The 72,089-nt window shown below is 38.9% G+C and overlaps 1 long non-coding RNA gene across 1 annotated transcript; it reads left to right on the top strand.

Moving 5' to 3' along the window:
- Window positions 1–59,056: 59,056 nt before the first annotated feature.
- On the top strand, window positions 59,057–67,505 carry LOC141933391 (uncharacterized). The gene is made up of 2 exons (XR_012626077.1): window positions 59,057–59,165; window positions 67,248–67,505. It is a non-coding gene; the product is annotated as an uncharacterized LOC141933391 (long non-coding RNA).
- Window positions 67,506–72,089: the final 4,584 nt, after the last annotated feature.

Raw genomic sequence — 72,089 nt, 5'->3', positions numbered from 1 at the left:
TTTTGGCAAGTCAAGTCTTTTTTGCCTGTGACAGCAATCAGTAATCAACATCCCTGTCTTTATTGTCACCCACGAGTTTTTTCATTCCTATTTTTTTTTATTTTCTCTCCCTGTCCCACTGGGGTGGTGGTAGTGGAGTGAGTGAGCTGCTGGGTGGGAGTTTGGTTGTTAGCCAAGACTAATCAACCACATATTTACATCTGCAAAAGGTATATAAATATGAAAAAACATAGCTGCTCCCAGGCTGTAGGAGAAAATAAAATCCTAGGAGAGAATGAATTTATGTGAACTCAGTTTGTTCATGGCTTTAGCTGATTTCTGATCAACAATCCTTTTCTGTATCAGTAAACCAATTGAGATGACAAATACTGGGATTTCACTCTTTAAAGTGTCATTCTCTATCATTTTTACTCTATCATATCTATGCTGTGGGCTCATTGTTGGTTTTTTTTAAAGAAAGTTAGAGGTTCCTATTTCACATTTGTAACTCCTTCACTGCAGCACAGTTATCCATAAAAGATCCCTTTCCACAATCCAGCAAGTCTAACAAATTCTTTTTAGATCCAAGAAATACTAACTTGAATGCATCTCTTGGTTATAGTCTCCTAAACATTTTTGAGGAGAGCACCTACACATGCTTGCCTCTGCAGAATTATACTCATATATATATATGAATATATATTCATAATAAAACTGTCAACTGTTTACATTTCTGAAGATTTTAAGATAGTGCAAAGCAATACATTCAGTGGTAGTTCGCTCTATTGGCATGACATTCAAAGCCTGATATGTGCCCAGAGGGTGTTGTGTTCCGGAATGAAGCACAGTCAAGGGTCACATTGGACTGTCACGTGAAGCAGGCCAAAGCTCACTTATAGTCACCTGTTCTGTGTTACCTAGACTGCTACAGATTGTGAATTTGTGTATCAACTACACTGTCAGACCTCGGAGAAGTCTTCTTCTGAAATCTAAGTGGATTTGAGAAATTATGATGAAGAAAAATTTTTTAGCATGTATTCTGAGATCTGTTGTTGCATATTCCATGCTCAAATGACTGCTCAGGGGATGCAACTCTTTAACTAGCTCTGACATTAGTGAGGTCCTCAGGTTTTTCTTTCTTCTGAGGAACAGGTGAGGAAAAAAAGCTAGGTTTAATAATGTGTCTTTGTAATGGAATTGTGATCTAATCTGTTTCTTTGTTCTTTCCACTTATCTGCATAGAGAAATGTGTTATTTATCAAGTAATAATGCAAACACAATAATTGCACTGACATGTATATTGGGGACAGGAGTTTGGAGAGGGAAATAACAACTGTTGAATGCTCACTTTGTTCAGTACTACCTAGGGTTAACTGATGTGGGCAACAAGTGTTTTTATTCAGTTTAGAATCATAGAGTTATTCAAAGGCAAGGTGTTTACTCAGTCAGAAAAGGGGATAAATCCTGTCCTGCAGGCTGAGTTGAACATGCTTCTCTGAGGACATGGACAAGGTCACACAAAGATAACATTCCCACTCATAAACTTGGTTACTCCCTCGCTTGTGCCAAAAGTGACATGTTGAAATGTTTCCATGGATATAGTAGAGTGCAATACAGCAAGAGATCCCCTGGCTAGCAGGGCACTAAGCAGCACTCCAGAGATACCCAGTGGAACACAGTTATGTTAGGGCTTAACACTATTTCTTACCTCTGTGTGAACTGGCCAGCCTTCTGACATGATTCTGCTGGCACCATTTCCTTCATCTGAACACCTAAAGTACTTGTGGATGCTAGGCTAGTACAGCAGCAAATAGAGCAAAAGATCTTTTAAACAGAAAGGTGTGTAAACATGCCTTCCTCTACCTATTGTCTCCATTCACAGTCCCTTCCAGTCCTGCTCTAACAGGCTTCATGAGATTTCCAGTTGCAGCAAATACTGTGTTAGCCTTCTGGGTCTGTAAGAAACAATTTCTGTGCCAGGCCCTATTTTTCCCAGGAGTTTCTTAGTGCACACTATGCTGCAGACTCTCAAGTCCTCCCTCCACCCCGCTCTCTCAGGATCTCCCTGATCCAGAGAAAGAAACTACACTTCTTGCTGCTGTCCTCTCACTGCTCTTTTAAGGGAAGATAATGTATAGCATCTGTAAACTCCAGATAAACAGCTACTACCCAACACATGTTATACAATTAGCATTCAAGTGGCAGCAAGATTGCCTATTAATTATTAGTGCCACTAAGCTAGGATTGAACTTGACTTAACTGTTCCTATGTTTATGTAAAAGAAAAAAGAAAGTTCTACACACATTTGTAATGAATTATACAAGAGCACAATGTTAAGGGGATATTGCTGTCATTGTGGGGTTAATTTTTGCCTCAAACACACGGAGTTCTAGTAGCCTCCTATCACTCATCTGAGAATATTTTTATCCTCTTTTTTTTTTTTTAATATCTGCTTCATAATTTTTTATCTGCTTTAGAGAAGCAATATGTTTCCTTGCATTAAACAACTGCTGTACATATGGGCTGGGTGGTTTCAAAGCTTAAACTCCTTTCTTTTGGTTATGTGCTTTTCATGGTTGCTGAAAATAATTTGACAAAAGGCATATTACTTACTTCAGTAATTATAAACTAATAAATATTTCTGAATGCCACAGCTGCAAAGATTTGTATTATTCTCTTGGATTTTCTTAACTACAAGCTTGCATATCGCTATATCTATACTAGGAACATAGGATTAGGAAAATTAACATTAAACTGTTTTTGAACACACTGAAAAAGAGAGGACTGCACAATTGGTACAATTCCTATGCAGTTGTCAAAGCCTTTTAACAGTCCTCCCCCTCCACATTGGTGTTTTGCATAATGTTGTTAATATTACATATACTCAGTGCCAGTTTTCCAGGTTGAGGTTGTACTGTAAGAATTATAAACAAATTCAGACGGAAAAGTACCTCTGGAGGTCTTCTAGACTAAATTTATTCTAAACAGGACTAGCTTCATAGCTACACCAGATTGCTCAGGGCTTCCCAGTAAGGGAACGAAGATGACTTCCTGATGAGGGAAGATGACTGCATGACTTTCTAGGTAGTGTCATGTGATTCAGCTGTCTGAAATTAGTAACACTAGCAATAATGATTACGTGTCATCTAAACTCCAGAACTGTCTTGTAGACTTAAGACAATTAGGTCTACAACATCTTAGACATGAATGGGAAGAGTTGAGAAATCAAATCTGAGAAGTGTCTGTGCAAGGAGAGCCATGAGAGGAGCTATCTGGCATGCATCACATTAGATACTCCAGCAGAAACAAGGAGAGAGGTGGAAGGGGGAATGGAGAAGAATGCAAAGCCAGAAAAATAAAGTTTGTGTTTGGCTGTCCTCTTACTGGAAGAACAGCTTTGTGATTTTTACCATCCTTCAGCTTGTACTAGTAACAACTATTTTATGAAGTATGTTTTCTCAAGGTCTGTTTTATAGGTGCATTATGTAATATAAAGCAAGAACCTTTCAAATAGTTACATTAACAACTGGCCATGAACCTGGCTCTGTTCTGCCTCAGTCGTACCTTGTATGTTCAACAGCAAATAAGGAATTAAAATTATCCCAGACAACAACTGATTCCTCTACAGAAGCAACATATACAGCTAGATGCTCTGTATGACAAGTCTGTTGGCTCTGTATCATCAGCTTTTGACCTCATTTTGCTCAATGAACACTTCAGAGAAGGTCGGAATAAATTATGACTGACATGTACTGTGTTTCAGTGGTCCTGACAGCCAGAACAGTCCCAGAGAACCAGTATTGCCACTGGAAAATACAAGAGCTCTAAGGCTCGTTTAGCGCATTTATTGTGTCAGACCAGAGCATGGCTCCCCAAGCATGAAAGTATGAAAGCGTGGTTGAACAAGATCAAGCTGCATGCATCTCATAACTGGCCATTTGTCCAGATTCTGCAGAACGCTTGTCTGAAATTGTCATATTACAGAAGGAAAGTTTTCATAGATTATTAGAATTTAAAAAAGTAAATATCGGAGTCTGATATCAAGTATTTGTTCTGAGAACTCTACAATTTTGATACCTACAAACACATGCACACGTTTTCATGTATGCACCATCCAAACAAGTTGATTTTAAGCATTTGCCTAAAAGATTCATTTTATTATTCAGATCTAGCTTCTTTGCTTGATATCACTGTAAACTGGAATTTTTTTCAAGGAAAAAAGAAGTCTATCATATTGATATTCCTAACTTATGCATTTTTTTCTTCCTTGTGAAGAATTAGGATTTTAAAAGCATTCTAACAAGGCATGAATTGGAAATGAAAATTGTCATTAAAATTCTGTGAAATGGAGTACTTCAGAAATTTTTCAGTCAATTCCTTTTGATTTGTTTCTTGTAATCTAATTGAAAACTGATGGTAATAGTTAAAATGCATACTTGTAAAATACATCATGGAAAATGTAATCTCAACAGGTGTGATCAATGGTTTTTCACAGTCTTTCTACTAACTTACAGAACATAAAAAGAACATTTTGATTTTTAAGTGGGCAGTGTTTTAAACAGCATTTAAGAAAAGGAAAGGAAAAAGGGACTAAGTTTACAACAGATAATAGGAACTCAAGTATTTTTTTACCTTTTCCTCTTAAAATGTAGTTGAAGCATTTGCTTCAGCACTGAATCAGTATGGAAAATATGCAAGAACTATCAAATTATTACAAAGTGAAATTATTTGAATTTTCTCCATATGGTGCAAAATAAACAACAATTTTGACACAAATCAGAGTGCTTGTTTGACATCAGGGTTTCTGCCAAAATGTAGGTGGTTGGGACAGCATTCATGCCTTCTTCTTCTAAAATTATACAACTTGATTGTGCTGTCAAAATAAAAAGGAAAACTTCATGTAGTTTTCTAACCTAATGCGCTAACAGAATCTGCATGTTCACAATCTAAATGTTGACAAGGTCTGAGAAAGGAAACTCATCTCTCACAACAATGGAGAATGGAGTGGTAAATGGATGAGACAGAGATACCATATGAAGATCAATTAAGTATCTGAAGATAAAAAATATGCATCACAGAATCACAGAATCATTCAGGTTGGAAAAGACCCTTGGGATCATTGAGTCCAACCATCAGCCCTACTCTACATCAGTGACAACTGTTAACTAACAAGGGTGCAAACATCCATAAATAGAATAATTTGTTCTTAATTCCAAGAAAAGAGAACATAGTGACCTTTGTGAACAAATATGTTTTTACATGGCATGTAGATATTAGATGACAAAACCCCGCAGTTTTCAGTGAATTAGCAAGCCTTTTTGGAGTCAGATTAAACACAGTAGAAAATATTAACTTCAACAACATGCATTTTCACACAGCTTTTTCCTTAGTAGCCTGATTTTGATAGGTATAAAACATTGTCAACTTTATTGACTTAATTTTCTCTGTTACCAAAGTTGCCTGCAACTGCCAGCTCTGAGGCCTTTTTAACACTTTTCAACAGACAACATGCACCCCAGGTAGAACATGATATTTAGCACATGATGGATGTCATAAAAAGTGTTGGGAATTTGCAGCGTAATGACCTGAAGTCTACCAGTCTTGGGAGCCATCTTGTACCCAATTATGTCTGGTAACATCTAGTGTCAATTTACAATTCACTCTCTGTGTCAGGATCATTAAGTACTTTCAAAATGATCTACCTGAAAAAAATCACAGTGGTAGATAACACTGTGTGGTAACTCTGTTTGAAATGAAAATGAGGTTTTTCATTTATCTGTAATTGAGTATGCCCAGCTGAGGCGTGATTTTTTTTAAGATATGGAAGTAACCACATGCCGTGCAAACCCTTCCTTCTCAAATCGTGTCACATACAGGGCAGCGCACACCTGACAGCCTTCCATCGGGATCTTAGACTCCGAAGGAGTGTTTGTCATTGCAGACACCACTATTTCTGGCAGGAAGAAAAATTTCAGCTACTTGAGAACTCCAGCTGCAAAGGATTTTCTGACAGGAGAAAAACCTGTCTTATTCCTCCAGAAAATTAAAGCTCTGTTCAAGCATTGCATTTGAGTCCCTATAAATACACAGGTGAGAAGCCATGTATCTAGAGTATATGGTATCCTCTTTTCTGTGCATTTGGCATTGACAAATATCATACCTATAAAATACCTGAAGAAGAACAAGCAGTAGCAAAAGACGTGCTATTGAAAAAAAGAAAAATTTATAATATCAAATCTTACCAGAGAACTGGGGAAGTGGTTTATTTTTAGGCTGGGTTTGGAGGAACTGACTGGAGACTTTGCCCCTTGCCTGGAAAGAAATGAAGATGAGGAGGATGCACAAGGACAAATGAAGTATATCGGGACCATCAGCAAGAAAAAGAGCTGGCTAGTTTGATAAAACATCTGGAAAAGCTGGGACTGTTCAAAAAATGCCCATCTGTCACTGGGACCTATGCTGCTATGAGGAAAAATCTCTTCCAAGCAGAGCTGGACACTTGTAAAAGCAAAGGCACAGATACTCTTCTTTTTGGTTAAAAGAGAAACAACTGTTTCTTCAGGTTCAGTCTGCTAAGTTTTTCATATATCATTATAGTAGCATGCTTAATTAAGTAAATAAAAAGAATCAGAAAAAGAAAAAAATGGGTGCTGACATTAGTGTGCAATTATTTGTTCCACTTCATGTAAATAAATAAATATTTTTGAATCTTTGTAAGTGTCAGGTTGTCCAGAAATGTTTTGCAGTTACCATCCTTAGGAGGTTTCAAAAGTCACCTGAACAAGGCTTTAAGCAACCTCATATAGCTTTGAATTTGGCTCTGCTCAAAGGTGGGGTGGGACTAGAGACCTCCAAGTCCCTTCCAAATTAAATCTTTCTATGATTCTGTGGCTCTATTTATGAATAACAGAAGAAAGAAAGAAATGAAAAAAATTGAGCAGTTCTGACCAAAAAATTCATTGTCCCTGTGGAGAGGTCGAGCTTTGTCTGTCAAAAGTTCACCTTTTTTCCTAATTCATCCTCTGATGCCAAATATTTAATCAACGTGCTTCAGGCATTTGCTATCATCATAAAGAAAAAAAAAAAAAAGGAACCTGGAATATGCAACTGTCTTGTTAGTGTCCTTAGCAGTAGTATAGACAGAAAAAGGATGTTCTTGATCTTATAGAGAGATAATTAGCCAAAGGAGAGAAAATACTATTGTGGCATAAAAAATTTAAGGCTTGAGTGTCTTTAGGTTACTGCAGATTCTGCAAGTGATTTTCTAATGTCCTGTCAGATCACAATTTATTTCATATTCTTAAATGAGGTACTGTCATACACAGCTTACCTTCTTAGTTCATTTCATGTCTACATTCATTGCCCCCTAATAATTCCGTGACAGATAGAATAATGCTGACAATCTGAATAATAATGATAAATATTAATTTTTGCTGTCAGAAGATATAGTGAAACACAACTTTGGCTGTACTGTATTGGGGAAAATGTTTGCAAATCTATGTTTTTTTCATTACAATTGCTTCAGTTTTGATGAGCTATTGCAGTGATTTGCTTTCTGACAGTCTCTAGGAGTATCCCATTCAAGGTTCCCTTGTGCTGAACTCCATAAATGTGTGTGTGTGGGGGGGGGGGGTTAAGTTGTCCTGTCCCAAAAGAAGAGTTTAATTAGAACTATCACCAATGTCAATGAACAAAAGTTCACTGTCCTCCAAGCATATAGGTATAACTATGCTGCGGTCACCCCTCCACTACTCGTACACCTTTTGACATGCCAGAAGGTATGAATGAGCATGTATACAAGCCTCTTCCTATTCACAAGTATGTACATACATAAAATCTGCCCTTTCTTTCACAGCCCCATCTTTTCATGCTGCATAGTATTGCTGCCTTCCCTCCATCCTCTCCATTAGTACAATAGCTAATACTTTCTGACCTCATTTAGGCTGCCTTGACTTTCTGCCATTCAGGGGAACTCAGCTCCTCAGAGGCAGAATTGTCTGTCATGATTTTCTGGCAAAGAAAATAAGAGAAGTCTATTTTATTTTTCAGAACAAATGCATTCAGATTTAATTTTGTATTGTGAATATAGCACTTCTGCACAAATATTCCCTTGATAGTTACAGCTGGCCAGGCACAAAATGCCAGCACAACATCAAACCTCTCCAGCCCTGGCCTTATTTACATTTACAACATGCTCAGTTTTCACATCCATTGAATCCTTTGGCTTTGTTCAGCTGACAAGTAAATGTTCCTATTATTGTACTTTTGATAATGTGGATGCAGTTTCATGAGTATGCATGCCAGGAGCAGAAAGTAAATTAGCCATGATGGAGTACCAATTTGAGGCAGAAGTATTCCCATAAAGGAGTTACCTAAAAGTCAAATTCCTCTGAACTCTTAAGTCAGATTTCATTAATGGACAAAAATATTAAACGCCACTCTGCTTTGTCACTTGGCACAGAACCCAGTTCCTTCCTTGGCACCCTCTGTGGGGTGAGGCAGCCTTTCCTGTTGTGTTTTGCAGCCCAGCTCCTCTCCAGTTGCTTCCTGGGTTGAGCACAGCATGCACAACCACCTCTGCATTTCTAGGAACGTCTCTTCTTTGCAGTCAGCTCTAAAGCTTGACCTAGGTTTGCCCTGTGCTGCAAGAAGACACCGTCCCCTTCCTCCTCTCTCCATTTTCTCCAGCTTCCCAACACCTCCCTCTTGTTGTAGGTCTTGTCCTCCCCAGCACGCTGGGAGCCTCCCCATGATTTGTGCGCTGGGTAGCTCTAAGGGTAGTGTCTCTTCTTCCAGAGGCCTCCACTCAATCTGGAGCACAGCAGCCACTAAAAAGCAGAGAGACACCCTCTTGCCTTGAAGCACAGCCACTCTTTTTATAGTAGGACATACCACACAGTGTGCATAAATTAAACGATGAGCAAACCAGTAGAACCGTTCTAGCATCTGTCACAGAATACAGACCATTGAACACGCCTTAGAAAACCTTATTATGAAACAAGAAAGGATGTGAAGCTGTGAAACGAGAGTTTCTGGACACTATACTGGTTTGGCCCTCAAGTGCCAAACTTCATGACTAGGCTTTACATATTTCTTCAGTATTTTGTCAAAGAGTTTAAAACATTAACTTTCCAGGTATATCCACATATACTTTTTCTGATCCGCTATATTATGACACACTGCTTCCTATTTTTGGCTCTGTGACTGTTTAAGTTCAGAATTAAATGTTACTCTGTTACTAGTTATGACATCTTGAATCACAGCTGACAGAGTTGAAGCAGATGAATGAAAGGCCATGGTACTGCTTCCCTCAATTTGGCTTATTGATAAATAGAAAATTCACTCTCTTGTTAACCTTTTCATGTTCAAATGGGTATTTCAAATTTCTCCTCATAGAAGTGAAATAATGGGAAAAATGCAACATAAGTTAGCAGTGCTCCAGTAGAACACTCTAATTGCAAAAAAATGATACAGTGGGCAGCAAAGAGATGTGCTGAGTGTTGCTCCTGAACCTAGGCATCAAAATAGATGTGCTGAGAAAAGCAACATCTTAAAAAGAGTTACGCTGTCCCCATTTATTACTTCTTTCTGTAATTTATTACCTTTCCCTTACACCTTTCTCTGAGGAGGAAGAAGCAGATTAGTTTTCAAGGCCTTTAGAGACTGGTGAAAATGAAAGACTCGTGTCTTTTCATCCTCAGTTTTAAGGTGATCTCATGCACAAGATGGCAATAACAGGTAATCAGCTCCCAAGAATGGGTCATGTCACTGTTAAGCCTCCTGTGCTCTGGCTCCCCGCTTGTAACCCTTCTGTGATGGAATGAAAGATGTGAGATTCAGACTCAATGGGCTCTTTTTCACAAGTACTAAACATACAAAAAACTTCACATTTTAAAGTGGCCATGTGCACAGTTGTCATGCTGATTATACTGATTTATTGGTGTTACTGGCACTGATTTTGTGTTGCAAGATTGCATGAGACTACAATTACTGGAATTGTTTACTTCTTCCCAATCATCACACTTTCTATTTTAAAAATGGAGTGTAGGTGAAGAAGAGAGTGTCATCCAGAGAGATGACAGGCATTCCTACTGGAAAGCTCAGTTCGCATCCATGATATTAAATTACATAAATCCCAGGAAATTGGGGAGTATCTAGAAATCAAAAGTGATTAAAAAAACCCCCACCTCATTGACATACTGGTTTAGGACAATTCAAAATGCTCTAACCAATTTGTTTCCATAATTATTTTCTTTGTCAAATAGACAAGACTATTTTCATTGCTAAAAGATCTCATTTCAGCAGAGTTCACAGTAAGAAAAAAGAAGACATGAAAATATGGAATACAAAGAAACACCTTGTAGCCATTTTTAATGACAATCTAAAAATAAAGATAGAAAAGCATAAATTAAGTAAAATGTTGAAAAAACCTTTATGTATTTTCAACATAAAATGAAGAATCTTTAATCATCTGTAAAAGTCAGTCTGGGTTTTTTTCAGTGACTGCACAGGAAAAGCTACAGATATTAATTTCTGTTTTGTCTCTTTCGTCTGGAAATGAGCTTTTGTGCCTCTGCAGCCAGACCTCAACCTCTGTATTATTTTCTCTACTCTGGCAAATCTTCCCAAATTCTGTTACCTCTTCGTCATCTGCATATCATCTGTTGTTGATTTTATCTATTTTCTTGGTTTCAGTCACCACGTATGCCTAACAACTCATATACATTTGTCAACTACAAGCATATCTTGTACTTCAGCCTTTTCCCTGTCATTGCCTCTTTCTCACGTACTCTGAAGATTTGCTATGAACTCAATCTGCACACATTTACAAACTTATCATAGCCATTCCTCCCTGTTCTGTTCCTCTATTCTCCATTTTGTCTTGTGCATTCCCTAGGCCTGCACAAGAGGATAAAAGCACAAAAAGAAAAAGACTCAAACAACTCTTTCATTATATAATGTAATTCACTCACAGTCTTGTGATCTGAAGCATTGATCTGAGAAACTCGCTCGTTTTCTGGGGAATTTCCTTTGCTGTTTTATCCTCGACAGTCCTGTGCCCACCTTTTCATGTTTTAACAGAATTTGATGAAAAAGCTGTTTTCTAATCAAAACCATATGCAATGTACTTTTTCTGAATTCTGTATTTTAAACTTCTGAGCCAATTGGCTCAAAAGACATTATTTTTCTCTGAAAAATCATCCTGTTTTCAAACTGAAATGCAAGTAACATACCAGATGAATGAAAAGGATCTGTATTTTTTGGAGTATGTAGTGAAACTGAAGAATCCTAAATTTTAGGGGAGTTTGGCTTTCCTTTATGAATGCTTTGATTTAATGTTAAATGTTGTATTCTTGGGTAGACTGCTGGAGAAGAAGTGAAATGCAGGGATGAGAGAGAAAGGATCATTTGGCAAAGTGGCGGGTAACACAGTACATCTGCTTACCCATCTTAAGAGACTGACAGGATTTGCTGCATACTGAAAAAAAAAAGCTAGTTAAAAATACTGTAATGTGTCCTGCTTTTGTCCAAGTACATTAATTCTTATTTGTAGGAATAGATACAGGACAAAAGAAATAAAATTGTATTAAATCTCTGAGTGTTTCAAACTTTGTGTTGGCATTCATTCCTAACTGAAAGTGTTCCAGTCAGTTTTGTACAGATTCTGCCTTGATGACAATAATTATTAGCTCACAAGAAAATGCCTACTTGTGTAATACAGGCTATCATACATCATCTTTTCCCCCAGACAGCTGCTCTTTTTCTTTCCTCTGAATACATCCAGGCAGATTTTTGATAGCTGCAGCCTGGAGCCAGCTTTTGTTTTTCCTGTGGGGCAAGTCAGGAAAGGAGGTGGAATTGATGACAAATGGATGCTGGAGAGTAATCCGAGTCCATGGGTGGGGGAGGAAGGAAGAATTATCAGCAGTTTTAAAATAGAAAGAAAGGGAGTTTCAGAGCAACTGCAGACAGTAGACATGTGGGCTGAGGACAGTGGCTGAGAGCAAAGGGGCAGAGGGAGGTCTAAGTGGGAGCAGAAGCTGAGGGGTGAGAGGAGAAAACAGGACGAATGTGTGGCCTGTGGTGAGGAAGAAAGTACAGTCCTGTGGTCAGAAGGGCACGCACCAGTACATGCTGGGGGCTGACCAGCTGGAAAATAGCTTTGCAGAAAAGGACATGGGGGTCCCAGTAGACGTCAAGTTGAACATAAGCCAGCAATGTGTCCTTGAGGCAAAGGTGGCTACCAGTATCCTGGGCTGCATTAGGAAGAGGAGTGTTACCAGCAGGTCGAGGAAGATGATCCTTTCCCTGTCCTCAGCACTGGCAAGGCGACACCTGCTGTCCTGGGTCCAGTTCTGGGCTCCCCAGTGAAAAAGAGATACTGAGCTACTGAAGAGAGTCAAGTGAAGGACCATGAAGATGATTAAGTGACAGGAGCATCACTTACATGAGGAGAGGCTGAAAGAGCTGGGACTGTTCAGGCTGGACAAGAGAAGGCTCAGGGGGATCTCATCAATGTATATTAATGCCTAAAAGGAGGGTGCAAAGAGGGTGCCAGGCTCTTTTCAGTGGTGTCCAGTGGCAGGACCTGAGACACAAACTGAAACACGGGAGGTTCCCTCTGAACATCAGGAAACCCTTTTTCACTGTGAGGGTGAATGAGCACTGGCACACGTTGCCCGGGGAGGTTGTGGAGTTTCCAACCTTGGAGATATTCAAAAGCCATCTGGACATTGTCCTGGGCAACTGGCATTGTGTGGCTCTGCTTGAGTAGGGGAGTTGGACCAAATGACTTCCAGAGGTCCCTTCCAAGGTCAAACTTTCTGCAACTGTGAATCCTAGGGGGGAAGGGGTTCTAGGAGCAGAGCTTGAGTACAGTTATGGTATGGGAGTTAGAATTTGGGGAGCTTAGAGATGGGAACACTTGAGAGTTTGTGCTGTAAACAGTAACCTGGAGCTCAGGAAATGGAAACTTAATAACCAGGGATTCTGGCAGAGAAAGATGAGAATTAAATGATGTTATTCCCATTTCTGGTTTGGGGACAGATGAAGTCAGATAATTGTATACTTCCATTGCACAACACTGAAAGGCACAGGAACTAATTTGCCACCTCTTTTTTTTACAGTTGATACCATGGTAGCTTTATTACTTCATCTCAGTTTGTTAGAGCAGTCATTTGGGATTACCTTACTTCTGACAACATGCTCACCTGCTTTCATACACACACACACACACTCTTACACAATTCCTGCTCCTATGATCACATACTGCAGAGTTAAAAACATTGTGCACTGAAAGGAAACTTAAAATAATGCTTATTGCACTGATTGCAACACAGCAGCTTTAACAACAAAACAAAACATAGACTGCTATTGTCACCAGTAGCGGTATGTTTCTGAAAATTTGCTTGAAGCAAATCTGATAGGAAAAACCCAAATTCATAGCTTCTTTTCCATTTTATCAATTTTTACCCTGACATATGATGGGTCTTCCAATGGTGATTGCTATTCTTACGGACATTTTTAAAGTTTTGCCTTGGTTTAATTTGGTTTTTTAACCTCCTGTTGCTTAGACTCACTTTAAGTATTATTTGTATGACAGTTACATCTTATCTTCTTTGAGAGGCAAGAATTTATTACCACAACAATTCCTTCTGATGAACAGTTGTGGAAATGGAACAAATTAATTCTTTCTAAGAACAACATGACAGGGAGATCAGTGAAAAAAGCCATTTGCCATGTTTCTTTTGTTGGGAAACTTATACTCACTTCTGTGTGTTATTTCACTCCAGTTTTCAATTATTATTAATACTTGATTACTAAATTATTACAGCTTCTGAATTTTTCCGGACAGTATCAGTCTCCAATGGGCTCAATGCAACCAGCATGTAAAAGAAAAGGCCTAAACAAGAGTCAAAATCTAAAGAAAGAGTTCTTCCCACGTATTTACCTCTTTTTTCCAAAATTCTCACAGCCTTGCAGAAAACTTTCTCATCTGCTCAGAACATGGCAAGCTGCATAGCATCCCAAAAGCCAGATATTTAAGCTTCTGCTTGTCCCTTTCCTGAAAGCTTCACTTTTCCCTCTAGTAGGCTATGTCTAATGCAGGAAGCCAGATGAGCCTTGAAGCATAAAATACTGAGACCAAATGTTCTGGTTTAATCCCAGAGAGCAACTGACCCATTATGGTGAGGGCAAAAGACAGACTCAGTTGGGTGAAGAAAAAGAACATCAATTTAATTTGAACGCCACCACCACCAACACTAATTTTCCAACCAGAGTAGGATGGTGAGAAATACAACCACATCTTAAAAAACATCTTCCCCCCACCCCTCCCTTCTTCCTGGGTCAACTTCACTCCTAATTTCTCTACCTTCTCCCCCTGAGCAGCACAGGGTGGGCAGGGGATGGGGGTTGTGGTCAGTTCTTCATCCATTGTCACTGCTACTCCTTCCTCCTCAAGGGGAGGACTCCTCACACTCTGCCCTGCTCCAATGTGGGGTCCCTCTCACAGGAGACAGTTGTCCATGAACTTCTCCAAAGTGAATCCTTCCCATGGGCTGAAACTCTTTATGAACTGCTCCAGCATGAGTCCCTCCCACAGGTCGCAACCCTCCCAGAGACAAGCTACAATAGTGGGGGTTTCCCTCAGAGTCCTGGTCTTCTTTGAGTGCATCCACCTGCTCCACCATGGACCTCCATGGGCTGCAGGGGCACAGCCTGCCCTCTCACCTGGGGCTGCAAGAGAGTCTCTGCTCTGGTGCACCTCCCCCACTCCTCCTCCTTTCTTCAGCTGGCCTCGGTGTTTGCAGAGGTATTTCCATCAAAAAAACCCTCCTCCTCTCAGGTTCCCCTTCTTAAATATGTTATCACAGAGGCACAGCCACCGTCATTAATTGTCATAGCCTTGGCCAGAGGCGGGTCTGACTTGGAGCTGGGGGAGTTTTGAGAAGCTTCTCACAGGAGCCACCTCTGCAGTCCCTCACCCACTACCAAAACCCTGCCACACACCAAGACAATATCTTAAAGACTCAGAGAAGAACAGGGATAGGTGGAACTGCATGGGATATAACCATGGTGAGATAAAAGCATTGGCTCATTCCCATACATCAGGCCGCAATTCCTGAGTTGATATCATGACAGAAGAATCCTAGTAATTTTAATAGAAACCAGTGCAGCCCTTTCCCTTAAAGTGGTGAAGAAAAATCCATGAAAGGTCTGAAGTCATTGAGGGGAACTAACTCTGGGTAAAATGGCCTGCCGTGCTTAAAGCAACCTCCTAGAGAGTTCAGTGATCTACATGGAAAATAGTACAGAAAACACATATTGAGAGAGGAAAGAGGCACCAAGAAATGCATCAAAAAATATGTTTTTCTGCTCAGGGGACATAACAGCTGCAGTTGCAGCATGGTTATGACAGGTTTCCTTAAGAAGCCAACCTAGTTTTAGAAGTATGGAGTTCTTTCAACTTATCACCCAATAATTCATGAAACAGGCTTCAGATCTCACTGGGCTTTGTACTCCTGCCAGACACACCTCAGAAGACTATTTAAGAGTAGCGAATAACATGATAGATATACTGAACTACTTGGTGAATTCTTGACTCTCTGACGTAAGGAAGTGAGGCTCAGTGGGGATGACATACAGGTCACTTTGGCACTGCTTCTGCAACTCAGAGTGGTACTTTTCCTACAGCTGTGGCACACTGTTCCTGCTGACTGTTGTCTTAGCGGACACTGCTCTTAATATTGAGGGAAGATGATGAAATATTGAGGGAAGATGATGAAATATTGAGGGAAGATGATGAAAGCCCCTTATATTTGGGGAATAGAATGTGCCTGCAAACAATACCTTTGTACTATCTAAAGGGATTTGTCTGAAAAATAAAATGAAGCAGAGGGATGAAGAAAGAGTGAAAACATCATTGTGAAGGGTAAAAATTCTCAGCTGTGGCTCTTTCAGACTGAATTTCAGATAGCAGCCCAACCAGGAGAGTCTGATTAATTCTTAACCATTGAAGTAATACAGGCAGTAAATTAACAAAGTCTTACTTCAGGGAAAGCATAAAAATTCTCTGGAGCAAAACCACAAAATGTGAGACAATGTTCCATTAGGGTGGCAAACCGCTCCCTCAGCTCTGCATGGCCTTTTTTAGTCAGGGTTTACCATCCTTGACTGCAGATTTACAACAAAGAGTTCAGATGCAGAACTGCATTTAACTCTTATTTGTTCAAGCTCATGGGGCAGATGGGGCTGGAATAACTCATGTAAATGTTTGGAAGAGGGATGCATGCATTACAGAATACACAAAATCAGTGGGTCCTGTAGAATCCTGAATTTTTCTTGCACAAAGTATACCTGAGGTGGACACTGAACGTCTAGCTGTAGTGTGCTCACCATGTTGTGTATGAGATAAACAGTAAGAGGAGATTTCAGTACACTGAGCTCACACTGAGATGTGTTTCTCTAACATCAAGGATGGAGCAGATTCATCTTTCAAAACTTTAAAGCATGACTAGGCTCAAATCTAGGACAAGGATGTGGATAGAAAGGAGGCTTTGTAATTCACACCAGCAGCCAAACTACAGACCTGAACGTCATAACTCTGAAAGGGTTTGGATCTGGGATTTATAGTCATAAAAGAACCTGGAATAAAGGCAGTGTAAGGGGTGGGAGAAACACCAGTAATTAAGCAGGTCCCAGACTCTAATGGAACAGGACTATTATCATTGTGTTTGTACTGCTCCTTTGGAGCATTCCTGAAAGCTTTACAGATGATAATGATTCAGGAGTAGCTACAGTAAAGGCCAGCTGGCACAAACTTGTCCAAAAGCACTAGCTTTATGGTAGAGTTTTTTCAGCTGATCCAGTTACCTGGCTTTTCCTGGCTCTGTGTTAGCCTTTGTCTCTTCTTTGCAGAGGACTCTGTCCTCCTTTTTTGGAACTATAGCATTCTGACAATTGTTTGATGCTGAACTTACTTTGATTTATCCACCAGATATCTTTTGGGACCCTTTTTCCGTGTAGATTATGCAACTATAGCTGATACAGCTAATTTCTTCACAGGTGTCCTGGATCTTGACTATCCCTGACTTTGACCTTAAACTGCCGCCCTGAATCCTGCGCCATTCTTTTTTGGTCTCTAACCAGTGTCCCAGTTAGAACTCCAGCATAGCCCATGTGTTGTCTGAAACCCCGAGGTCAATAGTAATTTCAAATGCTACATTGTATAATCTGATGTCTTTATTCATCCCCTTTTCCAGCTATCCACACTTTTCACCATCTTACTTTTTCCCTGAACACTTCTTTCTTCTTGGTATAAGTATTAACCAAAAATTTCACATACTTTGAAGAAGTAAAGATACCTTTGATCATATCCAGGCTCATTTATACTAGTTAGAACAGGTAGTGATATTGTCCAGATTAAGCAGAATATCTGTTAAATCATGGTAAGTCCCGTGAGGTTAGCTGACAGAAGCTGTGTTATGTATCAGAAGTAGTCAGTAGATCTGTGTCATCCTGACTTTTCTCCTGCAGTAATTACCACTGCACCTATACTGCCTCCAGCACCTCAATTGCACATGTTCCTACCTTGGTTCTCCACTGTGTTGTCTAACATGTGTTGTCTTGTTCCCAGGAGACGTTTTAGTGAGTGATGTCACTGAAGGAGATCATGCACATTGCTGGACTGTTAGAAGGGTAGACTAGGTAGTACTGTGTATGAAGTCTAGCAAATATTTTCAAGAAAATTCTCTGCTACAGGATGAAAACCAGCTCTCTTTTCCTACACTGAAGTGACTTGCAGTTGTGCTTTCCACTATGATATCATCAAACATACAGCAACAAGTGGACAAATGGTACAGGACATGCTTCTGAAGGTATTCACAGAAACCAGTTGGGTGTCTTGGTGAGCTCCACAGTCTGCCTCTAAAAAGGTCAGACAAAGGATCTGATTTTCTTTAATACATTCACTTGATGTGTGACACCAGAGAAAGGAGCTTATTGTTTCTCTTTTGCCATGTTCCTGACAAGAGCTGTACTGATGAAAAAAACCTGACAGTTTACTAGAAATCCTGGGGATAATTCCTCTCTCTTCCAAAAAAAGAAAAAAGTCTCAGAAATATAAAACAAGAACAGAATTAGAAATAGATCAAATGTTTTCATCAGGCCTGCTAGTTAAGATCTAAGAGAGCAAATGCCCATGTTTCTTAATGCCACAAAGAACAAAATGTAACTATGAAAAACAATACTTTTGAGATTTGAGACCACGAAAAATCAGTACTGACATCAGTTTCTATAAGTTCGCCTGTTTAAATCCAATAGAACAATGGAGGAAATGAGTGACTTGCAGCAACAAAGAATTGACATACAAAAGCTTACCTGTTCCTTGGATCTGAAGTTATCAGGAGAAACAGAGAAATAAATTTGCCCTGGGAGATTGAAAAATATGGAACAAGCACAGGGCTAGTGATTCCAGATTTGGTCTATGCATGCTGAGGCTTCTGGAGATGGCATTCAAGGAGGTTGAAATGTATTGTATTTTGGTGAGAAAGAACAGCACATGGTGAAATGGAAACAATAGCCAAAGTCTGCACTCAAATGACATGATGATTTGGCAACACAAAAATTTCAAAGAAGATCAGGTGAGAGAAACTTCAAAGTCAGATTAACAGATCAGCCATGGTTAAGAAGATGTAATAATTAACAATAGGTGATGTTAACTACTATTAATAATTATTAATTGAATGCTTAATTAAAGAGAGTTGCTGATTCTATTTTTGGTCATCTGATTTCCACTGTCTTTGCACAGCAAATTGATTTAGAATTATTCATGTTATGTCCAGATATGTAGTCTAACAGAGGTTTCTTTTCACCGTTTTAACTGTTTCATCTAGGACTTGAAGAATATATATAGATTCTCAACATTCTGCATGTGAATCATTGTGGCCCTGGTAACATGCCATATATGGTTAAAGAACATCTTTGAAAATCAAGAAATGCATTTTCTAGAAAAGTATATTAAGATTCACTAGATAATTAATTCACATTTCTTCTTGCTGCCATTGGGATAAGACCCTGTTGAAGATTACTTCATCTTAAGAAAGAGAATTTTGGAAGCTGTAATTTGGTAACAGGGTTGGCCAGAAAACAATTGCTTGATTTTACACAAACATATAGTTCTTGACATCTGTTTCACAAAAAAAATACAACACTAGGTTTTCATGAAGAAGCTGTGGGTAGAGAAAGGAACCAAAGTAATGAGGTTCTTTAAGGATGTACACTGACTGATTTTTGGATTTTTCTTGCTGGCTCTTATTCCTTGTACTTAATTAAAACATTTACTGGACCAGAGAAAGACTGAACCACTAATTAAGTGTCTTTGTTTAGGATCCTGGAAGCCCCTGGAGCAGATAATGACAGAAAATACTTCATTAAAAATATACTCATTTTTCCAATTAATAGTTTAGCACCAACTCCAGTCAAATAGAAACCTGAAATTACCAACTGTGATAATTGAAAAATGACTTAAGTATCAATAATAGCAAGTATTGCCAGAAAACTTTAAGCTGAGATTGCAAATCATTGTTAGTAACAATGTCATGAAGAACAGCCCCAAAATATTTATTATGCTTAATATTGTACCATTCTTAATGTTACATACACACACATGGACATCTGGTTATCTATTTAAGTAAACTTCTGATTATTTAATTTGCATATAGCCTATTACATTCATGGAGTCTAACATTCAAAGAGTCTAACAATTCAGGCATGCAAATGCAATCAAAATCTCCATTTGGTTTTTAAGGGAGACAGAGGGAGTTCTGTTAAGCGTTTTAAACTGGCAAAACCTGTCTATCATATTGTAATTGTCTCTAATTAATAGTGCCAGAAGCTACAGCTATAAAAATCTTTACTAAACACTGAGTCACACTTAAACTGGTGCAAAATCCTTCTCTTGCCCAAGCAAACATTAGAGAAAATCTCTTCCAATGTGTTCCTTAAAACTGAGAGCTGGCTGATGACTATAAGTGAAGACAAACATATGAGCACAGAAGCAGCCATTTTGTTGAAATATAGGATATGATGTATTTTCCTAAATGGTCAAGATAGATGTGCAAATCAATAAATTATATTGCATACATAATGCATATGTATATGTTTAGCCAGAATAGAAGTGTTAAGCACCATCTTTTTAAAGATGGAAAAGTGGGACATGAAGAAGTGAGCCTATATTATAGGCTGTAAGGTATTTCAGCTACCCCTGAGGCACATGAAAACAACAATGGAAAACAAACATCATGTAAAAAACCTTAGCCATCACACACAGAAAAATAATCCAATCAGAGAGGCACAGTGCCCTTTCCCAAACACAGTTCAGAAAGAAACTGGCAGCCGCTGGAGACTGGAGAAACACTCTTTGTAGGGGGCACTCTACACAAATCAGGGGTTTGTACCTCTCAGGACCGTGGCTCGTGGACACAAGGCAGGCACAAGGGGAAGAAGTGTCCAATCCTAGTGGGAAAAGCTTTGGTTTGAATACATGAGATTGGTACCCCCCACCGACTGCCACTGGCCCTGATGCCCCTGCTGTCATTGGGATTTACTCTCTTGACCACTGTAGAGGGACTTACAGGGCAGAAAGGCTTTGGGTCTTTGGAGTAGGCAGTATAGCTCCTGTCTACATATGCTCAAGTAGACCCAGTTGACACTGCTGAGAAACCAAGTAATTTGTCAAAAGAATTATCAAACCAATTGAGGGTCTGGCAGTGAAACTTAAAAATCAGCTGATTCTCTCAGAAAACGTTGCGTCGTGTCCCAAATGTGTGTACTTTACAACAGTCCTGTTTGTCCTGTTCAGAAGAACATTGCAGACTAGTGGTTAAGAATTGACTTTGAATTAGGTCACACCCATTAGGTGATGTAGTTCTAGACATGGTACAACCATTGCTGGAGCTAGAGACTAAAGAATATATGTGATATGCTACAAATGATGTTGCAAATATATTTATTTTTTTTAAACTCCCTGGTCAGAGAAGACAGAGTCCTATTTGCCTTCTCCCAGAAGTGTGCAATGCAATGGAAAGAAGATGTGCCCATGAAGGAAAGAGTCTTACCGTCTGCCATGGCATTATCCACGAAACCTTAGCACGATACCACTGGATAACTTTTTCACTGTGCTGATAGGTACTTACTGAAGCAACATACTCAGAAGAAAAACTAAGCAAAGGACAACAGGTGACCATTGCCTTCTTCAGGTAAAATTCCCTGACTTTAGACTGTTTTGCTTGTGATAGCCCAAAATCACATTTTAGGTGAGTCAAGAATAAAAATGATCAATATTCCACTAAACTTGGAATATTTCATAGTATTATTACTCTTGCAAAACATTTCTGTCTTTCTCACTTTATTCATGATATACATCTTCCCTGACAGACTGAAAAGAAACTTGGATACAAAGCAAAAAATGGGTTTGTTGTTAACTTCTGTTGCATGTATTGATTCTTTATCACCAGTTGCGTGGCAGTGGTTTTTCATCCCTTTCAAAGACACAGATAATAACGACAGAGTTCTTTCTACCACACACAATCACAAAAAAAAAAAAGGGAACAGTGGCATCCCTTATCTTGGGAGTAACAAGACAGTGACCAAAAATGTCATCTAGCTGTACAGACAACAGGAAGGCACTACACACACATATCATATACAGAAAGTGATGGGGGAGTATCAAATTCATTTCGAGGGGCATGGCATACATTCTGTGGAGCAAGCCAGATATTTCTGCATTGGTAACACTTTGGGAAAATTGTCAACTTTTCCTCAAAGTCACAAGAGGAAGAAATGCATGCTTTTACAACCTGAAAACAAGTTTGCTGTTTGCAGTCACATGATTCTGGGGTCTAGAGAGTAAATAATAAATCTGTAATATTTCAGTTTTAATTTGTACTTTTCTAGCCCAGGCAAGTCTTCTGCCTCTATTAAGAATTTTATTTGGTTCCTTTCCCAGGAATCAATGCACGACTGGAAATATTCAGTATTATTAGATTATTTGTTGGTTAAGGATAAATATTAGATACTAAGTTTTCTTTGCTTACAGCCTGTTTGGACTATGACATGGGTGGTTCTCAGTGAAGTCTTTTCTCAGGTGAGCCTGGCAATTTCTAATAGTTCAGGGCAGCTGGTTTTCTCTCTTAAATATCTGTACATGAGCTGCTCTGATAGTCACGGTGTGCTAGATGGTTACACTCAAATTCTTCTTCAAAACAGAGAGGAACACAAGCTATGGGCAGAGATAGGAATTTATTGTTAGACAAATTAATTTTTAATTGGCTATTTTTATATGTTTCCTTATCACATCCCACTTCCTTGTCACTTCTTCCAGACTAACCATTGAAAATTGCATGCCGTCCTCCCCCAACCCTGTTACCCCAGAGGGCCTGTTTGTCCTGCAGTGACTACATAGGCGTGACTGCCCCAGGCACTACCAGAGCAAAGTCAATGAAGAGGAGGCAACTGTCATGTGACCACCAGGCAACTGGTGCCATGGTTAATACTAGCTAAAACCAACCAAAGCCTAAACAGACAAGTCCAGAGACTGCACTGTGAGGTCAGTAAAAGGCCTGTGGCCTTTTACAAATAAGGGAAAAATAGTATTTATGGGGCTACATATGTATAGTAACGGCATGGTCATGGAGGGTAGGTGAGATAGAGAAGTAGGGATGATGGTCTACATCCCTACAGAGTTTGCTTTTCTGTAAGTTGCATCTATTCCTACATAGCAGCAAGCTGCTAAGAACTGTGAATAACCCAAATGTTACTCTCAACCAGTGCAGTGTTGGACTTTTTTTTAATGTCTAATTGAGATTGTGGCACTTAGCAAAAATGAGAACTGTGATCTTTGCTAGTAAAAGCAAATGCAAGAGCAGGAGATAAAAAAGGTGATTAAATGAAAAGCAAAACCTTTGTGTTGAAAACAAATTGTGAAAAGGTAGTCCTTTGGTCATGCTTTTAAGTCCTTTTTTTCCTATAAGTATTTTAGCCAATGAGTGAAAGATTCTTTTGAAATTGCCAGGCCTAGCCCACACACCTTTTTAAATACTAGATACATCTGAACCTCTTAAATAAATGCTGGACTAAACTAATCCTGGTTCAGCACAGATCCACTGAAAGGAAAGGAAGAAATGGAACTTGTACTGGGATGACTGCTCTTCTTTCCATGTTCAGAAAATGGGTCAAAGTGCTTATGAGAATGCTCAAACAATAATGGAAATGTATGTATTACGAAGACATAGGTTTGAACAAAGATGAAAGAAAAGTCTAAGAAGGAACTGAACTCAAAACTGAAATTCAAATAAATTCTAACCTCAGCATACACAAATCTTATAAAAAAATTGTGACAAAAGTTTTATTTCAGTGATTAAACATTCAGTCTTGAAGTAGTGCCTTGAAGTCTTGAAAAGTAGTGGTAAGTTAAAAATGCCCTTGAGTAAAAATAGCATACTGGCCTATGAACTCTGGAAGAAGAAGAAAAGACTTTAAAAAATGTTCATCTCCAAATCTGTGGTTGAAATGGATTTTAGGTTTGTGGACATGCATCTATCTTCAGGCTTCTATATATCAAGGGCAAAAAACTCTGACTAAACAGAACAAACTTTTAAAACATTACATATTGATAACTCCATATACAGTGTCAGAAAGTTAGTCAGCATCATTGGAGCATGCAATTAAAATGATAAGGTCAAACTTGAATGCAGGAGGATGCTTGGTGCAGTGAAAAACAATGCCATTTTTGTGGTGGATTTAATATTACAAATATGTTTAGCTAAAATTCCCTGGGAGGGAAGAGAGAGGGGCTGGGAAGAACAAATGAAGATTCAGACATGTAGGCAATTTTAAATAAGGTTTAGTTAGAGACTGAATAGTCTGGTTTCACTTCTTGGATATTTAAAAAATGAACATATTAGTATAGGTGAAGTAATTTAAAAAGTAACTATGGGACAATGCTGGAAAAATAATTTGATAAGGAGTGATGTGCATTTGTGTATGTAAATATATTTATGTGTGTTTGTGTGCACATACTTATAGGCCATCAGCCTCGGAGATTAATTAAAGTTAATAGAGAATCAGGGGTATGAAAATAATTAGTACAGCGTGAATTAATTCACAAGCTCTGTAGCTCCCCTGAAGCTTAAAAACTAGAGCAACCTGATGTCAGCAATCCCACTTGCAAGGTAAAACTTATACATAAATTTCAGAGATGCAGTAAGAAGCCCATGCAAATTTTAATGGTTTGTTATTATTCAACAGAGGACATGACGCTCAGTGAAAGAGACCTAACTAGTGGCCCAAATGACTAATGAGAAAAGTTGGCATCACTGAAAACTTCTCCAGCCTAAATTGCCAGTAGACCTGCGCAGATTCCAAGACAGAGTCTTTTGTTTCCTGACATTACTGTAGGGCAGCTGGTTTCTCAATGATGTGCCACTTATTCACTAAGTACAGGAATGAGGTCATAGGTCCTAGACAAGTGCTCAAAACTGGAAGCTCTTATGAAGAGGGCATGAGGCATCTTCTCGAGGTGTTAGTTTTGTTTACTGCTGATGGAGTTTCAGCTGTGAAACTTGAGTTTGAGCTGAGAGATCCCTAAACATCTTCTGAACTGGGAACTTAGGATAAGCAGCACTCTGTACACCTATCTTCTGGATCCCTCTAGGCCTTCAGCAGGAACAAGATGCACAAAGGCCGTGCGATATGAACAATGTCCAGACCCTTGAGACTGCCCTACCTTCTGCATTTCCAACTTACAACTCCACATTCCCAGTGAGACTGTCCAGACATGATTCTTTTCCCCCTTCCCTCAGGAGGCTGGGAAGAAGCCAGGATGATTCTCAGAGATTTTATTTGCCCTGTGGGAGAGCAGTGCCTCAAAATACAATAACATAATTCATCAACTCCAGTATTCTCGGGTCTGCAAAATACTTGGAGTGTTTGCCATTGGAAATACCATCATGCATAAACATAATGTAGTCTGTTAATAACAAGAAGGAGAATAAAGAAAAATAGGCAATATATTTTGCTGAGTTTTAAAGAACACACATTGTTCCATTCTAAGCCACAGTGTAAATATTATGTTGAAACCTGTTACAGAAATATTTAACATACAGATTTTTGCTAAAAAACATTAGATTTTCTAGGAGGTTTTTTAACAGTTATTCATAGTATTCAATTCCATTGCTATGATTTATACAATTTATAATGTATTCCATCTCTCAATACTATTTACAATATTTAACTAAGAAAAGCTATGGCAAACCCTCTCTGAACTTGCCTGAGAGCTATTAACACCTATTTATAATTGTATTTTACATGCAATTTCCTTGAGGTTTAACTTTCAGTGTAATGCTAAATAAAATTAGCCCTGCTTCAATAAAATAATCTGAGAGTAAGTAAAAAAAAAGAATTTAATGAAACACTGCTTTAGTATTCCCTAATTATCTCTCATACATAGAGACTTCTTAAATTAAACTAATTAGGCAAAGCTGCTAATATAAACATGTTTCAGCACCTGGCGTTTCATGAATCGTATTTTATTCCTTTTTTTCACTCACTAGCTCTGGGAAAGAGGAGCTAAATCATTCATAAGCAAAGTCCACGTGTGTTAGATTTTGCAAGCCTGCATTTTCACACTGTAGCCAGATGGCAAACTTGTAAATGTTGGTGTGCAATACTAGTAGATATCCTACTTATTTTGAAATTTGATCCTGTAAGAAAGGGAAAGAGCAAGTGGCACAGAATGGGATACATGATCTCACTTGTATCACTTATATAAGAGACCTTGGATACAGTTATTAGTACCTGTCACATCATGGGTCTGTCTTCTGTTAAAACTATTAATTATTGTAAACTGCTTTAGGCACAGCTACTAAAACAGAAATGCTAAGGTCCAGCCATTACACTGATATGGAGACTCAGCAGCTTCATACTCAACAAATATTCTTGCAAGATCACAGACTTCATAGCAGTGAGTTATGGATCTTGGTTATACGATAACTATCTTAAATAGAGAGTAGGAATTGTCTGCTTGGGGTCTTGGGGTTGTGAGTCATGGCCTCAGTCTCTTGAGTCCTTCCACAAGCAACTTGCTCTCATATTATTACTAGTGATCACAAAATAACATCCTGCAAAGACAACCAAACTAGGTCTGATTAACTGGTCTGCATGGAGCTCCCTGTCAAGCTCTGCACCTTATTACCATCTTTTTGCCTACCTCTGCAATGAGGATATTGTGTTGCTTCCTTTTCCTACCTATTTAGTAACTTGGTCACATAGTCACATTAAGGAATCTCATTTCACAAGTGTTTTCCCTGGAAAATAAATGAATTTTTTATAGTATATGTCACTAATCACCTAAATTAAATTTAGCAAAATAAAATTCCAGGGTGGCTTAAAGCCATCAAAACCCATGTTGCTATAGCACTGTCCTGCCCCCATCTGTACTGGTAGCCACACATTTCTGTGTGCGCATGTAAGTGAGTGGGGAGTGGTCAGGAAACTCATTTATCTGAGAATTAATTCTCTTTTAATTTGTTTTGGTTTTTTAAACCATGAAATTTCTATGATATAATTTTGTGATCAGATAGTCTGGTTCACAGATGGCCAAGTCAGCTAAGTCGATCTCTCTAACTATCAAAAAAACCTGCAAGTAAAGAATGCCATGTCACATGAAGATTATTTAATGGAAAATTAACCACTTGCTGCCAGCAAGCTTCTCATTGATTAATCCCCATGGAGAAAGTCATGGCTGCAGTGCTGATTGCTGACATTGGTTGTATTTGAGCTCAGCAATAATACTTCTTTAAAGCTGTGACAGGCTGGATACTAGCAATACTTAAGGATTGCTAGTGATGTTGACAGCTGTTTCAGAGCAGAAATCTGTTTTAGGTGATAGAGGGACATAGATGGTGCTGCTTGTCAGGAGTATATAAACATCTGTGTTTGGAAGTGTTTAGAAGAATACTGATTGTCTGGTAGATATGTGAGGGATCTGTAGCAGGTCAGTGCTGGAAAATGGGTTGCTAGGCTTGAAACAGAATATCGTATTCTTCAGAAGGTTAAAAGACGGCAAACGTTTTAAGCTGTAAATAACTTCACTTAAAGGTTATTCAAAACTAACATAAAATTTAATCTCTGTTCTTCTCATTTTATTTTAACAATGAAATCCAAGAAGACTTCAATTTTCCTTGAATGAAGAAATTGCATTAGATGTAACTTCTTCCTGATATCAGTTTCTTGCCCACAATTGGGCTGAGAGAGGTAGCACACATCCTTTAGGACTGTGATATTTATAGAGTCACATTGTTCTGAAAAGACCCTGTGAAACTATTATTACAGCAGCAGAATATATTCGTATCTACCATTCTGCCACCAGGAAGCTGTACTTGACCTCTGCTCAGGTGTTGCTGTTTCAGACTTACTGTCTGGAAAAAGAAACACGTGTCGTGTTTTGAACGTTTTGGACCAAAGACCTCTGACAGACATTAAGAAAGAGGGTCAAGTCAGCAGAGAGGAGATGTTACAAAGTCCTGTATCAATTGCATGTCATTAGGTTCGTGGAATTCAGTCTTAATGGTACTATGGCTGCCTGATTACTTACACACTGTGTTGTTTGGCAACAGCACATAAAACAGCTTACAGGGTTGAGGAATGTATTTACATGAGTATATATGCTCCTGCTCTCTCAGGTTGGAAAACAGACAGGGTTAGTCCACCAACATGTTTGCAGAAATGAAATAACTTTGCAGTTTGGCTGGTATGGAACACCTGGAAAATAACCCTGACAACAGTAGGAGAGAGCTTGCAACACAATCTTATTGCTAGAATATATATAAAATATACCATAATAAGAGCTGCAAAGATAATTCTTACACACACACACACACACAAAACAGAAGTTAAATTGTTCATGTTAAGAGAGAGTTTCATTTAATCTGTTGTAAGAGTGCATGTTATTTCCTAGGGATCAAAGAAGTTTACTTCAACTGTTTACCCAACAAGAAAGATGATCATACCTCTCTCTCAGAATCTCCTGAAATGGACTCAGGTCAACAAATCTTATTAGAGCAAATGAGTCTTATGGTCTTATTACAGCAAATGAGAACTGAACCAGAAATCCAGATCTCAGCCTGAAGAAAAAGGGTGGCCATGAACCCGAGAAGGCATCAAGTTTTGTCTGGCATGAACATAAAGAACAAAAAACAGAAGGAGAAAAAACATCCCAAGGTGAGCCAGGAGTCACAGGCAACATACTGTGGCACAATGCTGCACCAAAAACTGCCAGCATAGACACATAACACTCAGGGCTTTTTTAACATTAGAGTGTGATAAAGCATCTATGTAAAAGCAATTAGATTAATCAGAGTATGGGCACCCTGTTTTGGAAGACAGAAAGTTTACTAGCATAGGGCAGCTTGTGCTGTAAAGGTTTCTGGGCCCAAACACATGCTGTGGTTTGTTTAGTTTACAAATCTAGACACCGACAAAGTTTTGTGTTAACATACTCTTAGGAAATGCAGCAGAGATGGAGGGGTGTGAGTTCTTCTTCCATCTACAAGAGTTGAATATGAAGATAAGTGCTGGGGGCAAAGGACCTGATCTCTTCTGATGGCCTGGGAGGTCCTGGTGGCTTTAGGTGATAAATGGTGCAAGACTGCTGCCAGGACTTACTGATACTGAATTTATCCATTGGCAGAAAAACTTGTGTCAACTGATTTTCACTAGTGAACTGTTGGTATCTCTAGAGCATGAGGTATGGCTTTGAGAAGGTTTTCTTGAAGTTAAGAATCTAAAATGGCAAGTAGACCATTTTACCATTTCTTTTATGTAACTGTACCTCTCTGCATGTCTCCTTCCTGAAGGAGGGAGTTTTATACATGCCTGTATAAAACACAACTATGAAAATTAGTTCCTCCATAATGAGCTGCAGAAAGCCTAAAAATTATTTTCCAAATGATTCTCAGTTTTTAGATTTTATGGCACACACAGGGAGGCCATTGGCTCATGTTGTGCCAAATGTGAGAAAAAATGTCCACATTTTAAAAGCAAGGATCATTAATAACTGAATAACTACTAAAGAATGCTGGATTATTCATTTCTCAAAGTCTGCCAAAACTTCTAAGGAAGACATGACTGAAACCACTTGACTGAATCCTTAAATGCCACAGTCCCTAACCATACTGCTGCACAGCCTAAGACTACAAAGAAAAAGGTCAGGTTTTAAGCTCTCTTATGACCTTACAATTTATGAAAACCTGCATTTTCAAAAAAGAGCAATGTTGACCCTATATGAAATAGGAGAATTTCTTTAAAGCTATAATTTAAAACTCCTTTGAGAACCTTTAAAGAAAAATAAGTGCTTTCAAGATGCCAATTGTTTTGTATCAGTTGGGGAAAAATGATGAAAATATGATTTAGTTACATATAAAATCAGTTCACACTGTGGAGTATCATAGAATCATAGTATGGCTTGGGTTGGAAGGGACCTTTAAAGATCATCTAGTCGAATTCCCCCTGCAATGAACATCTTCAACTAGATCAGGTTACTCAGAGCCCCGTCCAACCCAACCTTGAATGTTTCCAGGGATGGGGCATCTAGAACTTCCCTGGACAACCTGTCCCAGTGTTTCACCATACTCATCGTAAAAAAATTTCTTCCTTATATCTAGTCTGAATCTACTCTCTTTTAGTTTAAAACCATTACCCCTTGTCCTATCACTATAGGCCCTATTAAAAAGTCTGTTCCCATCTTTCTTATAAGGGCCCTTTATGTATTGAAAGGCTGCAATAAGGTCTCCCCAGAGTATATGCATTGCTTTTTTAGATATACTTATCTATTAAAGCATGAAGACTTATAGAAATCTTCAGTGTCACATTGACTAAATTTTGCAGGTACATGTGCCTGGGGCTCAACAGCTGGCAAAATCCATTAAATCAACACAACCTGTTCTGCAAGGGTGTTACTCTGAAAACTCCAGTTGATCTAATAAGATTTTGGTCCTCTAAAGCAACAGTTGCAAAAATTTTGGCACCAGTGCACAATGGACCCATCTTAATGGACTGCTAATAGTCATGCCCTGACCCTCCTACTCATGTTACCAGAAATTACCACAGTTATAGAACAAAGTTCCAGCAGTTACCAACCTGCCTGCCCTCATGACAAGAAACTGTATATTATTCATGCAAAGGCTTATGTCAAGTCATAGGACAGGACTGCCATTGTCATGTGATGAAACATGCAAGCAATGCCTGCATTATGATGGAATGTTCTCCTGCATGAATTTGAATGCATTATATTTTTCTGTCATGTTTTGCATTTTTTGTGGTATAATCCTTGAAACTTTTGGAGGAAAAAAATGTTTTCTTTTCCTTTTCTTTATTCAGTGTGTTGCCAGTTTCTAATCTGCCTGAAATTATTTCCTCTGATCCACTTCCTCACTCATGCAGCTGAGTCTTGTTTGCTTGCTTGTTTCTGCAGCTGCAAAAATCAAGTCTTTTCCACTGTAAAATCACAGCTATCAGAAGATGGGGGAGGCATGTTACTTCTAGTGACTCCTGCGTAAATGGTAAGAATGCAATATGAGTTCTCAGCATTAAGGAAATTGGATATACTTCTTATATTTTTGCCCAAATCTATCAACTGCCTATTTCTCAGGACTACAACATACAAGTGAATACAGATTAGGCTTTTGAGTCAGGAATAATTAATTGCATAAATATAACATGGGAAACAGCTACTGGAGTAAACTGTAACCAGGTGCATTCAGGATGGAAAAACATCTTGTCATGTACATGATAGTGAAGTAACTGGAATGGATAGCACAGGGACACCATCATCTGAAGGTGGAGGACAGGTATCCCTTGAGAACAGGTTAGGGAAATGCTCTTTGGGAGTGACCTGGCTTTAGCTGCCTAGCTGCTGTGAGGAACACGACGGACTAGAAGACCTCTTAAGATTCCTTCCAGCCCTGTGATCCTATAATCCCTTATTTTCTAGAATTTAGACATTAATAAAACCATTACTGTTACTTGCTTGACCTTAGAGGCCTCCTCCCACATTTGCTTATTCAAGCATGGTCTGGTCAGATACATCTGTGTAGCAGTTATAAGAGTAACTGTACTTAAGAGCCTGAAGAGAGGATTGATTGTAGCTTGTGTGAGTGGATGTCAGCAGCCTAGCTGAGATTCCAGCCCCCTCTCCTGCCCTCCCAAGCTTTTTATTTTGATGTACTGTAATGTGTTTTATAAAAATCCATTACTCTCATGCTCTAAAATGGAAGTTTCACCTCGGTCACCACCTTAGTGTGTTACAATACAATTCAAAAGAAAGGCTTAAACAGATAGTTTGAATGTGTACTTTATCTCCTAACTAAAGGGCAGGTGGTCTCCCAAAACCCAACCTAAATGAGCCTTGCAGTATATTTAACCCAAGCCTGAAGTTGGCCTTCTGGCTGCAAAAGCTGTAGCAGGTTGCATGTATTCCCCTCAGTTGTAAGCATCAAGGCTGTACTGTGTTAGAGCTGTCTGCATCCTTGCACACTGTATCTTTTTCTGACAAGCTTTTCATCTTGTACAGGTAAACAGCAAATTCCAGCTGACATCACAACTCAAAATTTGCTTTTTGTGTGACTGGAGTGAATCATGCTATAAACTGTCACAGGCTACCTGTAACCTGCTGTCAGCTGCTCCTTGTCAGAAGCTGGTGATGGGTACCTGGTGGTGGTGCTTGGCCAGCAGATGCTCTGCTAAGGGTTTTGGAGAGTTAAGTGACCATAACGTTCATTATTTTCTCATAACTGCTTTCAAAATTTATGAATCTAGAAAGAGAGCTTCAACAATCAAGGCAAATGAAGAGGTGCCCAAAGGAACATTCACTTTGAAAATAAAATGTCTGTACCGGTTTGTTAACTTCCATGCATGAGGCAGGGAGGTCCTTTACCATTTTTCAAAGCGATTGCTCTGAAGTTCTAAAGTGTGGCAGTAATTCAAATGATATAATCACAGAAATTATGAGATTGTCAGCTCTATATTTATTTGCAACCATTGGACTCTATCTGAGAATACCTGATCAGTTTAAAAGAAAAAAATAAATCCCTTTTATAACATTTTTAAAATTTAAAGGCTACTTTGTACCTTCTCCTCTGTATCTTATGTAACTTATCTTCTGTAGTTTGACTGCCCTTCACTTTTATTTCGGCCAACATGCTTTATTTCTTATGTTTTTAAACAGATTGTTTGGTCATCAGTACAAAGATGCAAACTGATTACTGGAAAAGAAACTATGATTTTGCCATGGAAACAAATAGTGTTTTTTTGTTTCATGGAAAACTTAGGTAGAATAATTCACCTTTCACAATAGACAGAGAAACATGCTGAGCATATTGAAAGATTCATTTAAATCTCAGAAGCTGTAGCCCAAAGTCTTTACGGTAGATATCTGATGTCAAATTCTTGTTAAAAACCTATTACAGAAAGATTTATAAGAAGAATCAGCAACTGAAAGACCAAATCTCTCAAAGATCAGGCATCAGATTTAAACTCAGATTTGAACTCATCAGATTTAAACTCAGGCATCAAGACTTAAACTCAAATAAGACATAAGTAGCATCTATCTATGATCAAAATTGCAATCCTAAAATTTTTATTTGCTTTCTGCTATTGAAAATACACAAATTCTGTAGCTGCTTATGTTTGGTTTTCCTCTAGTATTCCCCAGTTCTCTACAGCTCTGCTTTCTTCTAGAAATGCCTCAGCATTAACAGATCTGAGCAGTTCAGAATGTAGCTAACACAAAAGACCAATTAATGTTCCTCTAAACATCTGAGGACTTGCTGAAGTAGATGCAGCCTGAGATCTGTTAATGTACATATGCAAAAGAGGGTTTCTCACAGTGGATTTTTTTTTTTTTTAATCACAGGCACAGGAGCAGATAAAACTCTCCCTTCTTCCTTTTTAGAACTTTTTAGCTTTTAGAGCAGTTATTAGGGTGTGGGAAACCTAGGTCCCTTTCCTTTCTGTACGTAATATGGTGTTGAAGGGATTCTACTGCTCATTGCATGCCCCCTGAAAGATGCCTGAAGCGTTAGCCAAAGCAGACTGGAAAAAAACTTGCTGAAACTGTCCCATTTTGCAGAAATTTTCAAAATTCCTTGGCTAAAGAAGGAATCCTCTAAGGTAGTTGTTCAGTATTTATGGAGAATGGTCTCTGGTCTGTGTTCCCATGGCAGTATTTTATTCTGTGAAAGGTTTGCATAAATTATCTTTATTGAAATGACTGTAAAGGAATCCTTTCTTTTTCCAGGGAGTCTCCTAAATACTTAACGCAAGAGGTTCCTGTTCTCTCTGAATCGGTAAGAGTTTGGTGTGGACTACTTCATGGTGAACTAATGCCTACAGAAGGGGATTACAACCCTCCTGACCAACCTTGCCCCTCCTTCACACACACACATACAAAATAAACCCTAGACAGAAATATGAGTGTGGCACAGCAGGGAGGAAGGAAACCAGCTTGGCTTTCCCATATATGAACTACTGAATTTGCTTATAGAGAAGAGAAGGTAGGGAAGAGGGCTCAGGACTGTAATAGCTTCTCATCCTCCAGCAAACTCTGTTTAAAATAGAAGAGTGATCCCCGCTTATTTCAAGCTTGTATGGACTATTTTAAGGAGAAGGGGATATGGTCAAGACCTTTATGTGACTCTTAGGCATCAAGAACACAGAGTAGAATTCAAGAGATAGCTTTATTTTTCAGTATTTTCCAGCTGACTACTACTGGGGTGCAATCCCTGAGACTGAAGTCCTCCCTGGATGGCCAGTTCTCCCACACACCACTTAGGGAACACATGGTTGCGAGTACTGCTACACTGCCAACCAAAAAGAAGATGTTGCAATGATGTCCATAATAGCACCTATGCCGCTATTTTAAATCCAGTCTTTAAATCTGAATCAGGACAGCGGTCCTGTTCACTGATATACATATCCTGCTGGACAATAACATGACATCAGTGAATGGGGAAAAAAAAGCAAACTGGAAATGTTTTGTCATTCCTTCATTGGCAGACCTAGACATTTAAGAACAAATCCACACACAGAGCTTACAAGCAGGTCAGTAATTTCACATAGCAATTGTTTCAGAACTCTGACAAATAACCTAAACCTCTGGGTTACAGGCAGTATAAGGATGTTGGTGTTCTCTGGAGGTGCACAACCTTTTATACTGTTGGGGGAAATCCTGGATTACAATGGTGTTAATCTCAACATGAAGGAAGATTCCCAAGTGATAACAATTTATACAGTTGTGTCTCTATGAGTGTATGTGTCTGCCATCTGAGATATACCTCCCATCTTATTTATGATCACTATTAGACAAAATTCTGATTTGGCACAAAGATCAAAATTGCGTGGCAAAGTTGTTCTACATCACATCTTTAAAGAGACATGTGAGTATTATGTGCTATGTTTCCACAGAAGTTCATTAGTAATATCTGTCTGGACCAAAAGGCTATTAAGCAGGGACACCTTGGCTAACAGCCCTGTAGTTACCAGCACTTTGAAGTGTACTGTTCAATATAATCAAGTTATCCTGGGGCTGAAAATCTCAAATGTGCCACTTAGAGTTAGGTTTAACAGAGGCAGATGCAATTTACAAAAAACAGCCTATTCTTAATGACTCTGTTAAATGCTTACTAAGATGCCAAAGGCAGAAATCCTTCATCCAGCTCCCAGCATCTTAAAATGGGAATGCTAACCAAGAGGGGAGCCTGGAAACATGCCGAGATGTGACATTCTGACTCCAGTGGAGCTGTTTAAGAAGTAACAGTGATCAACTCTTTTTCCTTATCTTAAATACTTTAATTATTATAATTTTCAATGGGTCAGAAGTCCGTAGGAACATTTCAGTAAACTTAGGTTAGAGAGGGATATTCCATGTGAATTTATGCTGACAGACCCAAGGAGGAGATAACTTTTGGGGAGGGGCACTGTTAATCTGTTAGTATAAAATTTTTCATTCAGCATGCTGAGGCCAGACTACATCCAATCATAACTGACACAGTGTCTAAGGAGCACCAAGGTCTGGGAGAGTGCTAATGTCGTGCCACCATGGAATGAAGTCAAGCAGGGCAACTGATGCAACAATTGGCTAGTTAAATTATAATAATCTGGGGGGAGTGGGGAAACAAACAAACAAGCAAGCAAACAAACAAACAAAACCTCCAAAACTATGGACTACAAAAACAGAGGAGTTAAACAATAGAAATAGAATTAATGATGATAAACAGACAGTGAAGGAAGGCAGATCTTATCAGACACATCTGATTTATTCTTTGATAGAACAAGTGCAACTGACAATCTATAAAAAGGTTGATTTTCAGCACATCAGGCCATCCAGTTTGGGGTGATTATCCAAAGAAACAGATCCCCAAGGAAGTAATGGCTCCACCATTTCTTAAAATTCAGTTAGTGTGATCCCTATTCTCTAAGAACTCGCATTCAGATAACCCCTCTAATTGTTTTAAAGGCAGTTTCTCAGCAACAATTTTTCTTCATTTTATTATCCTGTATTTGACCTCAAGTTTTTTGTTTTCTCTCAGAAACTTTGTCACACTGGCTTGTTAGTCTTTCAGCTACTGTAGTATGTCAAGTGTATGGGTATAAGATTGGACAAAAATTGACATTTTGCTAACGTATTTATTGGGCAGTGACCAAACATTTATATTCTATTTTTAATGATCCTCTGCCTATATCTTCCCACTGTTTTTATTTTTCCTTATTGTGGTTTTCTTTTATTACAGTCTGTGTTTCTCTTGTTTCTTCATGGTGTTTTTTACCTTTTTTTTTTTTTTTTTTTCTACTTTTCTCTTGCTCTCCCTTCACCCTTCTTTCTGCTCTGCTGTGCCCCATTTTTCAGTCAGGACAGCTCCCATTACTATAATACACTGCAAAAAATTGCAACTAGTTTGGAACTTTAGGAATACCTCAGTGTTACACCCAGACCTTGAAATGTATTGCTGTAGAAGAATAAGACAGATTAAACCAAAATGACTTTAAAAAAGCACTGCTGTAGAAACTGAAATTGTAGATCACTGTGAACTCATAATTACCAGTTACAAACAGAAAAAATAAGACAGATAGGAAGAGTTCAAACAGCAACTTTTTGAATGTCTCATATAATCACTGAATTTTCCAGTGGCTGCACAAGAATTACACCTCACAGTGACTAGAAAAAACAAACCCAGTGGTACCACTGGGACTTAAGGTCAAATATACACATTGTGACTAGTGCAAAGGGCTGATTTTCATACAATCCAAATTACATAACACTAAAATGCTTTTGTTTTGCTTAAAGATCATGTTAGTGTCATTGTTGTCACCATGACTTTTAAAAACTTTTCTCTCTGAAAGGCGTGAGTCTTAGAGAGCACACTGAGGTTGCAATTCCCTGTTTCCTTTTTATGGGTCAGGTCACAAGGAGTAGTTTTCCTTGACTCTTCATGCTAAACATTAATCAGTCTTAATAATACTGGGACATAAATCTTCTTTACTGTTGGTTCACACAGGGCTCTATTACTAATTTTTGCATACAAAAAAACCTGGGAAAGTGAGCTATTAACTTGGGGGCAACTCAGTTGCTGCCTATTTGTCAGGGTACACTAAGGACAGTCTGCTTCCTAAGGGAAAGCAAGACTCCAGGTTCAACCAAGAGTTCAGATTGCCAAGTCCGCGTGGCAATCACTGTTGACAAATGCACAGCAGTGAGGCAGGTCGGGGATCACACCAGGAAGTCGGGATGAATACCAGGTCTGGAGACAGTGAGCAGGTAAGCTGAAGCCCAGTGAACTCCAGCTGAGTGCACAGTGACAGACAAGTCTGTGGGCAAGATGAAAATTCCAGTGTGTGGGCTAGGGTCAGGCTCCAGAGCAGCGGAGTAGGTGAGCAGGCACAGGCATGGCTGCAATGCAGCTCAGATGGGGACCAAGGGAGAGAACGTCAGCATGAAGGCAGCTCCCAAGACAAGGAGAAAGGACGTCTGTTGAGTCTTGTCTGTTTCTTCAGTATAGCTCCCACCAGTGAGTTGGGCATGAGTGCAGTCAGCTAAACTCCCAGAACAGGGGAAGCATACTCTAAGCCCTGACACTATTAATTGCAAATGGATACTGCTTTGTAGGTAGATGTAAAGGATGCCCCAATTTATACAGCACAACAATGTCAATCTAAGGAAGGATAAACCTCCATATTTGGAAACTAAGGGGCAGCATTCATGTGGTGCCTGAACTTTCATTGAGCTACAGACTACATCAGCTGTGAACTGAAACTGAAAATGTAAGGCTAACAATGCTGAAATTTTCAATAGAAACTAGACTTTGCAAGACTGTAAAGTGTCTCCTTATGAATGTGAGTTGTTAAGCACTTCAGGAGTGATTCCATTCAGCAGTCACTTACAAGAGAACATTTGTATTGATTCCCACAGGAGATATTTCAGGAGCAGATCACCAGGATGTGCAACCTGTACAGTTTAAAAACATAATTTATATCAATAGTACAGTTGTCATATGTAACTGTACACTAAAGAAAGACTTTGGTAAGAGTTTATCATCAGTGTGGGAAACCCATGAAAAATACACCTTCAGTTAGGAAAACACTGACTTTGGGTTTGTGACTTCCATTAATTACCATCTGAGTCTAATAGTTGGAGGAAACATTATTCATATTGTCAAGATTTAGTCCTTTCATCTGAATTTGCCGATTAGCCCAATTAGCTGTAGAACGTGGGTAGTTTCAAAAATTGTATAGATTGCTAGAGACTGAGAGTAAGCGTCCAGAAATGTATTGTGGAAAAAAAAAACATCCAGAGTCTCTCAGTAAAAAACAAACACCAGAAAAATGATAATGCAAGAGGTTGCGAGATTGCTGCATATGATGGTTTACATTACTGTTTCCCAAGGAAATTCCTGGCTGAATTAGGTAGGATCTATTCCTTCATAACTAATTTTGTCATCATTGTGAAATTTTTTCATTTTTCCTGCTGCCTCTGAAATGTGTAGCATTCAGAGCAGAACAGTGAGCCCTAGCAATGAAAAAAGGGTTAAGAACTTCCAGGAAAACAGAGAACAAACAGGTTAGGGACTGATTTGAAGCCTGCAGTTGACGCAAAATGTAGAGGGGGAGGAGATGGAGAAGAGCCAAGGAGGGAGAGGAAACTACTTTCTTTCCTGTCCCCCATGAATCTTACTCATTGGAAGTGCCCCTAGACTAAGCCACATGCATAAGCAGTGTTCCACAAACAAGAAGTCAGTTTCTTGTCCTTGACACAAAGATGTTCAAAAGCACAGTCAGTATATTGTTAACAGAGCTATAACATCTAATCATTGAGATGCCTGCCTAAATTTGCAAGGTGTGAAGTAAAAGTAATTATGGCATATGAACAAGGCTGATTTTGTGTGCAAAGAAATGCTAATTTTGCTAATTTGGCATAACTGAGGAACAACATTAAGAGCTAGTAAGATAAAATAAGCAGATATGGAATCTTCTGAATTAGATAGTTCTGTAGAAGGTTACTGTCTGGTTAGTGCTGATTCAGAACATCACAGAAAAACTTAGACTGGAAGTGACCTCCAGAGGTCTGCACCAAGCAGGCCTATCTATTAAGCTAAATCAGATTGTTTAGGGCCTTGCCCTACTGGGTCTTGAAAATCTCCCAGGGTGGAGATTCCACCAACTCTCTGGTCAATCTGTTCTAGTGCTAAACTACTCTCATCATGACTTTTTAACCCCCTTCTCTTTCATTTCTATACTTAGATATGTCTTTTGCCTACACCTACATACACATTCCCCGCTTCTCTGTCCTGACAGAGGTTTCTGCCAGCCATTATGCTAAATGCAGATATGACAATGTGTATACCCAAGTGCTGAGGAAATGAAATTGGTAAGGAGGGGGCAGCTAGAGGATAGATTCTTATCAGCTATTATTTTTGCAAGTCCTAGAATAGAGCTCACCCTGCTCCACACACAAGAATTTTGTAGGCCACATAAAACCAATTACTTAAAGAACAGTATTGAAAGGACTGAGAACAGCTGAGCTGAACTGCAAAAAAAATGCATTAAACCAGGTCTATAGCAGCCATACTTACAGCAACACCTGCATTTTAACATTGACAAAATTATGATTTCTGTACCATTTCAATATGAGACAAGTGCTTTCTTCACAAGAAGAAAAAAGTTATTCAAGATCAAAGCCTTGTGATGAGAAAGAGAAATGACCTTTTAATATTTTAAGTGACATACCCAAAATCTTTCAGAAAGGCAGGACATGACACATTCTGTTTCTTCACTTTATCTAAAAAATGAAATATTTATAATCTGAAACAATTACCTGTTTGTCACCCATCTATAGCTTATGAAGGGACAACTGCATGAATTTAGTCCAGGCATGTCAAATATAAAAAAAGTGGGTGAACTTTTAAACATATTTAATTTATCCACAGTAGACAGCACCTTCTTTTCTGCTACACTATGTTTTCCTCCTTCTCTTTTCCCCAAAATCTGCTGTCCCTATCCAAACGAATAAAAGTTGTCTAAAGTAGTATTGTAGTATATTTGTGCACTGACAGGCTTGCTTGCTGGCAAAACCACAGCAGACCCACACAGAGAAAAGGTCCTGCACATACACTTCCTTGGGCAGCAAGACAAGGAAAACAGTAAGTGTCTTGGCATGCTGACAAACCAGCATACCTCCAGTCTGGAAGGTATGGACAGGAACCTTTTTGGCTGTCCACTCAGAGACATGCTTACTCTGACTGGTCAGTTGGCTAAGAATCACACTTCCCGCCTCAGCTGATAAACCAAATGGTATAAATTATCTGTTACCCAAAAGTATTGCTTATTGAGCTATATTCTGCACATGGGCAGTACTTCATGCAGAAATGATTGCATCAGCTGCCTGGTATAGCTCAAATCACAGCACTCTCCTAACTTTGTTCTGGTCTGAAATGGAACATTTCTTTTTAAAAGACATTATTGGTTTTCTTTATTTTCTTTCAGATAAATATAAAATCAAAGTTTCTCCATAGTTGGAGGTAGACTGATGTAATAAAAATTGTACCGAGGGATTAGCATAAGGGTATCTGTATGTTAATCACTGCAGTGATTGCCAGTCTTGCAGACATATGCGGACTGTATTTTCACAGGAACATTTCTCTAAAGATCTACTGTTGTCACTGGAATAATAATACATTTATAAATGCTTATATGCAGCATATGGCCAAGGTATAAAGTACATTACTTTTAATGAGCACCTTGTCTTCCTTTATTTACTAGATTGAAAAATCTGGTATCAGCATATTTTAAAGGAGGGAATACTTTCAGAAACAAAACTATTTCCAGACTAGCTTAGCATGCACAGATGAGCTGCTTTGTCATTACTCCCAGTGCATTGCAACTACGTTGCTTCTGATTTGGAAGTGTCTTGCATCTGACCAGATCAAAACGAACTCAGGGTAAGATCCTGCAAGGTCATGTGTATTTGCAACTGACTGAACCAGGTCTTCTAAAGCCTTCTTGGTTAACATAATTGACTGTGGTTGGGAATCCCTTATTACAGCATACTTTGGATTTACACCACATGTGAAACATAAGAAGCAGGTGGCAACATCAGCCAGCTTCACCTCTAGAATATAAACAGATTAATGCTTCCTTTTAGATCAGATGGGTGGAGCTGAAAATTTGCATAAGAAGAGAACAAAAAAAGCAATGATAAAATGGAGCAGAATATTTTAGCTCATCAATAACAATTTGAGTTGGTTGTTTGAAGTTTCAGAAGGCTTTTTAGGCAATTCATGAATACAGGGCTGTGAGTACGCTAATAGGCCTAAATTGCGTTCACCACTCTCACTTGGGACCTCCCCCCACACAAGCTCTACAGATTGGTCCAGGAACTCCATTTAAGCTCAGGCTCAGTCCTTCAGTCCGAGACTGAGCTATGTTGCTTTTGTAGGTGAAAAGCATAACTTAAACTACTAACTCTTACAGGCTGCAGACAATTAGTTGTGGATGACTGTCTGAAATTGAACTTTTGAATTCTCAGACAGGCATCTGCTAGCTGCTACTGCTACAGGCTGGTTGTAAATTTTGGTAACAACTGAACTAAACCAAAACAGCACATTCTGAATCCTCTGATTAATGAAGGGACAGGAGACAAAACGACCTGTGCACAGACTATATAGGTTCTAGAGAATGCAGCTCTGCAGTGGAAGCAAGTGTGTTGGTCATCAAATAGAGTAAGATGTCTAGTCTCTTTTTCTCTTAAATAAACCCCAGATCCACCACGGGTTGTTTACTCCACTTTGCCTGTGACTCCTGTAGCTGTACATATCCTCTTCTCTGTTTCTGGAACTCTCTTCTGGATGGACTTCAGACCTATAAACTTGTCTTTAACCCTGCCTCCTTTTCTTTCTTTGTCTCTGGCTGCATCTCTTTCTCCTGACTGGGATCCCTGAGGGTACAGTGGACCTGATGAATCACCCTGTTTTGGTGGAACCCTCCTATGACCCACCCTGTTCAGATGTGGGGCAATTGTGCCCTCACTGGGGAGAGCAGTACCCCTACCTGCACTGCAGCCACCCTCTGTTATTGCTGGTCCTCCCTCGTGGAGCATTCCTGCTCTGGATGTTTCTTGACAGTACCTCAGAACAACAAACCTGTCTACACCACTAGAGACAATGAACATTGGCTAAACTTGCTGTGCTCCTAGAAATCAACTTCCTGCCATTTCTAGGCACAGTACAGCACAGAAAGTCTGATATATTTTTGAGTACTTGCTTTGTTTAAACCTTGATCTGGGGAGGGCATGAGCTAGAACTACTGAATTTGGGAAGAAACTAAAGGAGACAAGAAAAAGTAAAGGTGAAAACCAAGGGGAATGAAAATTTTCAGAGCAGAGTGTAACATTCAGAGCTGCCTGCTTGGTGCTCAGGGGACTCAACAATTCTCCGCTGTGATGTGCCAGGATAGCAGGGGCTAGGAGAAAGACTCAAGAGTCACCACAAACATTTTTTCAAAGAAATGGAACAAATCAAACTGGAAGAGTTTGACAATGGAGCCATACAAATGAGACAATATGTGAAAGTACAGAAGTTTCCCATCGTATATTGGCGAACTAACACTAAGAATCTCAGCTTAAACCAGCTGCAAGGCAAGGGGAAAAAGAAATATCTGTGGTTAGTCAGACTGTGAACCACCAGTTTGAAGAAGTTATAGAAGAGGCAAATATAATGCTAAGATGCGTCAGGCAAACTATTTCCAGTTTTCCACTTCAAATGCTATTATGTAAGAGCTCATCTAGAATATTGCCTGTAATTCTGGCCACCCACTTCAAATTCATCTATTTTGAGTCAGATATAGTTAGCAACATAACAGGATCTCCATTCTATTCTATTTTTTTGAGAAAATACAGTGATTCAAGTGCTTCAAACCTAACAAGATACAGACTGACAGAAAATTAAAATATAAGGGTAGCAAACACGAGAAGAGAGAAGTTATTTGTTCCAGAACTTAATTCTGTTGGTACAAGATCACTTGAACATCAAGTGGCAGTCAGTAGTTTAGTCCAATAGTTAGAAGACCCTTTTACAATATAAAACAAATGGATGAGCACAAGAAGCCTAAGGGATGTTTTAAGGAAACATCACATCTCTCAAATCTCTCTTATTTTCACAGTTCATTTTTCATATGCATCAATTATTTTAATTCAATGGTCTGGTCTTTTTGGGTCAACATACCTATACTTTTTCCAGTCTAACGCATCAAAATATTCATTTCCTTGCTGTATCAGAGACAAATTGATATAATAAAGAAAACACATCTTAAAACTGAAAGAATTAATATTAAATATGGAGTACCTGTCCACTCCCTAGTATAGGATCCAAAACGTCCTTTACATTCTACGGAATTTCTTAGACAATATTCCTTAATAGACAAGCCATATCCAAATATTTGGTTGACAGAAGGGCCTCTCCATCACCTCCATCTTTATTACCAAAATAATGCAATTGGATAATAAACTAAAATAGAAAAAATCTTATAAAAAGAAACCTTCAACTGCAAACTGTGGAGAGAACCACCTGAGAAGAAACAACAACTTTCTATGTATTTGAGAATAATAAAAGAAAACACCTTCTGAAACTTTGAAAATCATTAAGAGAGGAAGACGAGTGACTGAACACCTTCAATTTTCTGTTTAATGTCTCAACAGTCTGTATGATAGGACAAGGTACACACTCAACAAGCTTGCAGATGATGCCAAACTGGAAGGGCTTGGGAAGAGCAAGAAATATTTCTTCTCCAGGAGACAAGGCTGCCATTCATAGTGACCATGACAACTGGAAAAGTGAGCCAACAGGAAACTTATGAAGTTCAAACTGTTTGGGGAAGAGTATGGACAGGGAAGAATCCTAAATTTGTATGTACAGTTGTGGATTCTGAGCTGAATATGACTCTTACGAAAGAATTCTTGGGGTTCTAGTAACACTTTGTGAAAACATCAGCTCAGTGTTTACTGTTGGTCAAAAAAGAAAATCCAGTTTTAAGACCTGTTCAGAGAGAGAGAGAGAAAAAAAAAAAGCCAGTAAGCATAGTGCCACTGTACAAAGCTATGAGATCTGTATCTTGAACTCCACATGTGTTTTCGCTTCTGGCTTTGAAGAAGGTTGTAGGAGGGGAAAAAAATAGTGGTAGAAAGATAAGGAGTATCAGAATATTGCATTGATTTTGTCCATGAATAGCTAATAAAATGTGATTATTTAGCCTGTGAAGAGAGGTGACCGGGGAGAAAATATGCTAGAGACCTACAAAATCAAGCATGGCCTGCAGAGGGTAGGAAGCTGTTATCTGTCTCTTTCAGTAACAGCAACGACCAGAAAAGGTGCAATGCTTCCAGAAAAAAAGAAAAAAAAAAAAATACAACACACCATTTCACAAAGGGTAGATTTAAGATACATAGCTCCTTGCTACAAGAATTGATGAGGTTTTAGAGTTCCTGTAGGTTTAAAAAGAGATTGGAAGATTTCTGGTGTGGGAAAAAAAAGACACCAGTGGCTATGAAACACAAAAGATGTTAATTGTGTTAAAAGAACAAAGGTGGCAAGGTATTTGGACTATGTTTGTCTGCTCTTATACTCCACCACAAGCGTCTACCACTGATGACTGTTAGAAGTGAGATACTGTGTTAGATGGACCTCTGATCAAACACAGCTACGCTTATCTAATTCAGCTCTCAATCCTTGACAGATGCCCTGTTGTGATTCTCTTCCATTTTAAGTGAAACTGTGAAGATTAGAACCTACTCTTCCCTTCCCTGAATATGTTTTCATTCAAAGGAAGTGTAGGCATGTGTCCTGCACACGCTACAAGAGGTGCCTAACATGGACGATTAAAGCAGCAGGAGGCAGGGGGCAAGTGCAGCGTACAAGCAAAGATTAATTCAGATGTAGTCAGTGTGCTCTAACCCTCACTCCGGAATCAAATCCTAATTCAGGAGAACAGTGGAAATTTGCTTAAATGTATTGTGACTCATTGTTGTGAAATGGGAAAAATAATAGCATCTATTTTTCCCTTGATCTTTCCATTTCAATTGTGTTTGTGTAATACCTAACACAAAGGGAACACATCATCATTTGCAGCTTCTAGTGCTAGTACTAGTGTTATTACTATTATTATTAGATTGTAACTTTTAGCAATGAGAACTTATAACCTAGAGTACTGAACGCAAGCAGCAGAGGAGGAGGCTGTAATTCAGTTCAGACAATTATTTCACAAATGAGTTCCTTTCTAGCATCCCAGGTGTAACAAATCTATTTTTCAATGTCTCTTTTTTTTTTAGTTCTGACTATCTAAGCCTGATTTCCCTTATGAAACTGAGGGGGGAAAAAAAAAAAGCCAGTTTAATGCCTATAAGAATGTTTGTTACAAAGACAGAAATGGTTATATTAAATATATTTTGGTATCCCTTTATAGTATATTTATCCTATTCTTGCATTAATTATGAGTTCTTTTGTCAAAGTAAGTCTTTGCTCTCCTCCCTCAAGCCAACAATATAGTTCACAAAATCAAGCTATTGCATTTCCTTTGTGGCACATACACCATGTTTAACACTCAGAAAGAATGAGATTTTTTTTTCTGGAAAGTTTGACAGGTTTTGGCTTCATCACATAAATAAAAATAAAGACTAATTTTTAAATATAAACCCACAAGGCTTTTAGCAAAGGAAAATATGTTAATAAATGTGATAAGAAGAAATTTAATTATAAAACTAAATGCTCAGCTTGAAAATACATACGGGGGTAGTAAACAGCTTTATTTGCTTTTTTTTTTAAACAAAAAAGGTTTTTAAAAAAAATGTACACCCCTCCAGTTTTTCTAGGATAGGTATATATAGGTTTTCATTCGGTTTAAATTATACTATCAGTGGTTGCAGATAACAGTGTTCTGGTTTGTGGAGTAATAATGTGCTAATACAACAAGTGTTTCAAATCGGGGAGGAATATTCTGTAGCTATGTCATGTAATTGCAATATGCTCACAATTCAGTATGAAAACCCAAAAGTCCTGCTTGCCTCCTGTGGAAGCAGAAACATACCAGCAAGAATTTTCATGGACTCTTGTAAGAGGTAAATACCAAGTCAGAGGAAAGAGGTTACTTTACTTACATGAAGTTCTGTTTCCCTTCTTTTCTTGTCACAAGGTAAGCACTACAAGATGCAGATGTGAGGTCCACAGGGAAAGACCACTCTGAAGTCCATTTGAGTTCTGGTCTGTGTTGTTTGGAAGATCAGGCATTCTGTGTCTACTTGCCAACATTGACTACATAATCAAGTTCCTACCGTGCTGAACAGGAGTTGTCTCAATTTGTTGAACTGGAAACGTAAGTTTATTGCTACTCCTGTGAGCACGTTCATGTCTATTTCTGTATCTGAAATCCTAAGCCTGGATTTATACAGAAAGAAGAAGAGATGGAACAGAGGTTAGGAGAAATTAATTTCACTGTGATTGAGACATATAATAAATTGTAATTTACAATTTTTCATGCCATTTCTAATTTGTTGTTGTTATGCCCCATTTTTTTCCTCCAGTGATTGTACTTTTCCCTAATCAAATGTGTTAACAATGTGGGAGCTAAACTTATCACTACATAGAAGTTCTTTCATCACTTAGATATAGTTTTCCCTTGTTGATATTATTTACCACATACATTCTTGGAAATCAAACTATTTGTTTGATATTAAGATTTCCCAAACTACAAATCTCTGATCCTGGAAAAGGCATTTAGCACTTTCCAAGTAGTGAAAATCCTACTCATTTCTGATAAACTTGAAGACTTTGGATTCCAATTTTTTTCCGTTTCAAATTACAAATACACACTTGTAAAGATGGGAACATAAAATGACTGAAGATAACAATCGTCAAATCTAAATCATAAAAGTATGCATTGCTTTTGAGAACTGACTGCAAATCAAGACAAATATTCCCGTTTCAAGAACATATAGTACCATCAGCAGCTCTTAGCAACACAAGAGGCATTCAACTTTTAATGCATTTAAACATTATGCTCAGTCCTGCAGTGCTTAATCATTCCTTTCTCATAAAAAAGGTTGTACTTTTTAGAGATATCTCAGCCATCTGCAGCCTTGCCTCCCAAGAAAAGACATACAAGTAGGTGTCCAAACCCTTCCTTTTTGGTCCATTTGAAAGCATCTGCAGGACTCTTTAAGCATGAGGTTTTTATCTGAACAAGGACAAAAAAGTTCTACGGGCAAAGTTACTTCAGAATTGCTATAATGGTAAAAGGACTATTATGAAAATGGGAGCTAACTACTCTGTATTTTTAACAAAACTCGAAAAAACCTTCAGGATCCATTTTTACATACCCCTCAAGTCCCTTTGATGTGCTAACTAAATCTAGGACATTAGAGCTACCCAAATCTGAATCCTATTACCAGAAGAGAAACACAACAGTTAAAAACAACTTAAAAGACCCACCAAAATATGAAATATTATCTACCTATCCAGAATATGTTCTGACTCCTCTTCAGGGAAGCAGTGCTTTCCTTCTAATCTCTGCAAGACACTGGTCAGTTTCATAAAATGACCACACAGCACACCTGAACAGGGATTTGAATCCTAGAGTGAATTTGAGAAGCCTCAAGGGAAACCAAGGGAACTGCTCAAGATTTAAGAATTGAGTTGAATTTTCCCCGTGAATTGAAAAAATTTTTCCCCAAATTGTTTATGATTTTTCAACTGATAATCAGCAGCAGCAGTTAAACTTTTCAAAATGCCACTCTTGAATTGGGATCTCCCTGCTCAATGCAACACTTAATATCTTCTATATTTTATTTTCCCACATAAAGGAGTAATTTTTTACAAAACTGGTTGTCAAAAGTATATTTTCATTCTTATATCCAGTCTCCATATTTTTATTGGCATAAAAGTTGAAGGGCAGCCCTTGCTGGCTCCATGGCACCTCATGAACCTGCATAAGCAAGAGGTATGCCATACACACCCATTTTCTAGAGCATTCTGTTAATGGCCCACTGCATGAAAAGTGGCAGAGAGGAGTCACTGCAGCCCCTGCCTCTCCCTGTCAGAAACTGTACACATTCCCTGAGCCTGGATCAAGATCCCATAGTCTCTAAGAATTCAGGAGCAATCTGATACAACACGTAAATTAACCCTGCTTTTAGTAGGAGGTTGGACAATGTGACCTCCCAAGCTCCCTTCCAGCCTATATTATTCTATGATAATATTCTTCCTGGCCTTCCTACTAGATCGCTTCCCCAACTGAAAGCTCGGCCCCCCGCTGCCACACCTACTCTCCTAACACCTAAAACCAACACTGTATCTCTGTTCCTCTCCCCACCCCAGCGAAGACAGTCTTTCCTCTGTCTAGCACATACAACATCTCACCAGCTTCGTTTTCCCACTCTTACACTACTTCTGTCCCATTCCGGAACATTGAACTAATGAGAAGGGAGCTCCTGACATCTGGCTAGGTTCACGCAAAGACTGAAACACAGCAAAATAGATTCAATGGCTGAAAACCAAGAACACCAAGTACTTGACAATCACCTGGTTAAGGTGCATGAGTTATCTACCTGCACAGAAGTATTCATTCCTGGAATCAGAGACCCTACACAAGCAGCCAAGATCTGTTGCTCTTAGACACTCACAGTAGCCACAGACTGGAAAATTTTTAAGAGATGGTGAGAAACACAAAATATTTTTAGGATAGTAAAATTGCGCCCTGTAAATCACTCTATTTTTCTTTGCCTATCTTTTTTATATACTCCAATATACTTTATTTTGTTTTAGCATTTTAAATCTTCCTAGGGCTTTATTTTTAGGATATTATCACAGTTCCCGTAACTTCTCTAAAATCCTTAGTGAAGCATGACTAATATTTTTCCTCATTGGTGGTTACCAGTCATGTAGATGTGGGAAAAACTCCTGTCTGATGCTCACAAAGTCATGCATAACATTCACGTGATCCCCAGCAATGTCAGGCCTTATAAAACTTCAGCCACACAGTCCCCTGTGGGAAGTTCCCTTAGAAATTGTACAGAAACTGGGACAATAATCTCCTCTGAACAGAATTTCCATCATTTATATATCTGTGATACAAGGTCAGATATGGCTTTTAATCTTCAAGCAGTTTGACTTAACTCATGGGATTCCACAACTGTAAACCCTTTCTCTCTACTGCATCACTTTAATATTTGAAGAGCAAAATCCTTTTGAAGTTAGGATGCTTTTAGTTCTGCCTTTGCTTATCAAGGGACCTCATTAGTGTCAGTCTTCTAAGTTATCAACAGGCAAAGAGAAGCTCCACATGACTGTACTCTATTTTTTGGCACACTGCATTGTACATTCGTTATATAACTAAGATGCTTCCTAACTTGAACAAATACCATTACAGAATCTTTACATTGACGCAGTCGCATTCAAAACGGAAGTTAAAGCCTTGCATGCTGACTCAAAATTCTTAGCTCAAACAAGACGGGGGAGCACGTTGTTTCCTCTGTGCTTTCACATGAGTTAGAGTCTAACACAAAAAGCAAACAGCAGAAGTAGAGAGTGGCCAAGTCTGTGGAGGGGAAGGTCCAAATTCACATTCCTTTTACCACCCCATCCTGCCTTGTGGACTCTCAGAAGTGCAAAAAGAAAGGACTGATCAGTTGCATACCTTGAAATGGAATCTAGTTTTGTACAACTGCCCTCAGCCCCCAGCTGGTCTCAGCTGTGACAGTCACTGCCCTCTAGCAGTTCTTCACAAGAAACTCTCATGTCTTTAGTCAGACATCCATGTTTCTTAGGATACTGTTTACAAGTAATTACCAAAAACCCTGCACGGGCAGTACTTCATCTAGTTCCTGACCCCCACCAAAGCAAAGACTTCTCAGAGTCAATAGGTTATTGAAATAAAGAGTGATGCAATCATAAATTCACATAGATAGAAAATATTTAAAAGACTTGGATCTGATCTGTTTTAATGCAGGAACTCAAATATATTTTATTACAGAAGGGATGAGTCTCTTACACCTTGCTTTGTAACATCAGGTAAAGGTAAATGTGAAGAAATACTACCACTAGTAACTGAAAAAGTAATGTTCTCTATCCTCTCCAAAATTCCATTTTCACCAAAAAGAGACCAGACCCATTTCCTTTCATGCCTTAAACCCTCTAGTGGTGGCCTACACTTTCATAGCCAGCCTGAACCCCCCTATCCAGCCTCACATTTCTCATACCACTTTATGCCACATCATCACATCTCTTTCCCATCATGGTTCTATGTGCCCTGAAACAGCCCACTGACACTCCACAGCAATTAAATCACTCTATATCAAGGTCTCAATGAACCCAAAAGTCTGTGAGGTTGTACCTTGCTGGGAGGAGAGGCTGCTGTCAGGGCCCTGATAGGTCTTAATGGCCCCAATCAGCCTCACCTGAGGCCTCCACTCACACACCCTTTCCACAGGGCCCAGGAGAATTATTTAAGCTTAGTCCTGGGCTGTCAGTGCCTGTCTGATTTCTGTTGTAGGGGTATTGATCTCCAGCTCAGTTACTGTTGTGCTTGGCCATGAACCCTAAAGCTCTAGCCTGTGATCTGCAGGCTGACTTCCCAGTATGAACTCAGTCCTACCTTGTCACTGTGGTCCTGTTTGATGATCATTGTATTGTTACTATCATTGGCCTTGGTTACTGTCATTGGACCTGACCTGCAGATTGACATTTTGGCTTGACCTTGGGCCTGCCTCATTGCCATGCATTTACCTGAGGATCTGGACTCCTGGCTAAACTTAGCAGCCATCTGTTTTCCTTGATCACTTTCTTGGGTACTGTGGGACCTGGCATTGGCTGGAGTGACCCCTGTTCTGCTGACCATGTTTTCATGTCGCTGAGGGGGCAGCTGGGCTTTGCTGTTCCCTGACAGGTGGAAGGGTTGGTTTGTGGAAGGTGGAAATCTCACTTGCATCACTCTGATATAATGTACTCTGAATGTACAGTTCCTGATTTTTACCTGATTTCAGGTTGTTTGGGGTTTTTTTTCAGGTTTTTACCTGATTCACTTCCTCGTCCCATCACTGCCATCCTCAATTATGTTCCTTTCCTCCAAACTACTGGAAACTAACTTCTAGTATGGTACGTCTGCAAATCTTATGTTTATTCAGTCAAGCTATTTATGAATATGCTGACTAGGTTCCTACTTGAGGAAAAATTTCTGTAGCACCTTGCATGATACATCTCTTCCAATTTGATGTTAAACCATTAATATATCTTTCCAATAAGCTATGTCTATCTTTCAATTCCCCACCTTAATGTTGTATTTTTTCCTCAGCTTCATCTTGACAGCATCATGGAAGATTTCTATTAAAGTCATAACATGTACTATCATACAGAAGAAGAGCTAGCTTATTCTGAAATAATTCATTACTGAAAATGCCATGTTGTTATTTTCCATTGTGTTACTTTCGAGTTGCTTACAAAGCTGTTTATCAGTTCCAGCAGCTTTTTGGGATCCAAACTCAGATTGTCTGGTGACAGCTCACCTGTGTATACCACCTCTCCCCTGCCAAAAAAAAAAAAAAAAAGCAGCTATATCTAGTCTTCCAGAACCTCATTCTCATTCATCCATTCAACAGCGCTCAGAGATAACTGGACTGATACTCTTGGACCAAATCCTCAAACTATCAATCAGAAGCTGAATTTCATTTGTTTATGCCTAGTTGAAATCATCCAAGTACCTTCTAACCTGTTCACTTTCTATTCTAGTCAGAGCCTTTGTTAGCTATATTAACCCAAGTTAAACTTTTTGTTGGAGACTAACACAGAAGAGATCTTAAACACACTGGCCTTCTTAACATTATTTCTTATTAGTTTTTCGCTTGCCTTTACCTTATTCTCTAGCTCTGACTTAGCTTTTCTGACTCTGTTGGTAACCTCTTGTGCTTATTCTTTCTTCTCATCTTTAGTAATTTGATTAATTTTATGCTTTTTGTAGGATTTCTGCTTCCCTATGTTCTTTTATGTCTTGCTATAAAACCGCCTTTTCTGGGGCTTCAGACTTCATATCTGACAGTGATGGCTGATGGTCAACAGCAAGCCAAGGGTGCAAGGAATTAAAGTGAAATGGCACTAGTCTGGTGAAACATTTTTTGCAACAACTCTATTCCTTGGGCATTTAAACATCCCACAGAAGACCAGTCCACAGCTTCAGTGTAAGCCCAGTGCTTTCCTAAAAGCAACCTTTTTAAAAACTTGGAAGTAAGTGTTAGAAATATTCAGACCTGAGTTTAAGAGGAAATCACAAGTTTTCATTTTTTAAAAAACTCCATATTTTATAAAAGTATCTTAGAATGCAGAAAAGCAGGATATTTTCTTCCTTGTCTTTAAAAAACTCCCTTTTACTTATTTATGTTTAAACTGAAAGTTCAGACTACTTGGATATCTTTCAGTTTATAAAAATTGCTTATCTTCTGTTCAGACTTCATTTATTCCATGAATTCCCCAGTTGTGAATCATCAAAATCCTTTCCTAGATAGTTTTTACACAGAAACAAAATGTAATCAATGAATAATTATTACTCATAGGGTGTTACATGCTTCAGTGTTATGACTTGTGGTTTTTTTCTTTTTTGTTTGTTGGTTTAGAGCTGAGCCTAACAGTACAACCTGGCCATTTACAAGTAATGCTCAGAATATCTGGTGGTACTAGAGGTGCTACAAGTTCTTTAAAACAATCTACTGCCTTATCCTTTCCTCCTTTGGGTTAAACATTGCTCTGCATGAGAGATGTTTATACTTTGTTCTGGCTAGATAAACTTTCTATAACAAAGGCTCAACATTAAGATCTAGCTAATGTTTGCTACAATACTTATCGCAGATTAAGGTGTGGCTACACACAGTGCTGATTAAACAGCTCTTCAAAATGTACCCAAAGTTTTCTGGGAGCCTACATACAATATATACCACACAATTCTGACTAGTACTTGTACTTTGATAAGGGAGACATACCACTTGCACAAACAATGTGGGGGTTTGCAATTTTTTTCCTGGATTGACCTTTTTTCCATTGTTATAAAGAATATGTAATAGCTATGTATACAGATATTTTAACACTTTTGGAAAATTATAATACCTCTAGTAATGCTATCTTTTCCTATGTTCTGCCCATTTCTCCATAGTGGCCTGGGTATCAAGTACAGCACTCACTGTCATTACTGAAATTCAGTATCCAAGTGCCAAGGTAGGGTTAAACGGCTATTCTTTCTCCCAAACAGGCTTGTAGTGCCTAATACGGGTCCTAAACCTGAAATCAATAATGATTGATCCGCAGCAGGGACATTATGCTTTTGTCTTCAATTTTTATGACTGAGGCTATTGAAACAACTCATTTAGCAAAACTGACACTGGAAACAAATGAGAGGCTTAGACCAGATAAAGGAAGAGAAAAAACAAAAGACCTTTTTTTTAAACTGGGACGCCTTGTGTAAGGAGTTGTGAAATTGAATACAGGATAACTAATATCTGAATGATAATTATGACCTCAGTTACACATTTATAGTACAGGAGAGCAGGTTTACACCTCTTTCAAACAATAATTTTTAGTATATTAATTATGCAAAAGGTTATATGCAAATGGAATTTCAATTCCTAAAATGTCATTTGGGGAACTAAATAATGACTTCTTCGCAAATGTCAAATTACTAAAAAAAACCACCACATTTTTCAGAAACCTTCTACTAACCAAGTCACTTAATCAGATAAAGATACTGGTTCAGGAAAAAAAGTCTCTCAACTGCTAGTTACAAATAGATAATGACTAGCAAAATATGCTGCTTTTCCTACACCAAATGTTTTTGACTATTTGTGCATTCATTAAAAGAATGACCATTTGGAAGAAGTAGTGATGTGAGAAGAAAATATCGTACTTTTGACTTCACAGTCTACTGTAACACCAAAGTATTCAATAGAAATGCTCACTAGACAATATCTAAGAGTCAGTTCTGGTTTTCTTTATTCCATATCACCGTAGAGCAGATATTGCATATATTTACAGAATTATAAATCAGTAAACTAAGTAGTCTTGTGGAAGTTTTCATCTTCACTGCCTATGTGTAGTGTTGTTTACAGAGTTCTTGAATTTTTCTTGAACTTTAACCTTCCATGTGTGTATTGACAATGGCGATTATCTAGATTATGGTATGAGTGCGAAGGGGCACAAAGAAGAGTGAAATAAAATCATCCAACATTTATACCATTGCTCTTTGTTCTTAAACAACAAAAGGCAGAAGAATCTCTGTTGAAAGGTTTCTGTGTAGAAGTTTTCAGAGACTTTTTCACATTCATGTCAAACCAATAGGAAGAGGGATATTTTGCTATTTTTATGTATGTGATTTGATTTTAATGGATAAGGTTCAGAATTTCAGAATCTGAACTACGTGTATACAGGAAGCATTATTTGTCTCATCTGGTACATCATCTCATTCATTTATTTTAAAGAAACTTAGAAAGGAAACCTGCTAAACAGAAAGATATCACTCAAACTGTCAACAGCAATGTATTTGTTTAATATTTCTTTTCCTGTGTTAGTTTATCTACCAAATTTCAGATTAAAAATGTCATTTGTTTTGTAATGTGATTATATTTGGATTAACTGTAATATGACTCAAGTATCAGAAGTTACTGACTCAAGTATCACAGTTATAGATATACAAAGGGGCTCTCAAAATATCACATAATCTACTTCCTATTTTTTAGCAGATCAAGTGTGTCTAAATAATTTGTGCAGATACTTGTCTAACTTTTTCTTATTAATTTACGGTGAAAGAGATTCCAAAACTTTTCTATAGTCCTAGTACGAGCTAGTTGTACTATCTTAATAATGAGTTTTACCTCTATCTAATCTTAGTTTTTCCCCAGTAACTTGATTTCCTCTGATCATTTCCTAAGGGAATATTTAGACCCTTATGAAAACCATAGTTTCCATAACCCCAGAGGAAGTCTTCTGTGATCTCTCTCCTTGCCATGTCCTCTCCCAACAAATGAACAAATCCAGTTTCTTTTGTCTTGTTGGTCTCGCACCTGAGGTACATTTGTGTGAAAAAGAGTTTTAAATTTAGGCATGGTACTTCATCTCATCTTCTCCCAACACAGAACAGACCAGAAGATAGGTGGGTTCTGAGGCCACTGTAATTTTCAACCTTGGAGGAATTGTTCTGAAAGGCAGAGAAGCCCCCCAGTCAGACCAGCGACATACATTTGTGCCTCTGGAGCTCTAAGACCAGCGCTAAAATGGTGATGAGTGAGACTTCTAGCAGAATTTTGGCACTAGCATGCCTTCATGGCACTTGCCTGGCTGGAATCAGGAGTGCTGATACAGAGGTTTGTTGACATCGACTATGAGAGGGAGAGGACCCCAAAAGTCTCTGAAAGTGTTGATTTTCCCTGGTGGAGGTCTTTTGGGATGTCCAGCAATGAGAACCTCAGAGCAGTGCTAGAGACTACAGTCTTTACTGGACTCTTCTAGGTAGTGATTCTGGGAATAAGGGTGTCCACACATGTGCCAAGCTCAGAGACATAGTGTTTCTGAGGTTTAACACTTCCCTCTTAGATCAGAGACTTAAGATATAACTGGTGTAAACTGATTAAGGTATTTGTTGATTAATGAATACAATACAAGGAAATTGGCAAAGAACGGCAAAATTGTCAATAATCAAATTAGCTAAATAGCATACTGCTAACATTAATTCATGATTACAATTGTGCAGGCTATTATGTACTGCTATGAAGCTGTTAACTATTGTTCTTAAATCTAGTGAATCAGATAAAAAGACCCTATTGAATTAAAGTTCTGTAAGTATGAAGGTGCAAGTCTATTTCTCCCCACACAAAGTCAGATAGCCATATACCTGACAGAGAACCCAGTCGGTTGTCCCAGTGAACTTGGTATTTGCTGATCAGATTCACTATCATTTGTAGGCATCCACATACTACTGTCAGAGAGTTGCCCTATATTTGTCTTCTGATGATTTCATCCCTTATACTCCATTTTTTTCTGAATTAGATGGACCTTTACACATCCCTCGCATCTCTTTAATGGTTGGACTAGGTGATCTTCAAGGTCTTTTCCAACCTAGATGATTCTGTGATTCTTCTTCTCCATGCAAACTCCTCCCGAATTAACAACCTGTCCCTAATTACTTCTCTTTTTTTTTCATATTGGTTCCAGTTTTGCTGCATTCATACTCAAATTTAACATTTCTGGGGTAGATATCACCATTGCAACCAATAACAATAGGAAATGAGGAAAGATACTACTACTACTACTACTGCTACTACTGCTACTATTACTACTACTACTAAAAGTGGAAGGTGATAACAGAAAGATTCAGTAGGGCATGGCAAAAGAAGGTAGGTTAGGTAAAGATGAGAAAGGATTTTGAAACAGAAGATGGGTGGATAGGTGAGAAAGGAGCGATGAATTTGTAAAGAATTGAAGGCTGGAACTCCTCAGTAAATATGAAGGTACATGTGATATTTGATCCTTTATATTGCCTGAAAATCATTTCAAGTGTTGCATGAGCTCTTGGTGGTTAAATGGTTGGTATGCTCTGGAGTAGTTCAACTCAATGTGATCAACATATTGGTTTGGATTTTTATCCCTCTTTAAGACATGGAGACTGCTTGGTAAGCACTTGGAGACAATCTTCCAATTCTAGGTTGCTCTGAAAGGCACCTAGTTTGGGTCTATGAAAACTGCACTCTGAACAGAACCAATGCAAGTTAAGTGAGGACTACTGGGTGATTTGTTTAAAGAACATTCTCCTGGTCTGAGCCAAAATGCTAATGTAGATCAGGTTCCATCAGTTCAAACCACTAGCATCCTGATCAGAGCATCTAACCAGGGATCTCTTCTGAAGACAAAAGTCTTTGATCAAGATGCAAGAGTTCCTAACATCAGCAACGCTTAGCAAGAAGATAGAATGAAAATAATGACTGTTCCACTCTGGATGGCTGCCTGTGGGTTTGAGCTGAATGTATATCTCCTTATTTTTGCAAGCAAGGATATAAAGGAGAATGCATTATCATGTGATAGACTGTAGTGTTAGAAATAGGGGTAGAAAAAAGATTAGGAAACTCTAGCATGCATAATGAGAGCTTTGCCCTGAGGAAGTGGATAATCAAACATTAAAACCTAAAATTTCCTTTCATGCTATCATAAATTCTATGTGCACGTTTATTTCCACTTAAAAAAGATACCTCCTTTTTTCCTGTTTTTCCTGAGTTTCCTTCTTGATCAGAGAACACATACATGAAGATTTCCTTACTTATCCCTTTGTTTAACATTTATATTGTATGGTTTTATTAGCACAATCCTATCCTCAGAGTGCCTCTTTCAACTTCAGCTTTCTGAAGACCTTCCAGAAAACCTCATCTACCATATTAGAAGAGATGCCAAGTACATAGTCTTCATAATGCCTGTGAAACTCTTTTTGTTGCATGAGCACTGTACAAGGATTTCCTGTCTGCTCATAAGTAAAAGTGGGAGTGAGTGAAAGTAACTGGAGCAAGAGTCACTGGATGGTTTTATGGGGCAACTTCTAGGTGTGCTTAGCACACTCTTCATGTCCCAAGGAATATACAACCTCAGTAGTCAAGACACAAAGAATGATCAGATTGAAATTAAGAGATGAGATAACAAGCAGAGATGTACATATTATTATCATTTTATTATCATCATATTATACAGTTGATTATGACCCTGTGCACAAAATACATGCCCATTCAACATACATCTGCAGTAGAAAGCTCTAAGATCCCAGAATAACTATGAATGATTCTGTGGTGGTTTGACCTTGGCTAAATGCCAGGTACCCACCAAGTCGCTCTATCACTTCCCCCCCCTCCGTTTTTTTCTCAACAGGTCAAAAAGGGGGAAAGAAAATAAGATAGGAAAACAAAACAACCCTTGTGGGTAAAACAAAAGCAGTTTTAATGTAAGCAAAGAAAGGTCTGTGCATGGAAGCAAAAAGAAAACAGATTTATTCTCTACTTCCCATGAACAAGTGATGTCAGGACTTCTCAGGAAGCAGGGCTCCAATACGTGTAGTGGTTGCCTCGGAGGACCAAGGGTGACCCCACCCCCTTCCTCCTTTCTCCCAGCTTTATACTGAGCAGACGTCATATGGTATGGAATATCCCTTTGGTCAGTTCGGGTCAGCTGTCCTGGTTGTGTCCCCTCCCAAGATCTTGCCCACCCCGTCCCACTGTGGGGGGGAAATGTCGGAAAGAGCCTTGGTGCTGTGTAAGCACTACTCAGCAGTAGCCACAACACCAGTGTGCTATCAACACCCTGCCAGCTCCCAACATAAAACACAGCACCATGAGGGCTGCTACAGGGGAAAACCAATTCCGGCTCAGCCAGACCCAGTAGAGATTCTCATTATTCTGGATAAGCTGTAAAGACACACTGAATCTTAAACACCTTAAAATGTCTCAAGCTGAAAGGTGGGTGAAATAGAGGCCAGCATAGCTGCATGCTTTGTATTATGCTGGATTGAACTAGGAGTGCTTCACAACCAAGAAAATCTCCCTGCCAATGAACAAGAAAGTAACAGGGAAGCTTCTTATAGATGTTTTTTGAACATAACTCTGAGCAGGTCAGCTAAAACAAAAGTGCTCACGTGAACTGTGTAGAACATATGCTCAACATGAAGTACATAGTTTTATAGATAAGCTTGTGAATGAGTAGGTGCAAAGGCCTGTGCAACACATACCAAGCTAGGAATTCCAGGTGTTCTGCAACATGGAGGTGCTCAGTTCACACCAACTGGGAGTAGCCATTGATAGGATAGACATGAGCTGTTTGGACCAATTGCTAGAAGAGGAATTGCTCCCTCAAGGAGGTCATAAGGACATAATAGATGTAGTCTTTGCTTATACTGCGGGCTTCTGAAGTGCTAAGGCTTGGATAATAGGCCTAAGCCAGAGTTGACCTATAGATGAATCCTGTATATTTTATAACTGATAACCATTGTGCTAATAGGTATTATACTAAGTTATAGCAAACCACCTATTTTGATGTTAAAGTTGGAAGTATTGAAGCCTGAGCAACAGGCCCTGAACCAAAACTGCTAACCCAGTATGTAATCATTAGTGAAACGTACATAGAAGTTGTAGCTTAAACATCATAAAACATGTCTATCTTGAATGTATCCTTCTTTGTGTGGGTGAGCAAGATAACAGGGCCACAGAGACAGTTGTCTGGCCCTGTGACCTGGTGTGTGACCTTGCTCATAAATCAACTAGATAAGCAGGGAAGCTCCCTTAGCTTCTCCCTTGAGCCCTGGCCAGGCTCTGGGGGAACCTAATGTGAGATGGAAACCAGATATTTCCACTTAAAACAAAGGTGCCAGCTATTCTGGCTAGCTGATTTTTAGGTATATAAGGCTGGACCCACTCACAGTGACTTTGGAAGCCTCACCTACGGGTGGACGCACCGCGTAGGATTTCCCACTTGCAGGGACAGGCTCTCCAAATCCTCGCTGTAACCGGGGCTCCCCAGCGACTGCGGATCTGGATGATGGTAATGTATGCAAGTGGTGATGTATCTTTCTTAATCACTATTTTCTCTCTCAGGTAGTAATGATTTGATGCATTACCCTGTATTTTCCTATTTGTTTAAGTGCACTATTCTGTCTTTTCTTACTGTATGTTTTCTGTATTATTCTGTTATATTATTTAGCTATTTCTAGTAAAATATGCCTGCTCTTTTCACTCTGGTGTCTGAGTTTAATTGATATCCCTAATCAGCAAAGCAGCTTCATATTACTCATCCTGTTCCTGCTCTTCTCTCCACTGTCTGTTACTTTTTTTGGTTGGTTAGGTGTTTTTTTCCACTCTGAGCAACATCTTATCATATAAGTCCCTTGTTGCCCAGTCTCTTCCATCCTGGCCTCCGTTTGTCTCTGCACCCAGGCTACCTCTTCTCCCTAGGTTATTTCTGTGTGTTTTGTTTGGTTTGGTTTTTTTTTTTTCCCCGTATTACTTTTCTCATTCTCTTTCTCCAGCCCACATCCATTTCTTCCTCATTCTCTCCATATTTTCTGCCTTACATCTTGCTCATTTAAGAACTCCTGCTCTCCTTAATTAAGAACTAGAAACTCTAGGGTGAAGAGAGATCAGTTGTAGGGAGGGTGGAGTCACTCTCCCATCCCCTCTCCTGGAATTAAGAAATTCCCCTTCCAGGAATTAAGTGCAATTGCAGAGAAATGGTGGGCAATACTAGTTTACATTTTGCTACAACTTTGTTGATGCTGTTGGTTGTATGCTTTTTACTTATTGTGTAGCTTAGAAACTTGAATCATACTGCTAAGTATAGAGAAATCAAAGCTATGGATTCTGACAAGAAGAAATATGTTTTTTCAATACCTAAACAGAGCAATAAAGAATAAGGTGCAAATATTGATTTCATATATTGCTATCATTCTTTACTTAAACATGTTCACTGAGACAGTGATGTCGGTGGTCAATGGCATTACAGTGATACAATGGTTATTGCTGTACCCTGGACTGTAGCTGACCTGGGACTGATATAACCATTAACATGCCTTGAAATAAAATCATTAGATATATATCCAGAGCTAAATTTAGACAATGATGTTTATGAGCAAGTTTGAGGAATAAGTCTTGTAGAAGGACAGTTTAGTAGACTTTTCCTTATGATCCAATAAACTGCTACTGCATTTTACCACAAAATGATATCTTGGAGCACAGATATGTAGCAGAAAATAAATATACCATACGTCAGGATCCAACCCAGCAGTAGATCTTTACCTCTTCTGGTCTAGGTTTTACTTCTATTTTTTCCTCTTTTTTCACACTGAAATGAGAAGCATGTTTGCACTAGGTAATTAAGAATCCAATACTTGGATTCTTAATCCTCCAGCAGGAGGGAAGAATGTGGTTGTTGTTCCGAACTATAACAGAGATAAGAGCTAGGTTTTTATGCCAGGGACACAGATGCCCATGTTAGGTTTATACTCTGTAATTTTCTTTGCCACATGGCACATTGTACACAGTTATTCTTGAGATGCCCTCATTTTTCCAATGGTAAAATCTGCATTCATTGGACATACATAAAGTGGGCTGTACAAATGATCACAAAATTTTGTTCTGCAGTCCAAACGGCTTCTCCCTAGCACATCATAGGTAAATACTGTAACACTTAAACAATACAGTTTCCCCACGTTCACTTTAAAATTTCAGATCATGGATTGAGGAACAAAAGGTGAATATGAAATAGATTTAACACAATGAATATGAAAAGATGCCATACCCAGAAAACTCTCTGCTGGGAGAACAACATAAACAGTCAACACAAGTTGTAACATTATAGCACTGCTTATAACTAACTGTTCCCAGGTGTTTTTACATCACAGTTAATTAATCACTTCTGCATAGTATTTCATGATTAACAAAGAGCTCTTTGAGATGCTTGGTAATAGCTCTCAGTATGTAAAATAGGAATAGCAGTTCCTTCTTAAACCTCTGCGTTTTTAGAGAAGTGCACCAAAAAAAAGTTGTCAGAAAGGGCTAGAAAGTGTCAGAAAGCTTTCATCAGTCTAATGGAGCCCGTGAAGGATGGCTAAACACAAGATAATGGTGTACTTGCAAGCCTTCATCTTTAATGATGCTGAAATTTGAGATCATTTTATTTGTACACTTGGAAAAGTGGTATAAGAGTCCTCAGAGTCAGTACTGTCAATACTGCTCTATCTCTTTAAGCTAAAGGGTTTTGTTCTTTCAAAGTTGTTACACAGTGCTGTTAGGCTGAAAGCAAGGCATATTCAATGCAATTCATACAGGAACAAAATAGACAAGTGTGCGATGCTGAGGACTCTCGCTGCAGAATTGTCAAGAATGCAGGGCTGATGAAAAGACTGGAACCAATTGCGCAGTCTGGGGCTGGGCTTGTAAATCTGTGTGGGGGCAGAGAATATGTGTGGAAGGGAGTCGGTAACAGAAGTCTGACCCTGAAAGAGACTCACAGAGTGAGGGACAGGGACTCAGGGAGAGACTGTGGCTGAGCTCTGAACTGAGAAGATCTGGAGGGGAAGAAAATAATTAGAAGCTTCTGAGGAAGAAAAAGAGGATGAAGACTTTTAAGATATGGTCTGGGTCTCATATATCCTCATATAAGGATATGTTGCTGGGCAACAACGTTGGAAATAAAAGTGGAAGGAGGATTAGAAAGCAAGGACAAAAGGCAAGGTACCCAGGAATGTCACAGTGCTCTCAGGTGCTGCTGCTGGTGTCCCCCACTGGGGGGTCTCTGCATAGTCCCTTTATGTTATCTTTGGGTTTTATTGGTTGCTCCATCCAACTGGGATTAATTAATTTAACGGGCATGCTTTTCTTCTAGGCTGATACTACTCTAGATAGGTGATGTCTTCCCATTTTAGTCCAAGTCAAGCAATTTTACAACATTTGATGACATGGTGTTAAGCAGACTATTCTGACAGAGGACATGTGGTCTCCTCCACAAGGTGGGATGGGAAGCAACCACTATGGTACCAGAAATGGCATGGCTCAAACAAAGATAAAGCTCCTTCTCCTGTAGAAATCCTTGTTGGCAGAGGCAGTTAAATGTGACTGTGACCTGTGTGTTAGACAGAAGAAGCAATAAGGTGGTGCTTTCCAGATTGGGCTGCTGATGGCATGCTTTCCAAGAAATGAAAAGTTTTGTAGGATAAATTTTCTTGGACTGTATCAAACCACATGTGTAGTAAGGTTATGCAGTTTGAAGGATCAGACAGTATCTATCCTGAAGTAAAATTCTTGAACCACAGGTAGCATAAGCACCAGCTGCTCTGGTAAATTGATCTGCTTTCATTGTACCGTTTCCCACTATTCATACAGGCAGTATGTCCAAACTTTCTGGGCATCTCCTATAATCCCCTCATTTATAGAAGTCCTGAGCATTCATAGCTTCAACTGAAGTTAATGACGCTTGTGTATATGTTATTATATATTCATGTCTGTTGTGTATAGTACATATATATAAAAACAGTGCTGCATAATAAAAATGTTCTGATATTTGGGCAAAAAAGCTCAACTGAATATGCAACATTATTGAATACTTTTGAAAAGCAGAATTTGTAACATTTGTACCTTTTTAACAAAAGTAGAAAAGAAGGGAAGATTTATTCCTTTGTTTTCTTTCTTCTTTGTGTAGTATTATATAAAAAGCTGAATAGAAGCATTTAGTTATGACCTCTAAGAGACTTGTAGAGATGTTACTCTCCATTTAGGCCTCAAGGAGGGCTTATGCAGAGATGAAATTTGTGATTCAGTCTGTCCTTACTGAGGTCATCATTCTATTCTTGAGAGAGAAGATGACCTCATAATCTACCTTCTTGATCTCTTCCCTGTCCCATTTAAGTGCAGTTTGAAACTAGTGCAAGACAAAACTTTTCCATGAGTACATATTTTTCAAATATTGGCTTATACAATTAATATCCATTATTAACTGGAGGTTCTTGTGCACAAAGTCCTCATATTCCATGCATGCAGAGGCCACCACTGGAAAAGTGGCTAGGTAGGGGTAAAAGTGTCTTGGTAGGGGTTGGCTCTCTTGAGGGATGCCTGGCAGAGAGATCTAGATCGATTGAAGCATTGGGCAATGATTAATGGGATGAAATTTAACAAGTCAAAATGATGGATTCTGCACCTTGGATGGAGTAAAGAAGTACAAATTGGGAGAGGAGTGGCTGGAGAGCAGCCCTGCAGAAAGGGGTCTGGGGGTGCTGGTGACAGCAGGCTCAGTATGAGCCAGCAGTGTATGCCCTGGCAGCCAAGAGGGCAAACCACATCCTGGGGTGCATCCAACACAGCACAACCAGCCGGTCAGAAGAGGTGATTATCCCACTGTATTCAGCACTGGTGCAGCCTCACCTTGGGTACTGTGTGTGGTTCTGGGCCCCACAATTTAAGCAGGATGTGAAGGGCCCTGAATGAGCCCAGAGGAGGGCAAAAATCTGGTGACAGGGCTGAAAGAAATGTCCTATGAGGAGTGGCTGAGGACTTTGGGCTCGTCCAGTCTGGAGAAAAGGAGGCTGAGGGGCAACGTCATTGCTCTCTACAGCTTCCTGAGGAGGAGAAGCAGAGGGGAAGGTGCTGAGCTCTTCTTCCTGGGATCCAGTGACAGGATGTGTGGGAATGGTTCAAAACTGTGCCAAGGGAGGTTTGGACTGGACAGTAGGAAATGTTTCTTTACCAAGAGGGTGTTCAAACACTGGAACAGGCTTCCTAGAGAGGTGGTCAGTGCCCAAAGCCTGTCAGTGTTTAAGAGGCATTTGGACAATGACCTTAACAACATGCTTTAACTTGGTCAGCCCTGAATTGGTCAGTTGGACTAGATGATCATTGCAGGTCGCTTCCAACTCTTCTCTTCTCTTCTCTTCTCTTCTCTTCTCTTCTCTTCTCTTCTCTTCTCTTCTCTTCTCTTCTCTTCTCTTCTCTTCTCTTCTCTTCTCTTCTCTTCTCTTCTCTTCTCTTCTCTTCTCTTCTCTTCTCTTCTCTTCTCTTCTCTTCTCTTCTCTTCTCTTCTCTTCTCTTCTCTTCTCTTCTCTTCTCTTCTCTTCTCTTCTCTTCTCTTCTCTTCTCTTCTCTTCTCTTCTCTTCTCTTCTCTTCTCTTCTCTTCTCTTCCTCTGTATGCAAAGATAGCCTACACAAAAACCAGGGCTTTATACTTGGAATTGTTGTTCTTTGGGATTTTGGGCAGAAATAGTTGACCAAATGAGAAAAAATGGAGAAATAAAAGAGAGTCAAAATGCCCCATATTTGTAAATGAGCACTTCATCTGAAATTGGAACAATAATTACCTGTCTAGTTTTACATACTCTGAAATCAAACCAATGGAAGAACAAAGAGTATAAGGCAGAATATAGCTGTAGGTCCCAAGTCCTCTTTTTCAACCTCCAAATAATATTCTGCAGAAGACAAAAACCTCACTGAAAAGGTTGATTTTAACACCTGGAACAAAAATATTTTAAGTATTGGCACATGAAAAAATAAAAATTCTTTTTCCTTCTTTCATGTGAACTTTGAAAACAATTTTTTGGTTTTGTGGACTCTTTCTTTTTTGTTCTTACTCATGGATATTTTCATTTTGGTATAATTCAGTCAGATTTAGAAAAAGCTCAACATTTTTCCAGATTCTTGTCCTGCTGTTTTCTCTGAAAATCCTATTTATTTTTAGTGACTTTTAGTCTACTGTGAACAAATACGGAAGAAAATAAATACACTGACTGAAAGTAGACTAAAAAGGACCAGATGAAGGTAGAGTATGGCCACTAATCCACAGGCAGTATTTTCCTGAAAGAAGTATACTTCCTGTAGATAGAGAAAGCTGTAGCAAGAAGTCATTAAAATGCTCCTAAATATTGATGTGAGGAAATGAAGCAGCAAGGGGATAAGGAGACTGGCTTTAAAGTGTAAGCTTGAAGCAAAAAGACAACTATGACTCACACAGCTGTGCTGTCCTCAATGAATTTAGCACTGTAATCAACAGTATATACACTTGTCTCCTTTCAATCAGGTAAAACAGAAAAGGTTTAGTCACATTTTCTATTCATCTGCTTTTCAAATTCTGTAAGATCAGTATGTCCCACAGTTATTTTAGATTCAGTAGTACTTCCTTTCAGTTCATATTAAAGTAGATTCCCAGTGACTGCATTTTGGGAATGTATTTTCTGCCTTGTCTGGGCTTCTGTGTGTAACTTTTAATTAAAATGTACAGAGTAGCTGGTTAAAATCCTACACTCCGTCTACATAGCTGTATTATTAATACATAAATATAAATAATAGTAATGCATGTTTTAATCCTAATTTCCTAAGGAAGTTTATTTGAGTGAGTTTTCAGTTTCTTGTTCAGCCCTAAAAGCTTTTGATTCCTTCTTAAACTTGATTTGGCAGGACGGTAGAGGTACCAAAGACAGGCAGGTGCTGGAAGCATTGTGAACCCTGAGGAGGAGTGAGAGGAGAGGAACTGGAAACTGAGCTGGCCTCTGCTCCTCTGTGGCAGAGTCCCCAGCAGGCACCCAACAGCCAAGAATGTTGCTTTGTGCTTTTCTGCTGGCCAAGGACAATGGAGAGGCCTGAGAGCACTGTCAGGGCAGCAGGCAGCAGCACTGCCAGTGAAGGGAGTGGAGAAGATGGCAGGCACGGTGGTGAGGGTGCTGTCTGGCAGGACAGGAGAGGGATGCTGCATGCTAACTGTGGGATATCGCAGGGGATGGGATGCATTTCTGCAGGAAAATAGGCTTTGGTTGATATGTCACTTAAAGGACAAATATGTTTAAAAACTTTTGTTTGACAGAAAATAAGAAGTTACATTTTATTTTAATGAAATCGCTGAAAAGCTATATAAATATCTGTGGTTTTCCTTGTTTTGTATTGACTAGTCTTCTTTCTCTAATCAAAATAGAAACATAAATAGGAGCTTGAATGAGTAATTTGTCATTTTGCTTGAAAAATTATTCCTAACCCTTTGATTTTTATTATTCTTTTTTTTTTTTTTTTTAACCAACTTAATATCTGTTTTGTTTCTTGTCATTTCATTGATGATACACTGGTGAAAAATTACTACAGGATACCTGCCATATCAGTTCTAATGAGGTATCAACGGGTTGATTTCTGCTTCCAAATTTGTTTGAAAGTGTGTATGTTAATAAAACATTTACAGTTGCTGATTGGTCCACGATTCCATATTGAGGTTCATGCAGAGGTTCCTTGCCAACAGTGTAAATATTTGAATATTATAAATATTGCATCTGATTCTTACTCATTGCCTGTACTGGGATACAATCAGCAGGATTGTTTGGATCCAGGTCAGAGCTTGTTAAAGTGTATTAGCTTTCACACTCTAAATCACATTACCAGTATAAATAACACATTTGTATGCTGCAAGGCATAAAGTAGGAAACAAACTTTGGATGTTTTGGTACCTCAGTTACTACTTTACTGTTTTGTAGTAATAGGGCAAGTAAATCCTCTTGAGTTAATGAATGCTTAAAATTAAGGCTCTAGAATAGTATTTAGAAGACTTGTTTCCACTCTTGTATTTGCCACAGCTTCTGCATTTGACCTTTGGGCAAGATCATTAGGGCTTTCCTCTGTGCATTTAATTCACTGTCTGCGAAGTGGTGATAATGTTACATACGGCTAGTAGGAGGTAAAAGCATTCATGCTCATAATGAATTGAAATACCATAGTAATATAAGACAGGGGAGGGTAAGCAAACATGTAGAGGTGTTTTGCTCCCAAAGTGTCTTGTCTTTTTCCCTGGTTCTGCTTGAAACACAGCTATTTTCCTTCCCTACCAGAACTAGTATTTCGGGGATCAGTATGAGTGTGCTTCTGGCCAAAATCCCCCAGTAAATACATAGAGCCATCTCTAGTCTAACTCTTGCTCCAGGCAGCACTGACTTCAAAGCTAGATCAAGCTGCTCAGGAGTTTATCCAGGCATGTTTTGAAAATCTCCAAGGATGGAGATTTCCCCATCCTCTCTGGGCAACTTGTGCCACTGCTCAGACATTCTTGTGAAGGTGAATCTTTTCCTTCTGTCCACCTGGAATTTTTCTTTTTCTGTCTCCATATTACAGAATCACAGAATCACAGAATTGTTTAGGTTGGAAAAGACCTTGAAGATCACCCAGTCCAACCATCAACCCAACATTAACAGTTCCCAACTACACCATGTCCCTCAGCGCTAAGTCGACCCTACTCTTAAACACCTCCAGGGATGGGGACTCCACCACCTCCCTGGGCAGCCCATTCCAACGCCTAACAACCTGTTCTGTAATACGTATTGTGGTATTGTCTCTAAATAAAGATTTTAGAGATTTAGAGAGTACTGAAAAGTATTGTCTCTGCTCCTTTCTTTGTGTACCTCTGAGAAGTGTCTGAATCTGTTTTCTCTACAACACCCCTTTGAGTAGAACACAGTAATCAGATCCTCCCGTGCCTTCTCTTCTTTTTTAAGCTATCCATTTAGGCTTTTAGAGCAATTGAGGAGGACATGTGGCATGCTTTTAGGTTTGGCAACGTTTTAGTTTTGATGAAATAAACTGCATTTAAATTGAACAGCAATTTAAAATTATCTGCAAACAACAGGTTTTTTCCAAAGTCTTGAAAGAAGTAACCCCATTGTGAATTCTCATTTTTAAAAAGTGATGTATCTTAATTTCACTCACATCAGAATCACATCAGTTTCTCAGATGTACAGTACTTAGTACTTTGGGTGGTTACATTAGCATTAGATTTTTATATTCAAGAATCAAAGTATGAAAATTCTACTCAGTGTTTAAAAATAATCTCAAGAAAGGGAGTGTCAAAACTGATGGCCAGCAAAGTGACATCAGTGAGGCCTTACACTAAGCTGACTTGCTAGCATGGAGCTTAGAGAATAGGTAGACCATGACAAAATTCTCTCATACTTTTCCACCTCTTCTTTGGTAATAGAATAGGCACAATTGAGGGACACAAAGCCTCATGAATTCATAGCCAAGTTTACAGTAACCCTTGAAAACTTATTTCCAAAACCTTTCACCTCAAACTTGTGTTTTCCTGAGGTAGCTAATTACTGTTGCACCTTGTCTCCATTGAGACTATTTTCATTAATGCTAGTTAAACAATTTTTTGTATATATTTAACAATATAAGATAGGTGTGAAATTGTACTGGTTTTGGCTGGGGTAGAGTTAATTTTCTTCATAGTAGCTAGTATGGGGCTATGTTTTGGATTTGTGCTGGAAACAGTGTTGGTAACACAGGGATGTTTTAGTTACTGCTGAGCAGTGCTTACACAGCATCAAGGCCTTTTCTGCTCCTCACCCCACCCCACCAGCGAGTAGGCTGGGGGTGCACAAGAAGTTGGGAGGGGACACAGGCAGGACAGCTGACCCCAACTGACCAAAGGGATATTCCATACCATATGATGTCATGCTCAGCATATAGAGCTGGGGGAAGAAGAAGGAAGGGGGAACATTCAGAGTGATAGTGCTTGTCTTCCCAAGTCACCATTACTTGTAATGAAGCCCTGCTGTCCTGGAGATGGCTGAGCACCTGCCTGCCAATAGGAAGAGGTGAATGAATTCCTTCTTTTGCTTTGTTTTTGTGCACAGTTTTTGCTTTACCTATTAAACTGTTTTTACCTCAAACCACAAGTTTTCTGACTTTTAGCCTTGCAATTCTTCCCCCTAATCCACCAGGGGAGAGTGAGCGAGTGGCTGTGTGGGGCTTAGCTGCTGGCTGGGGTTAAACCACAACAGAAATGTAGAGCCTAGAGGAAGACAGTCAGTCACCAAACATAAAGAAAATTTTCACCTTATACTGATTCAAGGGCTTCTTAATAGGCTACAGAAGTACAGACATGTCACCTAGTCTGCCAAAACAGCATCTGTAACCCTTAAGAAACAAAGCAGTCCTTAATTTAATGAGATGCATATCTGCTATCTCTTCAATAATAGAAGAAACTTTACTTTTGTAGAAAAAGACTGAAAAAACTCGTCAGGAGTACTGGAGAGAGACTGCTTATAAAGCTAGGGTGCTCTACAGCTAAGACATTCCTTCTGATGCAGCCTAAAATGTAAGAAGATAACATGTATGATGAAACACCTACAGCTGTTTGGGTGAATACAGGAGGTAAGACAGCCACTTTTCTGCATAAGAAAATTAAACGTGGTCTTTTTCTTTCATTTCTTCAGGTGTGTCATATATAAATACTCATGACTTCCTGGTCTACTGCAGTTGTTTTAAATAAATCATTTCAACCTCTTCTTATCATTTTAATGTTAGTGTAGTTTGAGCTGGATGGCCTTGCACGTTCAGTGGCTAACTTCAAGCTATTCTCCATCTAGGCATGATGGAGCTGACAGTTGCAGTTCTGGACAAAGAATGCTTAGAGGGCAGTAAGCACGGACCACATCGTTTGACATCTCTGTGGAATAGCATTTGCACATGGGCATCACATAAATTACAGTAACAAGAATATTGATAAAAGCCCAGTATTTTAGTGTCGTTGTTGATTCACACATAGCAAGACCAATGAAGGTATTCTGTGCTTCTGCGTAACAGATAACCTGTCTCCTTTTCACTTCTTGGCAGATAAATCATTCCTAAACAAAGAATGCATCATCATAGAAAAGCTGGTGTGTTTTTTGTCATTCTGCTTGCATGCCTGCCTGTAGTAGATTGTTTTTAGAAAAAGAGGTCTGCCTCAGCCATTTTTTGTGACTGTCAGTAACAAAACTGACACAATGAGGAACATGTTTGGACATTACATCTGACTGTTGAAATCAGGAACTGAAGCCAAGCATTCAATTCAATCTGAATTATACTAATTGCAACCACATTAGATTTCTTTAATTCTTGAAATCTGTGATAAAAACTGTGTAAGTAAGTAATGGGTAACTTCTGCAATGATAGACAAGTTCTAGACTATACATTCAGTGTTAGGTGATACATAATCACAATCCTATTGCACTAACAGCACTTCATATCTGCTTATTTAAGAAATGGATTTGTCTGCAAGTCTGGAAAGCTCTATTTAAAATAGACTTCTATGCTCACTTAGCGAAGTCATAAAAGAAGATTGGGTTTTGAGGTAGCAATTTAGTCATCTGGGCTTTTGGCTTATTTGAAACTTCAAAATTTTATTAAAAGCGCATATACACAAAAGAGGGAACATACATTTCCTTGTTTTGGAGAGTTCTAGGCAGGTACTGCTATATAACCAGCTTCTTTGTTCAGGGACATTACGATTGCCTTTCATCATGTACAGCAAGGCAGTGTGCACTATGGCCACTTGAGAATTGCACAGCGCTGCTTAGTGATTATCAAGTAATGGCTGATTGCTTTTGCTAATGGCTTTGCTTTTGATGTTGTTTTGTGTGTCACATCACTTCACATGCAGGATTTTGAAGTGTTTTGCTGAACAGGAGAAGAGTGTTAAGTAAAACCTGTCCTAGAATTCTATTGTTTGTGAATTTAGGGGGTGTCAACTATAGGAGGGATACAGGCACTACACCTCTACCATAGTCACCACAGAAGGAGTGACAGAAAAATCACAAAAAAAGATATCGAGCTTAGAATATGTAGTTCTTCAAAGAACAGATAATTACTTGTCTCTCATCATGTTACTTCTTGCTATTTGATATCAAGTTATTAATACTCCATGAGGTAGTTTTCATTTTTGAATGTTATCTTGCTGCATTACAAGTAATTCTCCAGTGAGCATTCACAGTTATTGCTCATGTACTGAGGGCTGATTTTTATTTACATAAAATCCATAGTTTCTTTCTGCTTTAGGGGATGTGCTGTGAAACTGAGTATTGATCATGTATAGTACTAATTGTTTCACTTTCAGTTATGTATTATGGTAAACATTTTATATAGAGCTTCTAAAAACATCTATGTATTAATTTTTTGTTTTGATTTCATTAACACTTTGCTCTGATTCAACATGAGTGAAGATATTTCTGTCAGGACAGCATCTTCACAGAAATCATCTCTTGTTCTGGAACATTCTGGAATATTTTTCATTAAAATAGCTGGCCACATATGTTGACCTCTTCAGAACAAATAGAGTTTGTCCCATGTGTTTGAAGGATCTAGCCCAAATCACTCTAAGTACTTATCTACTGACTGATACTTATCAGCATTTGATACTATAAGATACCAAGAATTTCATGAGATTCTGCTCTATTCACATTGTAGTGGGTCTGGCAGCAATGGAGTTAATTTTCTTCATAGCAGCCCATATGGTGCTGTGTTTTGGATTCGTGTCCAAAACAGTGTTGATAACACACTGATGTTTTAGCAATTGCTGAGCAGTGCTTGCACAGCGTCAAGACTTTCTCTGTTTCTCACTCTGTGAGTAGGCTGGGGTGCTGGGGTTAGGCAAGAGTTCGGGAGGGGACATAGCCAGGACAGCTGACCCCAGATGATCAAAGCGATAAAACTGGGGCGAGGTGGGGGGGGGGGGGGGGGGCGGTAGCAGGATGAGATTTTCCAAGGTAGCCACTGATCAGAGAGTGCCTGGGCATAGTGAGAGGTGGTGAGTGGTTGCTTTTGCAGCATTTGTTTTCTTCTTTTTCCTTCACTTATTAAGCTGTCTTTATCTAAACCCACAAGTTTTTCTTGCTTTTTCCCTTACAATTTTCTCCCCCATCCCACTGGCAGGGTGTGAGCAAGCAACTGGGTGGGGCTTAGCTGTTGGTAGTTGTAAGAATCTGATATCACTCATACCTGCAATTTACAGACATGTGTTATTACCTGATCATCTTGTCCAGACTTTACGTTACTCTCAAAGAGTGTCACAGCTTTGTGTGCAAGGAAATGTACCATAAAACTTGCATTTTAATAAAATTTATTAAAATATGAGATTTTACTGACATACATTTATGTTTGAGAATAAAGTTGAACAAAACCATATTGGTAAATTGA

Source organism: Strix aluco, chromosome 1 (genome assembly GCF_031877795.1).
Source record: "Strix aluco isolate bStrAlu1 chromosome 1, bStrAlu1.hap1, whole genome shotgun sequence".
In the NCBI taxonomy this organism is placed as follows: Eukaryota; Metazoa; Chordata; class Aves; order Strigiformes; family Strigidae; genus Strix; species Strix aluco.
Note: the sequence above shows the minus strand (reverse complement) of the source record. Positions and strands in the feature narration are given on the sequence as shown.